Below are 71,646 nucleotides of genomic sequence, written 5' to 3' on the forward strand. Positions count from 1 at the left end.
TAAAGGTTGCTGACCTGATCCAGACCTGCGCTTTTTCCCTTTTCGCTCATCCACCTGTTGATTGAGATTGTTATAATCTGCTCTCCATTTTCTGACCATTCGAAGATCCAAAAGTTTTTTTTTACAGAAAACTGCAAGATTCTTGCCATGTGACTCTTCTACAATTGCTTTCTTGTACTCAACAGTATAGCTCTTCCTTTTTGTACTCATGTCTGGGGGTCAAAACAAACAGAATAATAATCATGACCATCAGTCCTTCTTTTCACTCCATCATGCCCCTCAATAATGTTTTAACCCCATCATGCTCCCTGAGTTCTCCTTCTATCCTCCATGATGCCCCCTGAGTTCTTCTTTTATCTTCCATCATGCCCCTGAGTTCTTCTTTTATCCTCCATCATGCCCCTTTTATCCTCCATCATGCCCCCTCACTCCCGCTTAGAGGGTACCGTAATGTAGCGTAGCGCAGGGGATCACCTTCACTACAGTAGCAATCTCAATAGGGCTTATTTTCGGGGGAGGGCTTATTTTAGAGGAATCTCTAAGTGGGTGAGTGCAGAATGGGAGTAATACTACTTGTTCCATCAACTTCCCAGCATTGTCAGGAAATACCTTGTAAGCTTTAAATTTTAAGGGAAGTGCATCTTTAATTTTTATTATAACCTAGGTGTTAAGGTTATTCATTTGACATAGTTGTCTTCCCTCCCACCACCTCCATTACATTGTGAGCTCTTTGAAGGCAGGGCTGTCTTTTGCATTCCTTTTTGTGGCAGCACAGTGCCTGACACATAGCAGGTTTTTGGAAAATGTTGGCTGACTAGCTGCCCACTCTAAAATAGGGCTCCGAGTGATGGAGTGGACTCCCTTCTGCCTCCTGCTCTGACCCACACCCCACTCTGTCACAGTCCATTTGTCTGGATAGAAAAAAAGCCCTGGCTTTCTGAATTCAGAGAGAACATCACTTGGGTCTAGCAGTGTGAAGATGAATTGGCAGTCTATTTGCCAGACAGAGATCATCCTAAACCTCCCCTCTTCTTTTTCCCTCAATCACACGACAGTCCCCTAAAGGTCATAAAAAGCCAAAACAGCCCAGGTGAGCCTCAGCTGCTGGGAAATTACAAACGTGTTCCTAGGCAATGATAGAGTCATGAGATTGCCATGGTGGGCTTGGGGGCAGGGGTCCCTTTGGAGAATCTGAAGCTCAGTTCTCTTTCTCCTCCGGTGTCCTCCAAGGAATCCTGGAATGAGCAAATAATCTGAGGAGAGGCTTGTACCTGGGACCCCTCTGACAAATGAATCCCTCTGGTTTTCCCTACCTTACCTTGCCCAGGACAACTGATAGTGGCATCCCCACTGCCATCTCCACCCCCACATAATCATGCTATACTTCAGAGACTTGACCTTAATTCTCACACTTATTCTACCACCCGTGATGTGCCTAAACAAGACCTTTTAATCTAAAATAAGATTTAAAAAAAAAAAAAAACAGACCCAGCAATTCCCTTCCAGCTCCACCCTGCTACCTCTACCAGTAGAACCATATCAGGACTGAATTTTCACTTGATGTGGGTTTCTAGTCCAAGCAGCTGGGCGACAGACAATGCTTGGAGTGGTACAACTGCTGCCCAGATCAGCTTGGCCCTGGGCTCGTGGTGGTGTTGCTAAGCAGCCGGAGTAATTATACAGACTATAAATTGGGCTTTGAGGGCCAAAGAGATTAACAGTTATTTGCCATCCTAGAAACTGTTATTACATCCCAGTTTCAGGGTTTTGCAGCAATCACTCTGTGGTTGTGGGATGAGAGAATGCTTTTTTAGCTAGAGAAATGAAGAAATGGACTTTTTAATGTGATGTTTTCCCCAATATAAACTGTATCCCTAAGAATAAATTTTGGTCTTTTGGAATGCATGTGCAAAAGATTTTAAAACCATAGATGCATTCACAAACCTCAGTTTGCATAATTTCTTGGACCTTCTCAAAGCAAAATAAAACTTCATTCTACAAAGGCAGCAGAGGTGAAGGAACATCTGGATAAGGTCTTTGGGTGGGCCCATAAGAGGCTTTTGAGTTTGTTTTTTTTAACTCCCTCTTCCCTTTCTGCAGAGTCAAGCAGTTTTAGCTTTCTCTGCTTCCAGGTGGTCCTCTCTTCCATTCTTTACTTTTCACCAATGTCCATTTGATAATCCTGAAACACAGAACTTGATCTTCATTTGATACTATTATGATCAACAATAATTATGGACCTACCATGCTATTCACTAGGCAATACTAATAAAGCCAAAAACATAATCCCTGCTCTCAAGGAGCTCATATTCTAATGGAGGCAACAACATGCAAGCAATTCTCTACATACAAGGCATCTCTAGAGTAAATGGCAGGTAATTTCCAAGCCACGGAAGCTTAAACCCTCCACTTTTTCCACCTCCCAGTAACTTCTCAATCCCTTGCCATATGGCTTCTGACCTTATCACTCAAATGCAACTAGCTCTCTCCATGGTTACTAACAATCTCTTCATTGCCCAATCTGTCCACCTTTTCTCAGCCATCATCCTTCTTGACTTCTCTGCTACATTTGAAAACACCCTCTCCTGAATATTTCCTCCTACCTGGATTTCCTGACATCGTTCTCCATCATATCTCCCACCTATGGGAGAAATCGTCTCTCCTTTGAGTGGCTTTGAGTACTATTGCTAACATTTTATCCTCAGCCAGCTATGAATGTATCTAGGCTTTTGTCCTCAGCACTCTCTCAGTGATTTTATTAATTCCCATGAGTTCAGTTGTCATTCCTATTATATGACTTCCATATCTAAATATCCAATTCTATCCTGAATCCCAATTCAACATCATCAATTGTCTATTGTACAGATCCAACTAGATGACTTATGGGCATCCCAAATTCATTATAGAGTAGGTTACTAGATTTAAATCATACCCCAAACACTATATTAATGCCCCATAACAACTTGTTATGTTGCCCAGTCTTCAGTCTTCCTAATCAATAAAGAGAGGACTGTCATTATCTTCCCCTTTAAAGCCATCCCTCCTCTTCAATTCCCTAATTCCCAGCTCTAGTCCACCCTCCCACAGCTGCCAAAATACTTCCAAAGCACCAGGCTGATTAAATCACTCCCTTCAAGAAACTCCAGTGACTCAGTCAGTCGGCCAACAGATATTTGTTAAAAGTCTTTTGTGTGAAAGAGAAAATCTAATTCAGTTCCAATTGATCAATGATGGACAGAAGCAGCTACACACAGAGAAAGAACACTGGGAAATAAGGGTGAACTGTTTGCAGTTTTGTTTTTCTTCCTAGGTTATTTTTACCTTCCAAATCCAATGCTTCCTGTGCAACAAGAAAGTTTTGTCCCAAAGCATCAAGTTCAGGACTTTTTGCCCAGAGCAGACACCTTCTAAATGCTTATTGAATGAATGAAGAATGAAGAAGTCTTCCCTTCCATGCCTTCCTTTATCAAAAAGGTGCTGGGGAGCCAGGCACTTCCTCCTCAAGTTTTAGGTCAGATGACTCAGGTCAGACTCCATGAAATCTTCCCTGATTCTCCCACAATTATTACTGCTCTCTGCCTCCTCAAATTGCCTTTCATTATTGTTCTACATTTGTTGAATATTGTTAAGTGCCTACCTTGTGCCAAGCACTAGGGATACAAAAAGAGGCAAAGGCAGTCCCTGCCCTCAAGGAACTTACAATTGAATAAAGGAGTCAACAAGCAAACAATATATACAAAACATACTATATGGTAGATAAAGAGGAAATAATGAACAGAGGGAAAGCCCTGGGATTAAGAGAGATTGGGGTAGACTTCCTATAGAAATGGGACTTTAGCTGAAACTTTAAGGAAGCCAGGGAGGTCAGTAGTCACAACCAAAGAAACCGCCGTGAGCTGAGAGGTGGAGTGCCTTATTGGTGGAAAAACCAGGAAGCCAGTGATGGATGTTGGGTTTAAGACTATTGTAGGGGAGGAGGGGACTAGGTCATGAAGAGCTATGAATGCCAAGCAGACAATTTTGTTTTTGCACCTGGAAGCAATGGGAAACTAGTGGAATTTATTAAGTTTGGGAGGAGGGGGAAGGAGGCAGGATAACATGATCGTTTTAGTTAAATCCCTTTGATAGTTGAAAGGAGAATGGATTGGAGTGGGGCGAGGCTTGAGTAGGCAGACCCACCAGCAAATACTGCAGGGGCATGAGGTGATGAGGGCCTACACTGGAGTGATGATGATGTCTGAGGAAGGGAGGGGGAGTATTTGAAGTTGCAAAGATGAAATCATCAGGTCTTGGCAACAGCTTAACTATGGGGGTGAGAGAAAGTGAAGAATCTAGTTTGACTCAACTTAGGAGCCTGAAGAACCGGGAGAGTGGGGTTGCCTTCTGTAGTAATGAAGATGGTAGGAGGCAGGAAGGTATAGGGAAAAGATAATGAGTTCTGTTTTGGACATTCTGAGTTTCAGATTTCTACTGGACATCCAATTCAAAATGTTCAAAAGTCAGTTAGAAATGCAAGATTGGAGGTCAGCAGAGAAACTGGGGCAGGAAAGGTAAATTTGGGAATTATCAGCATAAAAATGGTAATTAAATCCATGAGATTCACCAAGTAGTACAGAGAGAGAAGAGGTCCTGGAACAGAATCCTGAGGAACACCAAGAGGGTTTGATGAAGGTGAGAATCCAGAAAAGTAGACCAAAAAAGATGTCACATAGGTAAGAGGAAAACCCAGAGAGAACAGAGTATCCAAAAGAAAGGAAAGACCAGTGTCAAAGACTGCAGAAGCTTCAAGGAGAATAAAGACTGAGAAAAAGCCATTGGATTTGGCAACCATGAGATTATTTGTAACTTTGGAGAGAATAAAGTCTGTGGAATGAAAAGATTGGAAGCCAGATTATAAGGGGTTAAGAAGAGAATGCAAGGAAAGTGGAGCTACAAAGGTCAAAAGAGAAATAGGATAATAATAGTGGGAATGGAAGCTTCAAATGAAAATTATTTTCAAAATAGAAGAGATATGAACATGCTAGTAGGGAGTAAGAAATGAGCCAGTAAAGAAATAGAATAGTCCCATCAGTGGAATAGGTTAAATTCACAAGACAGGATAGTCAATGAGTATAGTAATAGTGTTTGATAACACTAGATCCCCAAAATCCTAGTTTCTGGGATTAGAATTCCCTATTTGACAAAAAACTTCTGGGAAAATTGAAAATTAGTATGGCAGAAACTAAGCATTGACCCCCACCTAATACACTATACCAAGATAAGGTCGAAATGGGTTCATGTTTTAGACAAAAAGAGTGATACTATAATGAATACTATGGAATATTATTGTTCTGTAAGAAACGACTAGCAGGATGATTTTAGAGAAGCCTGGAGAGACTTACATGAACTGATGCTTAGTGAAATAAGCAGGACCAGAAGATCATTATATGCTTCAACAACAATACTATATGATGATCGATTCAATTAGATGTGGCTCTCTTCAACAATGAGATGAACCAAATCAGTTCCAATTGTTCAATAAAGAAGAGAACCAGCTACATCCAGCAAAAGAACTCTGGGAAATGAGTGTGGACCACAACATAGCATTTCCACTTCTTCTGTTTTTGTCCACTTGCATTTTTGTTTTCCTTCTCAGGTTATTTTTACCTTATTTCTAAATCCGATTTTTCTTGTACAGCAAGATAACTATATGAATATGTATATTATATATATACATGTGTGTATTGCATTTAACATATACTTTAACATATTTAACCTGTATTAACATGCCATCTAGGGGAAAGGGTGGGGGAAGGAGGGGAAAAGTTGGAACAGAAGGTTTTACAAGGCTCAGTACTGAAAAATAACCCATGCATATGAATGCATAACTCATTCATATAGTATGAAAAGAGTGATACTATAAACAAATTAGAAGAACATAGGATAGTATATCAAATCTGTGGATAAGGAAGGAATTTTTAAATAAAAAAACTAGAGTGCATTATGTAATGTAAAATGGATAATTTTGGTTATATTAAGTTAAAAAGGCTTTGTACAATCAAAACCAGTACAGACAAGATTAGAAGGGAAACAATAAACCACAAGAAATAATTTTACATCCAAGGGTTCTGATAAAGACCTCATTTCTAAAATATATAGAGAATTGATTCAAATTTATAAGAATACAAGCCATTCTCCAATTGATAAATGGTCAAAGGATATGAATAGACAATTTTTAGATCAAGAAATTAAAACCATTTAGTAATATGAAAAGGTGCTCTAAATCACTATTGATCAGGGAAATGCAAATTAAAATAACGAAGGTATTGCTTCACATCTCTCAGATTGGCTAAGATGACAGGAAAAGATAATGATGAATGTTGGAGGGGATATGGGAAAACTGAGACACTAATACATTGTTGATAGAGTTGAAAACTGATACAACCATTCTGGAAATTTGGAACTACGTCCAAAGGACTGTCCAACTGTGCATACCCTTTGATCCAGCAATGTTTCTACTGGGCTTATCTCCCAAAGAGATCTTAAAGGAGGAAAAGGCACCAACATATGCAAAAATGTTTGTGGCAGCTCTTCTTATAGTGGCAAGGAATTGGAAACTGAGTGGACTATCAATTGGGGAATGGCTGAATAAATTATGGTATATAAATTTTATTGAATATTATTGTTCTACAAAAAATGATCAGCAGGATGATTTCAGAAAGGCTTGGAGAGACTTACATAAACTGCTGTTAAGTGAAGTGAGTAGAACCAGGAAAATATTGTACACAGCAATAACAAGATTAGATGATGATCAATTTTGATGGATGTAGCTTTTTACAAAAGTAAAGTGATTTAGCATTTCCAGTGGTCTTGTGGGGGATAAATGTGTATTTTCAACTTTTTTGTTGGTTTGGTTTTTTTTTCTCATTTTTTCCCCTTTTTGATCTGATTTTTCTTGTGCAGTATGATTAGGCAATCTGGAAATGGAATGTGTGACTTCAGGAGCTCAGTGTATTTACCATTACTGGAGACTTTCTGGGAGAGTTTGGATTTAATCTGGTTTTGAATGGATTTCTGTTCAGTGAGTGAGGTAGCTAGATGGTGCTGTGGATAGAATACTAGGCCTGGAATCAGGAAGCCTCATCTTCCTGAGTTCAAATCCAGCCCCATACTTGTGTGACCCTGGGTAAGTCACTTCATCCTGTTTGCCTCAATTTCCTCATCTGTAAAGTGAGCTAGAGAAGGAAATGGGCAAACCACTACAATATCTTTGCAAGAAAAAAAAATTCAAATGAGTTCATAAAGAGTTGAACGGCGGGCAACTAAACATATGGAAACAACTGTTCAGGGATTAATTGGATTAGATAGATGGTCTCTGAGGTCTATTCATTCCAACTCTGATTTTTAATGAAGGCAAAGGTTTCGAAGTAAAGGGACTTACGTAGTTAGCATCAGAGCTGGTATCTGAACTCTAGTCTCTTCATTGCCTACTCAGTACATTTTTCATTATACCATATTGCCTTCTTAAAGAACCCAACATTCTCAAAGGAGAAAGCAGAGAAGCCAAAGAACACAAAAATATGAGAAGATGGGGTTGGGCTGGTGAATCCTTGAATTTTCTCCATTTCTAAAAATCCCATTGCCCTCTCAGCTGTTGTCTAGAAATAGGTTCTTACCCTGATTAAAAGGGAAAGGTCACTTATTTTTACTATCTTTAGTTTCTGAAGGATTTGAAGAGTAGATAAGGGAGGAGGCACTAGCATGAAGATTCAGAACTATAAGGAAGGTGGGGGAGACACACAGAGTAAAATAGAAACCCACCCAGGGAGGAGAACACACCTAAAGCTTGAAAGGAAGCATTTCCTCCCTCTGGGTTGGACAAGTTTAGCAACCCTTCTTGGTTTTACAGTCTGTGTTTAGGCAGAGACTTCCCAAGTTACTCCAAAGGATGTCAGTTTAAGGAAGAAAAGGATTGCCTTGCCTTTTTCCTCTCCCTAAATATTTCTGGCCCTCTCTTTGGGTCTTAGACACTAAGGATGCTAAGACAGTGACCATTCTTTCCTCTTGTTGCCAGGATAAGAAGGATGTGTCTAAATGGAGGTTGGGGTGGGCACTTCTCTCTATTGGTGGGCTATAGCTGATTCCAAAAAGTTGAGGGAAGGAGTCACTCTGACAATCTCCAATGAGTGGCAATGAAATGAATGTGAGGGTGCTCTGAAGTTGACAGATGGGCAGGTTTGGGAGGATCATTGATAACTCTGCAGTGTTTGATAGAAGGAAGACTCACTCGTGGGCTAGAGAGGATACTGATTGATGGTGGGACCCAATAACTCAAAGTTACACTTTACTTTTAGCTCTGTGATTGTACAGTGGCAGCTGACCATGATCATAATCTCATTGATTATGAGGAAATTGTTGGGGAAATTCAGCCAATTCAATTCAACTAATATTTATTAAGTTAATTGCAGGATCCTAATGCTAGGTACTAGGGAAAGAAAGTCAAAAAGAGAGACTCCTTGTCCTCAAGGAGCTTCTATTCTAGTCAGAGAAGATATATGCATTCCTCAATGAGTTTGATACTTGGTTTACAATTTTTCTCTCCTCCCCAATGCCTACCTTCATTTTAGTGAGGAGGTCTTCAATATTAGGTATGGTTAGCAGAGGAATTGATAAAAATTAATCTCTGAGGGAGGCAGGAAGGAGGACTTTCTGTTAACCCCATTACACATGATATCTGAATGGAATAGAATATTACTGTTATTAAAAATAATCACAATGAAGAATTCAGGGAAGCATGTGAAGGCTTCAATGAAATGATGCAGAATGGAGTAAACAGAACCAGGAACACAATATATACAACTACAGTGTTTTAAATGAAAGGAACAAATCTCAGCACCACCCTTATTCAACATTGAGTAATTATAATAACTAATACTGGCGAGATGGCTGTGGAATGTTACATATACTGTTAGATATGGCTGATACTTTGGTTTTGCTGAGCTATTTTTTCTCTTTTTAAATGTTTGTATAAAAAATAGCTCACTTAGGGTAAGGGATGGTGAAATGACATATTCAGAAACAAATCTGACATAAAAACAAAATATATCAATATCAATAAGACAATTTTTAAAAATCAAATAAGTGGATTGGACAGATGACTTCTTTCAATTCTGTTAGAGTTCTTTCAGTTCTATCATTCTACAATTATGATTTTCTTTATGAAAAAAGCCTTATCAAATCAAACATGATATAAATGAGAAGAGTTAAAACTACCATCCCCAGACGGAAGTGTAATTTCAGTCCTGATTCATTCTACTTTTCCTGATCTAGGGGACGAGGGGAGAAAAATATGAATAAGGGAACCCAGTCTGGATAAATGAAAAGCAACACATTACAAACCACTAATAGGGAAGAGGGGAAGGGAAGGGAGTAAACATTTATACAGTACCTAGTATGTGACAGACACTGGGTTAAGCACTTTACAAATATCTCATTTGATCTTCAACACAACCTGAGAAGTGCTGTTAAGATCACCATTTTACTATTGAGGGACCTGAAGCAGGCAGAGGTTAAATGTCTTGCTTGGGGTCACACAGCTGGAAAGTTTCTGGGGCTACTTTTGAACTTGGGCTTTCCTGACTCCAGAGCTAGTTCTCTGTGCACTGTGGCACCACCTAGCTGCCTCTGTTGTTACTATTTACAATAATATTTATTATCTAGAATGCCAGGGAACTGAATGGCTTCCATCTGAATTATTTTGGAAAGATTCTGAAGATCACCTGGCAGGATAAGACATCAGACACCTTTCTTGAACTAAACTCCCAGGCATTCCAACTCTACTGCAAAGAACACAACTCTCTTGGGCTGCCCATTGAATGTCAAATGTACACTTGCCAAAAAGATTTTATGGAAAACTCACACGGGGAAGTGCTCACAAAGAGGTCAGAAAAAGCGATACAAGAACACTCTCAAGGTCTCTCTGAAGAACTTTGGAATCGATTGTATGACACTGGCACAGGACTGCCCAGCATGGCGGGCCCCCATCAGAAAAGGGGCTGTGCTTTATGAGCAAAGCAGAACTGAATTAGCTCAGAAGAAACGTGAGATGTGCAAAGTTAGAGAAACAACCAAATATTCATGAGCAATGTTTGTGTCTGACCTGTGGCAGAGCATTCCAAACTTATATTGGTCTGTCACACTAACTCAATTCTAACCTGGTGATATCATTTTGTTCCTCTTTCAAAACAAAGGATAACAACCAACCAAGCACTTAGCTGACTCTCTTATTTAGAATAATAATATCCAAGGCAATCCCAATAAACTTTGGATAGAAAATGTCATCTGTATCCAGAAAGAGAACCATGGAGATTGGATGTAAATCAATATATGCTATGTTCACTTTTTTTTTCTGTTCATATTTTTCTCTTTCAACATGATTCACAAAGAAATGTGTATTTAAAAAATTAATATATCTGTAAAAAGAAAAAAACAATAATAATAGTAATGCAAAGGAAAATGCATCATATCCAACCATTCAGAAGAGCAATTTGGAACCATGCCCAAGGGGCTATCAAACTGTGCATACCCTTTGATCCAGCAGTATCTCTTCTGGGCTTCTCCTGGTTCATCTAAGTCTCTCCAGGCCTTTCTGAAATTATCCTGCTGATCTTTTCTTATAGAACAATAGTATTCCATAACATTCATATACCATCACTTTTTCCGGCATTCTCCAACTGATGGGCATTCACTCAGCTTCCAGTTCTTTGCCACTTACATGAACCAAGAGAACATTATACATAACAATAACAAAATTATACGATAATCACTTCTGATGGACAAGGCTCTTTTCAGCAGCAAGGTGATTCAGGCCAGTTCCAAAGGTCTTGGGATGAAGAGAGCCATCTGTACCAGAGAGAAGACTGTGGAGACTGAGTGTGGATCACAACATAGCATTTTCTTTTTATTGTTTGTTTGCTTTTTGTTTTCTTTCTCACTTTTTCCCTTTTTGATCTCATTTTTCTTATGTAGTATGATAATTGTGGAAATATCTATAGAAGAACTGCACATGTGTAACATATATTGGATTACTTGCCATCTAGGGGAGAGGGTGTAGGAAGAAAGGGAAAAATTTTTGGAACACAAGGTTTTGCGAGGATGAATGCTGAAAGTTATCTATGCATATGCTTTGAAAATAAAAAGCCTTAATTAAAAAGAGATGCATCATAGAATAAGAAAAAAGTGCTGAATTTAGAGTCAGAAGACATGGGTTTGAATCTTGCTTGTTATCTGAGAAAATTAAATGCATTCTCTATTATTTTCTTATTGATCCTATTTATAGTTAATTGATTTTCCCTCCTGTAACTGCTTTAGTCATGGGTTTCTGAATCTGAACTTAGCTCAGAATTCATCCAGCTTGTAATAGTCCAAGTTTAGAAATCCATTTCTCTTGTTAATCACTGTTCTCTTCTTGCCTCAAGGAATTTAGCTAACCTCAGGGCATTCAGTTAGTCTAATATCTTTCCAATACCAAGCTATCCTTCAAGGATGTCTGGTTTGCTGTCCAAAAAGTCTGGGCCACTATCTTGCTAGTGGACTCTAACAATGAACATTTTTTAGTCATGGAGGAAAGAAGGGGTCTTGGCTAGCCTCTCATTGCCAAACTTCTAACCAATCACACTATACCCAGTGCCTCATTTATGTAGCCAATCATATTGTCCTCAGCTCCATGATGTCACCTACCCTGTTCTGTTCTTTGTCCTGCCCTCCCCAAAACCTATAAAAGAAGCTGTCCTGTTGCTCAGGGTCTTTGGCTAGATCCTAAAGCAGCCACTGACTCATCTTATTCTCAGGTTCATGCCATGATAACAAATTCTCTTGCTTAGAGAAATGCGCTTTCATTTACTCTTTTATTAAATTTCACTTGCTCCATGTGAGAAATCTATAGAGTTGTATTTCCATATAAGGATGAGGACTTAGAAAGGTCACATCAGCTGATGGAATCAGTTGTACAAAACAAGATATTGACCGCTGAACTGATAAACTGATAAAAATCACCCAAAAAACAAGAAATGGGTGAAAGATAACTGCAAGCACTGAGTGGACTGTTTAATGAATTAATTAATATTAACTTCTCCTCCCCAAAGAAGAGTTTTCTGCCATTTTTGAACATGGATTGTATGATGAGGGAGGGGGAACATGCAATGGGAGGATCAAGAAATCTGTTAATTTCATCATCCCCAGCCATTTGGGGGAGGGACCTTTCATTTCAGAATATAAAAGACTCATTCTCCTACCTATAAGCACAGAATCAGCCCCTAGGTTGCCCTTAGGTGGATGTTAGGTTTCTTGTAAGAACTGTAAATACACCAACTTACTTCATATCCTGAGTCCTTTTTATCTTTGCAATATATTTCTAATACTCCATACTTGTAGTGTGGTTCAGTCATATCTGATTCTTTGTGATCCTATTTGGGATTTTCTTGGCAGAGATACTGGAATGGTTTGCCAGTTCCTTCTCCAGCTCATTTGACAGATGAGGAAACTGAGGCAAACAGGTTTAAGTGACTTGCTCAGGGTTATGCACTTTAGTATGTGTCTGAGGCTGGATTTGAATTCAGGAAGGTGAGTCTTTTTGACTTCAAGGCCTGCACTCTAGCCACTGTGCACCCATTTATCTGTATGGCTTTGACTGAGTTCCTTTCCCTCAGATAAATGAATAGAGGGCTGAATTTGGTGTCACAAAGACCCGAGTTCAAATCTAACTCAAACATTTAACTTTGTGACCTTGGGCAAAACAACCTCTGCCTCAGTTTGCTCATCTGTAAAGTAGGGATAATAATAAGCACCCATCTCAAAGGGTTATTGTGAAGACCAAATTAGGTAGTATTTGAAAAGTACTTAGCACAGTACCTAGTATATAGCAAGTGTGTAATAGGTGTTTACTTTCTTTCTTCCTTCCAGCACCCCCTTCTGTGTAGAGGGCAGGAACTCTGGAGAAGTATTCTTGAAACAAGGTGTTAACTCAGTGGAACTGATAAGATGTTGATTCTCTAGTTCACATATTCTTAGTACTTAGCATGGTGATGTAATGGTTCTCTAATTCACACATATTCAGTATGCTGTAATGATGTAATTGTAATAGAGTATTTAAGGACTGAGAAGGACTGGAAACGAGACATTCCATCCTTGACCATCCTCCTCCTGGTGGCTTTCCTGTCTCCTGCATTCCTCCATTAAGATCAAGACTGAAATCAGACTGGCAGGTTGGAAGAGACTGGGTCAGACTGGGTCAGAAGAAGGAGACAATAAAGACTTTGGAGTTGGTCTGCTGAGACCAAGACCCGTCTGGAAGTCCTCCAGAAAGCTAGCCCAAACATTACACTTCTGTAAAGAGATTGGAATGTGATTTGAAGTCCCTTTTAGTTCTAAATCCTGCCATCCTGAGTTGTAGACGGTGGTTACAATAAATACCATGCTAGAAATTGCTCTCCCTTTGTTTGCTTTCTCCCACTCTCACTACCAATAATCTTTATAATCATTTGTTCAACAAATATTCCAAACATATCTGTTTTGTCCAAAGAACTGTACTAAAAGGTGTGATTAAGTGTAAAAAATGTTTAAAATGGGTTTTCGCCTCCAACAAACTTATGATAAACACATGTATATTTAACCATAAGATGAAGTATGTGCTAAATGCCATGAGTGGTATTCCCAGATATGAGACATCAAATGTGGAAAAAACCAAAATAATAGAAAATCATGTAGATAAAAGGTACTTGTCCAAGACTTGTCCTTTTGGGTATGGAACTGTTCCTTCTCCTTCTCCAAGAGATACAAAGAGTTTAAAGGAGGAAGAGGGCACTTTGAAGCAGAAGAATCCAGGAATGCTGCAGGAAAGGAGGAGCAATTGGTCCTGACCCTTAGGATTTTATGTCTGTTATAAGATTTAGAGCTAAAAAGTAGCTAAAGATCTTCTAGTACAACACCTTTCTTTTACAGATGAGGAAATTGAAGTATGGAAAGATGATAGCATTTGATTGAGGTCACACAAGTAGTAAGTATTGAGATTCTAATCTAGGCTCACTTGTCTCCATATCCAGTGCTTGCTCTATGATACCATGTCAACAGAAAGTTGGAGTAACATGAGCAAGGCATACAGGTGGGAATCTGTGGAACATTTTCACAGAAAAGTGAGCAGAGAAGTTTGATCAGAACACAAGAGTAATTTAGACAATAGGAAAAAAGAATACAATGTTGGGACCAGATCAAAGAGGTCTTTGAATGCCAGGCCAAAAATTTTGGACTTTAGACAAGAGGAAACCATTGGAGGTCTTTAAGTAGTGAAATGACATGAAAGTCATTCTTTGATAAAACTAATTTGAAAATATATGCAGAATAAATTACAGGGAAGAAAATTAGAAGCAGTATTTTAGGCCAAAGCTTCTTAACTGTGGGTTGGTAACTGAATGTGAGGATTGCAAAATGATGACTTATTATCAGTAAATGTTTGATTTGTACACTTATTTTTCTATATATGAGTAAAAATTTCTTGGTTGAAAAGGGTCATAAGTGGAAAAAGTTTTAAGAAACCTTGGTTTAGGCAAGAGGTAGAAAGACCTGGAATAGGTTGGTCTCAGTAGGTCAAGAAAAGAGAAGTCTAGATGCAAAAGATTATGATTTGGTAATTTACATGTAGTCAAGAAAAAAAGGAGTCAAAAATAACAAAAAGATTTCTTTGAGCCAGGTTTTAGAAAATTATGGTAATATGTATACAGTAAATATATCATTTGGCTGATTGGCTGTTGGCTGAGATAGTTGAGATTCTAAGGTACTGTAATTAAGAGGGAGGGAGGGAGGGAGAGAGAGAGAGAGAGAGAAAGAGAGATCATAGTATAGTGGGTAAAGAATTGGTCCTAAAGTCAGGAAGAGGCTAAAGAATTGCTCCTAAAATTAGGAAGATCTAAATCCAAATCCTGCCTCAGACACAGCTGTAGTATCATTAACAGAGTTAATGTTTTTCTTCACAAAAAAAAAAAATCTATTTATTTTATTAAATATTTCCCAATTACATGTAAACAAATTTAACTTTCATATTTTAAATTTTTGAGTTCCAAATTATCTTTCTCTTCCCTCCAATCCCCCTTTGAGAAGGCAAGCAATACGATGGCTCTTATACATGTCAAATCCCACAAAACATGTTTCCATATTAGCCACTGTACTTGGATCTCTTTCTCCCTCTCTCTCATTTCCTTTTAATGACAGTATCTTAGAATCTCAAATATTGTCATCTCAGCCAACAAATAAAGAAAATTTAGAACATAGGTTTCAACCTGCAATCAGAGTTTATCAGTGCTTTCTCTGGAGGTCAATACATTTTTCATTATTGGTCTTTTGGAATTGCATAGGATCATTGTCTTGATCAGATTGTCATGTAATCTCCAACTCTCTAAGCAACTCTCTAAGATTTTAAATTGCAGAAATGGTATATATCTGTCTGGAAAAAGTTCCTCAGCTCCTATAAGGAAATAAGTTAGAAGTATATATAGGGAATATATATAGGGAAAGGGAAGAAGAGATGATAGCCCATTCCATTTTAAAAAGGAATTGAATTCTTCCCTTTAATAGAAATATTGATGGCCTACCATCTTTACAATGAGTTCCTGTAGAATAAAGTTTTTTCCAAGGAATACATGAAAAATTTTCTGCCTGCCTTTTCCCCAAGATGGCAGCCAAAACACCATTTGAAAAGAACAAGAGCAAGTCCTATTTCAATAGGGCTTCTACCACAAAACCCCTTAAAAGGGCATCATATGCCCAGTTTACAAAAGAGAGAAAAATCTCAAAGAGGTCATGCCCAGATCCACAATGCTGGTATTTTCAAAGATTCAGGCCAAGCTTCCTTATATTACATGGCACCATGCTACCTTACCAAGGTCACACAAAGCTAGTAGGTGGAGCTGGGACAGAAACTCATCTGTTTTCTAATTCTTCATAAAGGAACTTCTATCAATACAGATATGTATCATCATTGCTCTTTTTTCTATCCTATGTTCCCCTTTAGTTAACATTGTTCTAAGCATCTGCACCAACTTACAATCCTTTTAGAATTATACCCACTATTTACTAAAAATGAACCCCAGGTGATAAGGCTGTAGCCAGTGAGAATTTCTGAATTTTAAGTCATGTGGAGAAACTGTAAAATAACCAAAACAAGAGCAAGAAGTAGAAAAGAGACCTAACAGTGATACTTGTAAGGAGAGCTCAACAAACCAGTGCTTAGTGATGAGAGACTCAATAACCATTTTCCCATACAAAAACGTTGCTATTGGAACAATTAGCCGCATGAGGACCAGTTCATCTCCACGTCCACAGAAGACAACATGGACTTGTATTGTAACAAGGGTGAATTTTGGTTGACTTCCCAAGTCAAGAGTCATGAAACACTAAAACAAGCAACGGATCGTGGCACGTAGTTCCTTAGGGTCCTTAAAGATAGGACTTATAGCCATCTATCAGGCCTATTATGTCATTTAGGAGGCAGTGTGGAAATACTACTGGATTTAGCGTAAAATAAAACAAAAACACCTGGCTGGCCCTGCTTATCACTTGGATTTCAAAAGGGGCCAGTGCAATGCAATGCAAAGCAACTTGCCTCTAGGTCGGGTTCTGCCCTCGAGGAGCTTACTTTCTGGGAGAGGGAAACGCTAAGCCATTTGCTGGGATAGGGTATTGAGGGGAAAGCAAAGCCTCTCCATTTTGGGTCATTACTACTTTACGATTTTTGAAGCAAGTCCTTCCTACTTTTCGGCCCCCAATTTCCTTTTCTCTAAAAAGTCCTAAAATGTCCAAGGGTCTTTTGGGGGTTAAATCCCAGCAGGCTCGCTGAACTAGGCATCGCAGCGGAGACGCGAGGTTGGAAGGGGTCGTGGAAGTGGGGGAGGGGTGTAGCGGCTCTCGGGACTAGAGTCGGGGTCACCCATCCCCCCGGGGCAGCCACGCGGCGCCCCCTGCCGGAAGGCGCCCGTGGGAACGCTCGCCCTAGTCCCTCTAGCTGTGACTTCTCCCCTCTGCCCAGAGTGCAGATGCCGACGCGAGATGTACGGGATTGGAGTCCCGGAACCCGGGAGCGTGAGTGGATAGAGGGCGAGACCTTGGGGGAGGGACAGGGACAAGAGAAGGAGAGGGGGAGGGGAATCCACCACCCGGCTGTTGCTTGGTGACCCTGCCCTCTCTCTACCCACCTCCTCCCCCCGCCCTTCTCGGGCATCAGACGGTTCCATTTCCCCAGGAGGGGACGGCTCCCGACTGAGGCTGTTTCATATAAGTACGCCCGGATGGTTTCTCCCGCCGTTTCCCCTGCGGGAGATGGAATGCTCCTAGTGACGTCACAGGGGCGGGGCTCAGCGGTGCTGCCGGGTGCGGGAGGCGCCATTGGAGCCGGCTCTGCCCGAGAGCCCCGAGCGGAGGCGCCGGAGCAGGTCGGGCCATCTCACTGCTGCCGCCGCCGCCCTCCTTCTCCTTCTCCTCGTTCCCCTTGTCTTCGTCCTTCGGTCCCCGGGCATGGCGTGCGGGGCGACACTGAAACGGCCCATGGAGTTCGAGGCGGCGCTGCTGAGCCCCGGTTCTCCGAAGCGGCGGCGCTGCGCCCCCCTGCCGGGCCCCGCGCCGGGCCTGCGGCCCCCGGACACTGAGCCGCCGCCACCGCCTCAGCCCCAGCTCCAGCCGCCGCCGCTGTCCCCGCCCGGCAGCGACCGCCGCCTGCGGACCCCGGGTAACAGGGCGGGCCCTGGGATCTGGGGCGGGGGTGGCGGAGGGGAAGGGCCAGGGCTCAAGGCCGAGGGCCGGGTTGGGCCGGAGCCGGGGCCCGAGGAGGGGGGTTTCGGAGCGCGGGTGGGGGAAACAGCCGGTGAGCCTCCGATCCAGCCCGGCCTGGTGTGACCCGCTGTGGGCCAGACCTGGAGGCCAGTCGCGGCCAGGCCTCAAGAAAGAAAAGAAGCACCGAACAGCTGTGCGTCCCTGGGCTCCCAGGTCCACCCTCTCATCCTTGGTGTGCTGCACACCCGTGCTTAGCTACACCAGCTAGGCGATGCTCCGGGGGTGGGGGGGAAAGGAGGCGGCTTCGCATTTCAGGAGGCGGGGGCAGAGTGAATTGGAAAAGGGACCACTTAAATATCCTGTCTGTCTTGATTGCAGATTATATTAGGGGAACTAAGGCCTTGAAGAAGTTAGGGAAGCGGGAGGGGGGGAATAAGGGAAGATGTTACAGAAGAGAAGTACACATTAGAACCCAGTTGGACAAATTCAGAGGGACTGGCCCAAATTTTTTTTTAAGTCAAATCTAGTTTGAAATCGGTAGACTATGTGGGCTTAGAAATAATTAAATGCCCTAGAATTGTTGTAATTGGATTTGACGTGTAGGTAGTTGAAGATATAGCCAGAAAGAGAAAAGGCAAAGGCCACTATGGGGATCTTAGCAAAGGCCTGCCTTGATTGGTATACGTACCAAGGAATGTATAAAAATTCTTTATATAAAAATGAAACTTAGTTATATCCAAATCATTTTCTGAAATAGGACTGTCAAAAAGAAATCCTTGTACTGTAATCTTTAAGTACTTAGTCTCCTAATTCCCCAAATCATAGAGCTTCCTTAACCTCATTTGTAATTATTTTTTGTCTTTTAATCATCAAATTCTGCCGTTCCTTCTTTGAAAATAGAAGATTCAATCCCTCTTTCATTTCACCAACCTATTCCAATTCCTCACCTTTCCCATCTAGATTAGTGCAGTAATTTTAGTCCACCCTGCTTTGTGCTGTCAATCTTCTTAAGACATGATTTCATCCTATCCTTCTCTGCTACTTTTCAGGTCATCTCCAAATTCCCCATCCTGACATTACATCAATTAGTTAGGTCCACCTAATATATCCAAGCTTCTCTTTTCCAAAATTATATATGTTCAAATCAAACTGGTTTCTTTCACATCACTCAAATGTTGATTCTTTTACTATTTTTTTCACTCTTTGTTGATCTTGTCACAACAAGGAGGGTGCCTTTCCTCTTCCTCATTACTAAACCAACACTTCACTGGAGGCTGAGCTCAAAGCTCACTTCCATTAAACTAACACTACCCACCCTCACAATAATCTTGCTTTGAATCCCTCATAGATTTTATAATTGTCTCCTTCTACTTGCTTGAATATTGCCTTAGTGTTTTTCTTTAATCGTTTCAGAGAATGCTGGATTTGATGAGATTCTTTCCAGTTCTGCTGTAAATTAGCTATATGGTTTTAGAGAAGTCTCTCTGTGCATCTTTGTACCTCAGGTTCCTTATCTAAAAAAAGGGGAAGATGAATTCCTGCCCATTCGATTTAACATTTAAGTGCCTTCTATATACAAGACACTTAAAATGAAACAATGACAGTCCCTGCTATCAAAGACCCTACAGAGAAAGCATCAGGCACAACCGACTCATAAATGGAATCAGGGAATTGCTCCAATAGTCCAGTTTGAAACATTGATTATATGAAGACAAAAAATGTGAAGACTGGAATGATAGGTTGGAGTTCGGTTGTGCAGTCTTAAATATCAGATTAAGGCATTTGTATTTTATTCAAAATAACACAACCATTGAAGGTTTTTGAGCAAGGAAGTAGTATGGTCTGAGCTATGCCTTGGGTAAGCTCTTTTAGTTTGCCAGGAAAAATGATCTGGAAAAGGGAAGAAAGACTGAAATCATGGAGAGCAGTTAGTAGGCACACAAAGGGTGGTGAAAGACCAGAACAAGTGTTATGGCAGTGAGGATAGAGAAAAGGACAAAAGATGTTGTGGAAGTAGGATTTTTAGAACTTTGTATCTAATTAGATGTGAGAGGTAAAGAATGAGGTTTTAAGAGTGGGAGGCTGTGTACCTTTGAGAGAAATAGGGAAGTTAAGAGGAGTAGGTTTAAAGTGGGAAGACAAACTCAGTTTTGGATAATGCTGAATTTTTATAGGACATCTGTGGAGGAGATGGACAATTGGAGATAAGGGATTAAATTCAGTGCAGAAATGGAACTTAGGAGAATCAAGTGAGGTAACATATATAAGTGATTGAAAGAATAAAGTGCTATACTCATGTAAAGGAATTACAATGTATGTGGCATTTAAGGACAGTGTCTTTGTGTTCTAGTTTTGTATTCCTCAGAATATTATGCCAGAATTGGACGTGTTGCATAGTTAGTAAATGTTCTGGTGTGGGCCCAGTAACACATACATGGTCTGCGTATTTGGTATGAGGACCAACTGAATTGAGTTGGAAGAGGCTTATCACTGGTCATATGATTCTTTATGGGATTATAGATTTAGAGCTAGATTTCGAGGTTGTCTAGTCCATCACGACCCCTGCTCTCTTTTTTTGGGGGGAGGGGGAAGTGGAGGAGACAAAGAGGGTTCTTCCAGATAAACAAACCGAGCGTGCTTGGATACTTGTGTAATAAGCAACAGAGACAGCATTTGAATCCATGTCTCCTGATTCTAAATCTTCTGTATCTTGCTGGGTGATTGAGTTTTTGAGCCATAGGAACTTTTTACAAACAGATACCATTAGAGGGGGCATAGCCACACCAGAAAAATGAATCCTCAAAGTATATATGACCATGTAGATACAAATGGGAACATATTTGGAGGATCATAGAATCTCAGAACCAGAGGAGACCAGACTGCATTTGAACAGGACTGCCTTCCACAACATCCCAGTGGTAATTGTCTGTTCTTGGTATGAAGATCCTCCAGTGTAGAGCCTTCAGTTATGAAGTAGTAGGAATGTTTTTTTCATTATAGGGAACTGAGCTCTACCATTTCTACCCATTGTTCCTAGTTCATGTTTCTGAGGTGTCAACTACAACCCTGCAGATATTTCATAGTGACCATCTTCAGCTGCCCCCCAAAGCTCTTTTTCTCAAGGCTAAGTATCTGCAGTATTTTGAGTTAATCCTTCATGGTATGGTACCTAGTCTCAAAATCATTATGGTTGCCCTGATATTCCCCTACATCTCAGTATCCTTCCTAAAATCCAGCACTCAGAACTAAACGAAACATCTGTACCTGGCTAGTAGAGAAAACAGCAGGATTATTAGCACCTCCATTCTGGATATTTGACTTTATTTATGTAGTTTAAAATGGAATTTGTTCTTTTGTCTGCCGTATCACATCATTGGTTAGTGTTGACCTCACCATCCACTGAAATACCTTGCTTATTTTTCTCATGAACTAATGTCTTAGCACTTCTTTCTATCCTATTTTAAGTCAATTGATGTTAATGTTAAGTCTTAAAGTGAGCCTGCTGCCAGAAGATCAATTCTAGCTAGCTGTTTAGTCATTTATACTGAAAATATTTAAGTTTAGTAATGAAATAGCACAGAATTACTGATAACTCACTTTTCAGAGCATATTTTGTATGAATGGAGGCTTTGGAATTTTAAAAAGACTCCAGATTGGAAGACTGAAAGCATGTAAGGTGAAAGTGGTAGAAGTAGGTATTTTGCTGCACGTGTAAGTGAACCTCTTGAAGAATGAATTTTTAAATCAGTATTTCTTTGCAAATGCTTGAGGATGGAAAAAAAAGTTAAAGCTTAAAAGTTTCAGCTTAAGGGTTGACAAACCACACACACACACACACACACACACACACACACACACACACACACAGGAAATTTGCCTCAGATCTCTTTGTGAGAGAAATAAATGATAACAAACAGTAGGGTATGTTTAGTTAAAAAGTGAATCTGTCATCATTCCTCAAGCATGTGAATATTGATCCACTGAATATCAAAAATGACAGTCTCATGCCCATTGCTTCCATCTTTGTCCTACTACACAGATCACTGGGCTTGTTCCAGGAGCTTTTGGATTTCATCCAGCTTGCTTGTGTGATCCAATTGCCAAATGGTCCAGGAATTATTGATTTCAGTAATTGCATTATTGCCACTTACAAGAAGAAGAAATTGTGTTGTTCTTTTAAAAATATCCTTTAGTGCTTTATATAGTTTTAACTTTGGAATATTAGAGTGTTGGGTGGTATGTTGAAAGATATTACTAGTATTCTGTAGGGTGCTGTCTCTTTCTCTTAAAATCACCCCTAGATCCAAATTGTTTTTTCTTCTGTTCTACATGCCATTTCAGAGTTGGTATTGGTCAATATTTTAGAGTGCAAGGGATTTGCTTCCTACTTTGTTCACCTTGTAGCTTCAATGGCAGCGGGTAGTTAATGAAAGAGCTTCTGTTCTCTGGAGCATTTGTTTTTCACACACTTGTCCTTTCTTGTCTTTTCATTTCTTTACATATTTGTGCTGAATCTGATGACTCTTTGGTCTTGGGACAAAAGAAAGAACAACCTTATAGTTTCAGCCAAAATTAGAATCGTTTAAAACTATTGAGTGAAAATTCTGCTAATCTTAATATTCTGCTAATCTTAATATTCTTTTTGACTATTCAAGCCAAGATTGGTGAGTGTACAATAAGGTGTCCTAACCCTTCTTTAGGGTTTCATCTGTTTATAAATCTGAATCTTTTGTGTATGTTTTCCAAATTGGAAACTGAATATCTTGGAAGTGATTAGAGGATTAGAGAACCAAGTATATGTAAAGAATTAAAGCGTGAGAGAAAAGGGAGAGACAAAGAAAGAGAATTTAAATATTTCAAAGCTTGGCATACATATATAGTTGATTTATATTCTTTTATCCATGTAGTTCTGTTGCACAAATATCAAATTATCCTGGGCTTGGTAATGGGTACACAGAGATAGGCAGTGATCATACCAGCCCTCCCTCCCCCTTTTTAAAAAATCATTCTTGCTCTTAAGGAGATTATTAGCTATTTGATACACCATATTTACAAAATCTACATGACTCAAGGTAGAATGTAGTAGAGGTAAAGGAGGGGTTCAGACTGGAGAAGAGAGATTTTATTTGTAATAGACATCTTATTTGAGTAGTAAATAGCAACTTAGATGTATATTCATACATACACACACACCCTTTTTTTTTCTTTTTTTTTTTTACAGACAATATTTTATAAAAATTTGTGAAGCATTTTTCCTGAAACAACTCTAGGTGAATTTGGTATTGCAGTTAATCCTTTCTCCATTTTATGGATGAGAAAATTGAGGCTCAAAGCAATAGGGCCTATCTAGGAGGTCATGTAGTTCAGGCTTTGGCTGGGTTCTCCAAACTCAAGTGAGCTTAAGAACTATGCTGGCCAGATATGCTCATCTCCTTTGACTTTTCCAGACCAATTTTCAAAACCTTTTGGTAAAAGTAGTCATAATATCTCACATTTCTATAGCACTTTAAAATCTATGGCATACTTTTGCTTATGGCAAACTTTTATGGTGACCAGAGCAGATAACATCTCCGTTTTATATGGGAAACAGAAACTGGAAACCTGGAAGTGCCTTCCCTGAGACTACAAAACTAGGGAATGTCAGAGCTGGATGTTCTCTTAGGATCCCTCTCTTACAGCATTCTGTAATTAGTTTTCCTAATGAAATGCAAGATAGTAGAATCATTTACATTTTAGATATCTCTACACACTTTGAAAGACAGTTCAGTAAGGACTAGAAAGCTGTTTGTTCATTTATTCATTCTACAAATCAAGCTGGGTTCAGTTATTTCCTTAGGTCTTTTCTGGTTGGGTGGCCCTGGGAGTCCTCTTCAAGCCTTGGTTTTCTTAACTGTAAAGTATCAGCTATTTTAATTGTCTCTACCTCAAAAGGTTGTTGTGGAGATCATAGATGAGATAATAATTTATATACTAAAGGGTTTTGCAAACTTTAAAATGCTTTACAAATGCTAGTTATTTACTGTTTGTATAAGGACAATTGTGGAGGAGACAGAAAGTAAGACAGTCCCTGTCTACATAGACTTCATGATACAATAGGGGAGAAAAACGCCCACAATAATCAAAGATAGGATGTACAGAATAGTAGAGAAATTAGCGACAGCTAATGGGGAAATTTTTAAAAACTCATTCATTATAGTGTTTTATCAATAACAGAGAACAAATATGCTGAGGAAATCAACAGTGCTTGTAAGGGAGTAAAAAACTGAATAAATCAGAAGACACTGGAGAACATGAAAAGGAACCTGAGAGAGATTTATTACCTATAGAAAGAATGTTCTTTACCTTTGTGGTCAGACAAAGTTGAAGGTTTGAACTTGACTTGAAATTTTAAATTGACTATAATACAGTATATGCCAAGGAACTAGAACATTATTTATTGGCCTACATGAAAGCATATACTTTTTATTTTTTCATGAAATGATTATTCTCAAGATCATCACTAATATCTTTAATCTTTGATTTTTACCTATTTGTATACTTCTACAATTAGAGATTACAACCCTTCTCTGACCTTTTCATCCTGTACAAGTATGTACCTAAATGCTCCATCTACCCAGTGCACCAGCCAAAGGCTTTAATCATGATTTCTTCCTTGCTCTTCTTTCCCCCAGTATCTTAGAGATGCCATTGTAACACTTGAGCTTTCTGTCTGCTTTTTTGTGTAGCTGTGTCACTGCACATCCATTTCTGTTCATAAATCTCTTTATTGATTTCCCTAATGTAACTTCTTGCATGTGCAGGTCATTATTGATAATGTAGCTATAGTTTGGTTTATGGTACTTGTGATATGGCTATCATCATCAGGAGATTTATTAGAAAGAGGGGCTTTTGCTGCTATTAGCAGTTTGGCAGGATTGAAAACTGTCCAGTTTCCTGGATGTCTCTTAACTTTCACATCCTCTCCAGTTCTGGAACTGCAGTACCTGTCCAGGATCTTGGTAGACTTAATTCAATGGACTATTATCCAGTATTATAAAGCGAATATAATCCATAAATCACTAATAATCAATATAGTCAGTAAACTTTTATTACACTTCTACTATGTTAAAGGCACCATACGAATCTCTGAGGATACAAATATGAAAAGGACAATTTGTGCCTTTAAGGAACTCATAGTCAAATGGGGGGAGACCCACAAATGAGAGAGATCAAAAGCAAAGGGGCTGAGAGGAATGGAGGAGAATTAAGTCTGAAATGACTGTAACTTGGGAAATGAAGAGATGTCTGAAGAAATAAGATTCATTCAAAAGAAGTGCAGTGAAATGAACCTTTGATAAAACAGGATTAAAATTCTGCCTCTGCCATTTATTGTCTTTGTGATTCTCTGCAAATCCTTTCTGAGCCTCAGTTTCTACATCTTTAACATGAGAGGACTGGCCTAGACGATCTTCCAAGTCAAAATACTATCAACTAAATACTGACTGCTCAGCATTCTGTATTGCATATAGAGATTAGTCATTGTAGTACAATCTTTCATTGACTTTAAGATACTTTTAAATATTTTTTAATAAAGTTACTTGTTAACTTATCTTTAATAATGTTTACATAAAACTTTTAAGGTGTTCATATTACTCTACAGTTAAGCCTCTTAGCAACTCTGTGAGGTGGGTTCTACAGTGTGCTAGGAAGCAAAGTAGTTCAAGATGGCTCCTCTTCTAAGTGCACAGCCTTAAGGACTGTTTTGTAAACCTTAAAGAATTATATGAGAGTCTAATTGCATTGCTCATTTGTCAGATGAGCGTATTAGAAGAGATGTTAAAGAATCCTTTTTTCTGTTTTAACATCAGTGGTTTTTTAAATGTTTAAAATGAAGAAGATTGCCTTTTGGATGCTCAACTGATCATATTTGGAGCATGAGAAGAGAGAAAAGATATGCAATGCACTATAAATACAATAATAAGCATTTTAAGCAAGAGGATCATGGCATATATGCTTTTAGCAAATGCTCCAAATTTAGTTGATCAAAGGACATCTTTGTCTCTTTTTCTATGCTGAACTAGGGGTTCTCACCCATTTTGTGTGTCAGACCTCTTTGGCCTGTGATTTTGTTTGTTTTTTTAAGATGCATAAAATACATAGGAATTAAAAGGAAACAAGTTTTATATAAATCCATTTATCAGAATTTATACAAGACTCTAGATTAAGAACCTATTATCTTAAAAGTCTAAGAGAAGATACATTGAATTTTCTTTTTTTTTAAATTAGAGCAAATATTTCAGAACATCAAACAAGAATACAGCCGATATCAGAGGTGGAGACAATTAGAAGTTGTCCTTAATCAGAGTGAAGCCTGCACTTCAGAGGGTCAGTCACACTCCTCAGGACTCACTGCACCGAGCTCACCAGGTAAAAAGGCACAGGTTTAAAATTCCCTTTGTTTACAGTATTTGTTTAAAAATACCAATGGTGAGATTTTCATTGAACTTCAGGTTTAATATCAACTTATGTTAAAATTAGGTATGTATTATCATTTGGGAGAAATAATTTTGAATTGCTCTGTAGGGTTTTTTTATATTAAATTAGTTCTTTTAGTAGGTGTTAAAGGTTAACAGATTTGTGGTTGAAAATATATCCAGGAAAATTAAGTATAATATTGAATGGGAAAAAAAATAATATTCAATGAATTGTCAGATTTTCAGGATTTTGTCTCAAACTTGAAGTCAGTAGAAAATTTGACGTGTAAGAGCCAATATCAAAGATTAATTTCAAGGGACTCGGGAAGGACAAAATGTTTGTTTTATAGATAGAAATGTAAATCACATGAATGAGATTGTCATTAGTAAGTGGTTAGTCTAAAAGAGAGATTGGAGTAGACCTGAATATGTGATGTGCTTCTAAAAAGTAAAACCATGTAGGAAAGAGTAAAAATAGTTTTTATTTTTAATTTAAATTGAAGACTCTAAAACAGTTTAAAAGTTAACTTAATTTTTAATCTGAATTTAGTTTTCTAATTAAAATTTATTTAACCTTTAAAAATGTAGATTTAATTAATCTAATTTCATCAGTATTATTTAGCTTTGTTATGCTATATAATATTTTATATGTATTATATTATGATTTATAATATAACAAGTATATTTAATATATTTAATAAATTAAATTTGTGCTGTGCTAATGAGGTACAAGAACAAAAATAAGCACATTAGGGGGGGTAGTTCTGAAATCTTATTCACATTAGGAATGGGTTAAAGAAGGGATAATTCATATATATTGTACCCTCCAAAATCTATAAAGAAATATGAAGGGGATATAATAGGATAAGGTGAGGTATAGATTAATGGGAGTGGGATAGGACATATAGATTAATGGGAAATGGATAAAGGGAGGGAATATATGGGATAATAAAAGGTGAGGGGGTACAGAAGGTTGTCTTGGAATAACAGGAGTGGGATAAAGTATGTGGATTAATGGGAATGGGATAAAGAGGAAAGGGAAGTGGCGAATAGTATGAGGAATGGGATCTTAGAAAGGGAGCAGGAGACGATGATAAATTCTGATGGACATGGCTCTCTTCAACAATGAGGTGATTCAAACCAGTCCCACTTGTGCAGTGATGAAGAGAACCATCTACACCCAGAGAGAGCACCATGGGAACAGTGTGGATCACAGCATAGCATTCTCACTCTCTCTGTTGTTTGCATGTTGTTTTCTTTCTCAGTTTTTCTTCTTTCTTGATCTGATTTTTCTTGTGCAGAAAAATAACTAAATATGTATGCATATATTGGATCTAACATGTATTTCAACATATTTAACATGTATTGATCTACCTGCCATCTAGAAGAGAGGGTGGAGGGAAGGAGGGGAAAATTTGGAACAAAAGATTTTGCAAGGGTCAACATTGGAAAAATTACCCATGCATATGTTTTGTAAATAAAAAGCTTTAATAAATAAAGAAAAAAAGTAATGGAAAGGCAAGTTGACAGTAGAAGTAAAGTAGAGTTAGCAGGGATGAGAAAAATGAGAGTTATATACAAACAGAATACCAGTGATCAGGGAATAGAATTTATTAGGAAAAACAAAGTAGAGGTAATAATTATTGATTTCGGAAAGTGAAAATTAAAATTAGTCAGAGAAATCTATAGTATATCAGCCATATTAATATTGTTTTAGATGTATGTGTATGGGGGGAGGGGGGTGTTTGTGTACACATAAATATAGCCATGCTTAACTGTGGCCTCTTTGGAAGAAGGGGGAGAAGTGTTAGGGAGGAGGAAAGTGGGGAAAAGGATAAAGTAAAAAGTGCACAACAGAAAATAAAAATAATCTACAAGAAAGCAAAGAAAAAGATGGATAGTTCTGAATACAGTGCCTTTTATTATTATTTATACTTTCTTGAAATGGAAGTATATTGTTGCATATTTTGAATCCTCCTATGTTCTACTAGACACATGATGGTTTTTTTCTATTTTGCATTTTGTTTTAAATAAATTTTTTAAATGCAACAACAATGAAAGTTAGAGCCACCAGAAACATTGTATCAGTTAATTTACATTCTTGATCATCTTAGCCAGCTCCCTCCTCTCCCTGGATTTCAGTTTTTTCACATTAAAAAGAAATTGGACTAGTTGATCAAAGGATCATGAGTGTCTTGGCTAACCCCTCATTTTACATTTGCATCTCGTATGTTGTAAGAGATTCAAACTCAGTCGCCTTTTCACTAACCACCTTTCCTCCCTGAGATCTCTTTGTTTTTGTCACAGTCTCATTTTTGCATTAAAAAATTGATCTATTTGTGTAAATCTTTTGAAGCTTTTCTGTAATTTCAGCATATTAAATGTGTTTCATGTTTTAGGATGTTAGTGCTACTCTCTAAAGGTATATTTGTAACAATTTGTAGTTCTCAGGCTTGACTAAATATCCTCTCGGTCAATTCCAGGAACCTTGTGACCAGGATTTTTCCACCCCACTCTGTGCACAGGGAAAATGAGGCTCTTCAGTTGGCCCAAATGACTCAAGGGGCAGCACAGAACACTGCTCTTCTTCATCTAAGCTTTGAACGAGAATGAGAATTTGGCAGCTGCTTCACATAACGTGTGCTGTTTTTTTGTTTAGGTTCGTCCTGGATGAAAAAGGACCAGCCAACATTTACATTACGACAAGTTGGTATATTGTGTGAACGTCTCTTAAAAGACTATGAAGATAGAATTCGAGAGGAATATGAGCAAATTCTCAATACAAAATTAGCAGGTGAGTTAAGGCAGTGCTATACTGATGCAATTACAGCTTTCCATGCAGTAGTAACTATGACAGTGTTTTCACTGCTACAATTATGAGTTTGGTTTTTTAAGGTGTCACATTTGCCTACTGAGGCACATAATTTTGCTGTTCTTTTTTAGTTCTTGATTTCTTGTTATACACATAAATATCCTGTGAGAACAAAGTCACTCAGATACTGATTTGACCTGGTTGGTGTGAGTGACAAGGAGTGTTTCATAGCACTTGGTCCACAACCACACTTTATTAAAACATGGCAGAGGACATGGGAGGGCTGCCCCCAGGCATGCCTCAGACTTGGAGGCCAGCCCATTGAGGTCAGGTTAGAATGGGCTTCTTAGAGTTGGGAGAGCAACGGCAGGAACAGCTTAGGGCCTGCAGTTGAGACCATGCTGAGGTCATCCTTCAGGGCCCCCACAGCTTCAGACTCCTCAGCACTTTCACCTTGCATTTGGATAATACTTTACAGCATAAATGTGAAGTCCTGAAGCAAAAAATTTTAATTTGATGTAGAACATAATAGGAAGGGATTTGGAGAAAGGAAACAGAGGATTTAAGTAGACATTTTGTCTCCACTGTTTTAAAGCACCCTTCCAGCCACTGTTAGGTTTTCTACCTGAATAGAATTTATAGCTGGGAGAGACTTCCAGGATCATCTGGTTCAGCTCCCTCGCAGGGAGTGGGCTTCAGGAACTTTTCCAAGGCCGCACAGCCAGTATGGCTTTCCCCTCAGTCTGCTGGGCCACTTTAATGATCTTCTCTGCCTAGATTCCTACAGTGTCTCATCACTGGCCTTCCTAATATCACAAATCTTTATTTGGTCAGTGCCATAATTGTCATTTGTACCAGTGGGTCAGAGGGTACAGTAGGGATTATCCCATTGGATATGGGGAAAGTGGGTGGGGTGGGAAGGAATAACAGAAGAGAAAGAGAGAAAGGGGCTGGCTGAGGATGCTGGGCTCAGGCCTGCTCTCGAGGCTCTCATTTTCTGTGTTCTTCTCTCACACACTAGGCCAGGGACAGAGCAGGTGACCCTCGGAGCTTTTCTTCCCATTGGCTGCGAGTTCAGTCATTCATTCCCCATCCCCCACCCCCACCCCTTGTACTCCCATTGAAGTCAGCCATTTCTCTGCCCCTTACATTCTCTTGTCCAGCTTATGGCACTAAGCCTGAGCCTCCTGCTTTTCCCCCTGTGGCTCCCTCCCCCCCCCCCCCCCAGTCCCTTGGGTTGCCAGTTTGCTCCTGCCTCCCAGTCAGCTGGGCATTGGTTGGCAGAGCTTTTACCTGCTGATTATTTACCCTGATAACCATCCTCCATTTCCCCTGAGAGCCCCTGATCTCAGGGTCTGGGTGGAAAAAGAAATGATGTAGAGGGGGAGGCGGGGGTAAACCTTACAGAATGTATTTGGTTCAGTGTTCTCTAGAATGTACACTGTCAGTGCATGACTGTGTTTTTTGAAAACATTCACAGAGGTTTGCACTGAAAGACAAAGAGCACTTAGGAAAAGTGAGCACCAGGCAATTGGCCTTGAAGTTCTAGAGGAAGGGGCATATTCTAGGCTGTAGGAGGACTGGCGGGCTTGGAGACCAACTTGAATGTGGGGAAAAGGACTCTGGAGTTGATTAGAACCCTGAGATTCAATGCATGGAACGGTATCTTTTCCCCTCATAGAACAATATGAATCTTTTGTGAAATTCACACATGATCAGATCATGCGACGATATGGGACAAGGCCAACAAGCTGTAAGTGATTCCTCTGACTCATTTGTCAGGGTCATCTTTATCTTTTCTTTTTCCAAAAATTCTAAAGAGTTAAACGATTTTTACATTGTATGCCCGAGACCCATAGGGTCTTCTGCTGAGGGCAGTGGTGAAACTGGACCAGGCCCCTCTGCAACATAAGGTGCCAGGTGATTTAATACCCCAGCCCATTAGGGCAGGTGCCTTTTCCCTCCCATTGATGTGAATGCTCTGAGAAAAGGCAATTAAACTCGCCCAAGAGATCCAAATTATGCTTTTTCCAGAATTAAACCCATCAGTTTGGTCCTTTGACTTAATTTTTTCATGCAGTGCTCAGGATTTCTTGATTATGAAGATTGTGGAATTTGCAAATATCTAAAGTTTACTTGAGTCCATCAGAGGTCTGTGATTTCCTCATTATGGGTGCTCCCTCCATCAGGTTAGACTTGCAGGCCTCCTTTACTTTAGGAGGTGGTTATCTTGAGCTGCTGGGGCTAAGAAAATTCCTTTCTTAGTTATCTGATCCTCTAGCAGAGAAGTTTCTCCAAACTTACCTTTAGATGGCTCTTGGAAAAAAGACCCAAGGTTAGTACTCACACCACTGACACAGCATTTAAGAGCCTAGTAGTACAAGACATCGGTGGATGGAGGACATTGGTGGAGGCCTAAAGTCCTTAAGTAGTCAAAGAAAGTGCAGAAGAGATGGGCCCCAAGTTCATTTGATTAAATCTTGAGAGTTTTCCTTCCAGTGAGTAGTAAAACCTGTATGCCATAAAGTGCTCTGCCCATATTCCCATTTGTATATCAAAGAAATACAACATTGTATTCTTACTGATAAATACTACTCTCTTTTTGCAGATGTGTCTTGAATTTTCTTTGCATATCTGGGTACCTGGTCTGACCTCAAGAGATGGCTGCTGTACACTTTTGCAACTGGTTTGATATCACATTTCAGCTCCAACTTTGCATCCTGAGAACACTTAAAATATCTCTGCAGGTCCATTTTTATATAACTTGAAAGACCTTGAAACTTTCTGGTTGCCACAAAGCATAACTTTCTTTTCTGCTCAGCCAATAAACAGCTGTGCCCTACCATGAGATATTTCCCAAACACAAAATACATGGAGCAGCAGTTTAGCAACGTAAGCCTTTATTGGCGCTAAGCAGATGGAACGTCTCCCCAAGCCCAGTTCTGTAAGGTGTGTGTGTGGGGGTATGTGTGTATGGGGTGTGTGTAGATTTGGGTGTACTTTTTAAGTTATTATTTGTACTGTGCAAATTTTCTGATCTTGGGGATCCTGGCTGTGAATTTGATGCACGACAATTATGGTTAGAAACATTTTTTGGTCTACAAGGATCAATAATGTTTTGGTGACCATAGAAGTTATAACCGTGGATTGTTTTGTGTGTAGCTATTATTGTTAAATACAGGGACTATTTTCAGGCACAGAATATTAATCATAATTTAGGTTGGACAATAGATGTGATTATGACGACAGAGAGGGGTTTTTTGTGCTTGTAAGTTTTATACACAGCATGGAATTAGTACAAGCTGGAGAAAGGATCATTTGACCTATGGACTCGGCCTAGCCGTGCTAAGAAAACACCTTGACTCCAAGCCTTAAAATACACATGTGGAGTCTGCAGCTCCCAGTGGTTTGTGTGCTCATTTACACAGCCAGGAGCTCCACCAACACTTTTGACCTCTCCGAAGAAAAGGCTTCCCCAAGAGCAGTAGGTTTTGCTTATCTCAGTATCACACAAGTGAATGAGGGTGGCCCTGCTCGGTCCAGCATTGTATTGTTACAGTTTGTAACGGTACATTCATCTTGGGTCATTAGACTAGAAACAAAACTTCTGATCCCACATTCAGGTTTTTCCAAATTCTTCCAAGATGTTTCAGTGCTTGGCTGCTTGGATTTTTTTTTTTTTTTTTAAGGGTGTGCAAACCCTTCCCTGAGTTGATAACATGCTGTTCTTCTCCTTTGAATTTCCAAGGTTGAAGGACAGAAAGTAACCTCTGTTTTGAGGAGGTAGAAGTTCAGTGTACCTTTTTTTTTTTTTTTTTTTTTTACTGTGACTTGTCAAGGACCATATTCCACAGCAATGCCTTGTTTCATTTATTATTGTTTCTTGAAAGTTAAATGTTTTTAGTTTATAAATATAGGCTAGAATTTTAAATTAGGGCTTATTTTGAAAAATGCTGAGTTTAGTTCAAATGTATGCCAATGCCTTCTGGGTGGATAATATTCAGAGACAATTGTTCTTGATCAGACGGCATAGAGAAACCTTTTGGAATAGTCACATTTACAGATTGCCTATTGATGAATGTCTTTGACTTAAATCTAACCAAAAAACTACAATGTTATCCTTTGTACATTTTCATTATATAGTGTTACAAGCTTAGTTGCAAACCAATAAAATACTTAAGCTATTTGTTTACCTTGCCTTCTTAATATTGTTATCAAACATTTATTTAATTCATATGATTTTATAGGAGGCTACAATAATCATTTCCAGATTTTGACATGACATGGAAGATTTTGTTTTTTCTTCCCCAGCCCAGGGATGATCTTTAATGATTAAGAAGTGATTTTATCTCAGTTTCAAGGGTTATTGCTTCATGTCTATTTTTTCTTCAAGGGGCAATGGCTATCAGTAATAGTTAGGAAGTTAGATCTTCTAGAATGTAAGTTTCCTGAGGATAAAGACTTCATTTATCTTTACCTCCACTAGAGCCAAGCATAATACTGTATAGTACTGCAATAGCCATGTAGTACCATCCACATTTTGGTCATCCAAATGTTTTATCATATGTCAGAACTAGAAAGGAGCTTTGAGATCATTGAGTTCAGCCTCATCATCTTAATAAAACTCACTCACCATAGTTAAACAGCTGAGAAATTTGGACCAAGGTCTACTGACCCAAATTCCATGTTCTTTTTGAATAAAATTGGTCTTCACATCCCAGGTTGGGTGGGCATGACTTGTTACCCTCAGATGAGATGAGCTATCCTCAGCTTTTAGCTGAGAGGATCTATCTTGAGGAGTTCTTCTCCAAGGTTTCTCTCAGTTCAGCTCTGCAAATGAGTGAGATCTAGGGCTAATACCTTAAAAGGGTATAAGTAGGAAGCAGGGAAGAGGATATCTGAGATAAAAGGATAACAAAGGGAAAAAAGCTCCTTTTTTTTCTCTATCTCTTATCTCTGTTACAGTTACCATCCTTAACAGAGTGATAAAAGCTGAGATGACTAGGGAGTAGTTTGCAGAGCTCAGAGCACAGACATGCTGTAGACAGTGTTTGAACTTGGGAGTCAGTCAGCTTGAGTCCTGACCCTGTTATCAGCTAATGCTGTAGGAGTTGGATAGCCCTTTCCTGCTCTGTATTCTGTGACAAGGAAGAATGAAATGGAGTCGTGATTTTTTTTTTTTTTTTTTGAAATCGTGGCAAGGAAAATTATCTAGGAATTTATGAGTTTAGGAGGGGCTTTCCCAGCTTGTACTATAGGTAAAAGTGAGCTAGCCTCAGAATGAATGAGTTGGATGGTAGAAGGGGGAAAGAACCTTCTTAGGCCTAGACATTTCTGTACCCACAGCACAGAACTGACCTAACCCCACAGAAGGAGGGATCCAGGCTCTTGAGTGGTGATAATGAGTTCTTAGGACAATTAAAGGATTTTTCCAGCTAGTGAACTAATTGAAAAAAACTATCACTGTTGGAAAAATTCTTATACTTAAGGTCCGCTATTGTCGATTTCCTCAGAAGCACTGTGGTTTTTAAAAACAAAAAGAACCCTCACCTTTTAGAATACCTAAGATGGCATTAGTGTGTTCTTATTAGAAATTAGAATCTTCTGGCAGTAGTTAACCCAAGGAAGCCTGGGGACTTAATGGAGACAAATCTAGGTGCTATCACTGGGCAGGTCCAGTAGGGAATAAGCATTAAGTGTCAAGCACTGTGCTAAACACTTTACAAATATCACATTTGCTCTTTACAACCTAGGGAGGGAGTTGTTATTGTGATCTCTGATTTGTGGTTGAGGAAATGGAGACAGAGAAGTTAAATGCCCAAAGTTGGGCAGTGCTAGAAAGTGTCTGAAGCCAGGTCTTCCCGGTTCCAGCCTGGTGCCATTTGACTGCCAAGTAGAAGCCATACTGGCCCAAATGGGAATGGCATGAAGTGGAGGACCCTGTTTGCTAGGCCCAATAGACAGCTCCTGGAGGAGCTTTGGGACAGTTGTGTTTCTGCCTTTGCATCACCAGCATCTAGCACTGTGCCTGGTACATAATAGGTATTTAATAAATGCCTTATGAATTTAATTGTGATGGTGTTCCTGGTCATGTGGTGTTGACTGGCTCATTGTGGTAAAAACAAATGGAGAGTAAGCCTTTCAGCACTGCTGTGGTATGTTTGAGGTAGCCATCTCACCACAACTTAAATTTACATAGCATTGGTATAGCCACATAAATTTGGTGTTTATGACATTCCTTACAATCTTGTAGGATGAGTAGTCCAAAGATAATTAAATCCCATTTTAAAGATGAGAAAACTGACTGATGTATTAAAAAAGGCAAATTGACTTGTTGAGAATCCCATCATTGGTGTGTTTTAGCCAGGATGGTAGACTCAAAGATAACATGTCACCCATAATTGCTTCTCTTCTCTTCTTTCCTCTTCCTTCTCTATAAGGAGAAAAGCTGATTCTGAATTTGAACTATGTGGCCCTTGTCTTGCTTATCATGTGCCTTACACATTATGAGTACTTCATAAATGTTCCCCATTATCCATTTCTCTAATAGACTTCCATCAGTTCCTCCAGGCCCTCATATTCATTATCTTTGAACCATTTAGTTCAAGAAACATCAATGAAGCCACATTTTCCATTTTCATATTATTGTTGGGAAAGTGTGCTAAGGAGTAGGCAGGGCAGATTGGGGAGGGGGGAGGTTCAAAGAGAGTCTTTAACTGTTTGGATCAGCACTTGGCAGAAAGGGACCTTGTAATGGAAAGGAGGGGAATACATAAATATCTGATACCACAGGGAATCTACCATATAATAGGAGAGATTAGAGGTGGAAGATGACTTGGCTAGAGAGTCTTGGAGTAGGTTCCACTTGTAGAATGGCATTTAAACTGGTTCTTAACAGGCAGAAAGAAGGAAGGACATTGTAGGTGATGGGCATGGGTGAGCAACATAGTCTTTGTGGGGAATAGGAAGTTGGAACAGAGCAGTTCTGTGGAAGAATCCTGGAAAGGTAGTTTGGGACTAGACTCCAGTAGCCTTGGCTTTTGGCTGTTGTTTGGCAGGCAATTAAAGATTAGTTTTGAACCAGATATGATTGTTAAGGATCAAGCTGATTGACAAAAATACTAGATTGATTTGGAGAAACCAGGTAGTTAATAGTGAGGGTCTGAGCGAGAGTAAGAAGCAATGGGAATAGAGAGGAAGAAGAAAAAAAGGAAGCCTTGAGGGCACTTTGCTCATTGGATGTGACTGATTCATCCCAAGGTTTATTAAGCACCTACTATATGGCTGTTCCAGGAGCAAGAGCAAATATAAATTAAGATTAGATGCTATCTCCAACCTAATGGAGTTTACATTCCAGGAGGAAAATAAGATACCCTGCTAATTATAAAATATGTGAGATAGCTCCCTGAGGGATGTGTGTATGTGTCTGGTGGAAGATAGAGAAGGCTTCATGGAGAAATTGGCCATTGAGATTGGGGAGAAGTCTGAAAGAATATCCTAGTTTGAGCCTAGGTGACAGGTGCTTTAGGAATCACAAGGAGCTTGGTGTAGTGAAAAGAGCTCTAAATTCTAAATAGGATTGTGTTTAAATCCCAGCTCCACTTGCCACTTATGTGAGCTTAGGTGGTCCCTTCAACTCTTTGGATCTCAGTTTTTTCACATATAAACTTTACAGATTGAATTAGGGTTCTTAAACTGTGGTCTGTGAATCTGAAAAAAGTTTGGGGAGGGGTAATTTTCAACACAATTTCCTTTGTAATCCTCCATATTTTATGCATTTAAAAACATTCTAAGAAGGTTGCGGAGGCTTCAGACTTTCAAAAGGGGGACTTGAAGGATCCATGACAAAAATAAAGATCTAGAACCCCTAAGTAAGATGATCTTCAAGGTTCTTTGCGACTCTCAGGCTTTAACCTGTGACTTTATTCCACATCTCTATCCTCGTTTCCCAGTGCGTTTCACATTGACTCAGTAAGCCTCACATGAAGTCCAGCAGTTCCTAGAGTCCTCTGATCAGTAGATCTTGTCCATTTGTTGGCTACTACCCTAAGCCCATTTCTTGTAGTCCTCCATGCTCCCTGTAAAAGGGAACCTTGAGAGTTCTCTGCCCCAACCACCCCCAGCTTCTCAGATGCCCTCCTGGGCAGCGCCACCATGTGGCCACCACCTGACTGCCTGTTCCTCCAGCTTTTCATCAGAACCGCCCAAACTGCTGACCCCCAGCAGCAGCCCCCAGAAGTCAGGGCTCTCCATGTTGAAGGTGAGGGAGCTGAGACTTAGATGAAGTGGTTTTTTGTCTGCATATAGGGCTGGGGGTTTGAATTCAGGTCTTGATGTTGTGCCAGCTAGTGCTTCTCAGTTTATCAACTTCACATTCACAAAATGTAGACTGAAAGAATCAGTGGGTTACTTAACCTAACTTCCAACCAGAAAGTTGCCCTTCTGAAGAAGGATTCTAACCCAGATCAGAATCCATTGAAGTCCCTAACTTTGCCCTCAGCCTTCCTCCTGTGAAGCTTTCCTTGGACCCACCAAGAACTTCAGAAGATCCACTTACAAGCTCTGTGACCAAGGGCTAGCTATTTCTCTTTTCTGTGCCTCTTTTTCTACTGAAATGAGGGTAATAATACTTGTCTTACCTGCTCCTTGTGAGGAAAGTATTTTGTAAATTTAAGGATTAACTTGGGAACTATAATCATGCCAACCCTTTCAAAGCCATCACCAGATTACTTAAACATATCTCTTTTCTGATCCCATTTGTATAACTTCTAAGTTTTTTTTTAAGGTTCCTGACTTCCCCCTTTTAAGCCCACAGGGGCCTTTTGACGTAATATTGCTCATGAAAGCCTACCTCAACCTAGAAGCCTGGGCACTTACAGAAAGCAATTTGGAACTTTGTCCTCCGAATCTCTAAACTGCACAAACATTTTTTATTGTAATTGTTTTCATGTTGGTAAAGAAATTGATTGGGGGAGAGGACTATATCACTTGGGGGTTGATTGAACAAATTATGGCATCTAAGTGATGAAATATTGTGCTATAAGAAATGAAAAGGCTTTTGGCAAATTCTAGGAAGAGTTGTATGAATGGACAAACTGAAGAGAAAATGTATACACAATATTGCAAAAGGAAAGAAAAAAAAACTTTGAAAGAGTGAAGAATTCTGATCAATACAGTGATTAACTCCAGTTCCAGAGGACTGATGATGAAGCATGCTACTCTTGATTGAAGATGCATGTTTTTGGACATGAGCACCGAGGAAATGTATTTTGTTGTACTGTACATATTTGTTATAAGCAGGGGTGTGCTGATGAATGTTTAACAACCTGTAACCAAGAAAACAAAATGGAAGCAGGACATGGTTTTCAGTTTTATCCTAATTATTGAGATTTTCTCTGTTAATTCTCGATACTATGCTAAATAAATGAAACAATAAATCATACCCAGATCTGTAATATTTGCCAGTTTCCAAGGTACAAATGTTCATAGTAATAATATAACAGTTGAGCAAATAGGTCTGAAATCGTTTCAGCACAAGATTTTTTTTTCCCCAAAGGGGAGGAAGAAGTGGGAGGGAGAGAAAATAAATGTTTGTTAATTGAAAAAATTCTAAAACAAGATGTTTGTTTTGTTAAGAGTTTTTAGGTTGTGATATATATTAGTTTTGTAGCCTTGGTTAAATGAAACCTTCTGATGCCCCAAACCACTTTGAGTCTATAGATGACAGAGCAAGTCCTTTTGTGTCCACATTGGTTGTGAAGTTTTATCACCAAGCATTCCTAATCAATTAAATCAAAAGTCTGGTTTTTTAAAAAATCAAAACTAAAACCTTGACTCTTAATCCTTCTCCTCACTACAGCAGCAGACAGAATAAATTGAAAATAGTAAGGATTCCAGGATAACGCCTAGGTTGAGTACTTGGGTGATTGCCTTCAGCAGCATAGGGCAGTGTGGAGAGGTTGGTGGAAAGACACTGGCAAGCCTCCTGACTTTTAAGTAGGACTGCTTCCCTACTACAGGCTATCTCAGCGGGCCAATGGCGGGTCCTTTCCTGTGGCCCAGGGATTCAAAGATGAAATACACATTTGATAATTCTGTATAGATTAACATTGCCTTAGTGATTTAACATGTATCATCAGCTGAACCAGAATCAGCCTCTAACTGGCAAGGAACCAGAGCTAAAGCATATTAGATACAGGAGAGTGGGGATAGCAAACAAATTCATTTCAGAGTGAGAAAAATGAGGGCTGCATGTGAAAGCCCATCCCCCAAGAAAGCAGGCTTCCCTATTACATACCTAGGAGGGGTTTGCCCACAACACTTAGTTCTTAGATCTTGAGAGTAGTTAGCATTTCTTAGGATGTTACAAATGTTCTTTGGTCCCATGAGCACAAACATTGTCTTACACTTTGGGGGGAGTCACACCTACCCTGTGGGGCCCAGAACCAGAGTTCTCTGATGGGAATGGAGTGGGATACCTGTCAGTGATAAGAAATGGATTGTGAATGCGGGATGGACAACCCTGGAAAATAAGGGGGCTAAATTTTTCAGGAAGCACCTGATGCTGATCAAAGCTATACACTTTGCCAGAAGGTGATTTCCAAAGTACAAAGGATTGTTGTTAGGTCAAGCCCAGGGCACAATCTTAATTGCTGGGTCTTATTCTGGAAAACTATCTCCAAAATACTTTAACAAAAAACATAATCGACATTAAAATATTATAAGTTTAATATTTTCTTGCCTATCCTAATAGAAAAATACGTATTTTGTAATATGTGAGACAAGAGGCTATTCCTGGGTCCCAGATTTGTGGTCATGAAGATCTGTACCAGAATGGAGGAGAGTTGGGCTATGAAAAGGGGGGAGGGGGAGAAAAGAGTGGGTATTAGCATAAAATGGGCATAGTCATCTATTCCATAGGCTTAATTTTCATACTTTTTGTAGCTCTATCCCCTTTAAAGAAAAATCAAACTGCCCTCCTCCTCTTAGAATAAGCATTTATTAAATACCTGTTGTGCCAAGCTCTACAAATATCTCATTTGAGCTTCACAACAACCCTGTAAGAAATACTATTATCCCCAGTTTGCAGTTGAAGAAACTGGCAAATAGAGGTAAGTGACTTACCCAGTGTTACATAGTACTATATCTGAGACTGGATTTGAAATCAGTTCTTTTTAACTCCAGGCCCACATTCCTTATCTGCTGACTACCTCAGTATAATATTCTAAAACAAACAACCTACTCAAATAATTTTCTTAATTTGTATTTTATTCAAATAAAAATATTGCAAATTGATCAACCATAATTGCAGAGAATCAATGATGAAGCATGTTACCCCTCTCTCCTGCCGGGCATGTGATGAACTCAAAGGTGCAAAAAATGAAACTTTTTTTGGTCAGTGCTCATTTGGGATTTTTTTTTTGCTTGATTATGCATATTAAAATTAAGTTTTTCTTCTTCCATTAGGGTGTTCTGAAAGGCAAGAAAGTTTTATTTTACTTTATTTTTTTAAAAAATTAATGTTTTTTAACAAGTATTTTAAAAATCAACATAAATAGCATTTTGTCACTTTTTTATTAAAGCTTTTTATTTACAAAACATATGCATAGGTAATTTTTCATCACTGACCCTTGCAAAGCTTTTTGTTCCAAATTATCCCCTCTTTTCCCCCTACCCCCTTCCCTGAATGGCAGGTAGTCCAATACATGTTAAATGTGTTAAAATGTAACAAGTTTTGAATACAATAAAAATACAAAGATTTGCATATATTATCATGGAATCATAGATTTGAGTTAGATGGGACCTTTTTAAATCATCTCTTTTAATACCCTCTTTTTACAATGGAGAAAAACAGGATTTTTCTGTGGTCACATAGTTAAGTGGCAGGTACGGGATTTAAATCTATGTTTTTTGACCCTAGAAGGGCCCAATTCCAAATGCAGCCCTCTTCCCACTGTACTGGTGCCTCCCACAGCTAAGGGAAATCAAAATGGCAACTTTCTTCCAAAGTCATCAAAATCCATGGCTGGAAAGAAGTCAAAACGATAGACAATGGCCTGGGATGCAGTGGGTAGCTTGACATCTTCAAATCCTGACCAGCTCCTAAATGCTCCATAAAACCTGCTTCAGCCCCCTCCTTGGCTGCTGCAACAAATTGTTCTCGTCTCTCCATGACACCAGGGTAACTCTTCACCTGCTTGAGCTAGATACACCTGACATCTTTGAGAGCCGTCTGTTAGCCTGACCCTGGCTTAGCCTGTCTGCTGAGACAGTTGGCTGGGATGTTGGCGCTACACACTGGAGTTTGTTGGAGCCACAGGTGAGAGTTGGGTGAATCACTAAAGATGGATAAGCAGCATTGTAAAGAGCCCAGCGAGCTCTCACCAGAGATGCTGGTCTTCTTGAACATCCCCCACACTCCTTAGGAAAATATAGACCTGGTAATTCAGAGTGAAGGAGCGTTCTCGTTGGAACTGAGGGAATTCAATTCAACCAAAAGGAGTCCTAGAACTCACCCAAAGGGAAGTTTTCCAAAGACTGCTGGAGAGTGCTGAATAGGGACATGATAGAGAATGCCAGCTCCCAAAGCCTGTTCCTTCAGCAACCTAAAATGGGGTTGGTTCTTCCATCTTACACGCTCAAAACTAGAGTCCAGAGACTCTAAAAGGGGTTAATTTTATCTTAGCTTTTACATAGGTATACTGATCTCCATCAAGGGAGAGTCCCATACCAATGGGCTTTGGAACTGGGGTTATACTAGAAAAAAATGAACTGGAAACAAGTTATGTCAACAATTGGAGAATAGCTGATTGAATTTAATATATATATTATATATAGACATATATGTGTATGTATATATATACATATATGAATATAATGGGATAGTGTACAGTGCTATAAAACAAGCATACAAAAATATGGAAAGGCCTACATGAAGAGATACACAAAGCAAGATTTGCAGAATGGGAACTGTAAACAGTTGCAACCGTTTTTGTTTTTTTTTTTTAAAGTAGAAAACAATGTTAGAGATGATAGAATTTTAGACAAGGACTCAGAATAAAAACTACTTAATTGTTAATTCTGAGGATCTACTCTTAAATAAGGAGGACTTCCTTTTATGTAAGATTTATTTAGATTAGAAGAGATAATATATGAAGTACTTGGCAAAACTTTAAAATGCTATATGTAGTTAAATGTTATGATAAATACTCTTTGTGTGTGATTGTTTCTATTGATTGTCAATCTATAATAAAATGATTAACAATAAGTAAATCCCCAAAGTTTCCTTTTGGGTTTCAGACCAGCCATTCCTTTTCCATCACTGCAATCCTTGCTCCAAAAGAATGGAAATAGGATTTGGAGGCAAGAAATTTGGATTCATTACTGCCTCTTAAGTGTCCAATCAATTCCCCATACTGGGTCTGTTTTCTTATTGTAAAATGAAAGGACTGGACATCTCTCAAATTCAATCCTATGAATCGATAGATTTCCGATCCCACACCCACCTGACTGCATAATGGTACCCGCCAACCCTCCCTTCCCCCAAGGAGTCGCCCACATGGTTTCGTCCAAGCCCGGCCGGCCCTCCCCACCTCCCCTTCCTCTTTCCGCCCAATCTCTCCCTCCACCCAGGCCAACTTCCCTGGCACTTGCGCAGAATGAAGGCTGTGGTTTTTCCTCGCGAGGACTAGACCAGCGCGAAGGGGCGGGGCCTCTGGGTGTTGTGAAGCGACGACGACGCTTTACGGCCTGTAGGGCCGCGAAGAACCTGTAGGACGACAGAAACTTGTGAAAGGAAAGGACGCAGCGTTTGGACTAGGCCGCAGGTGACCCTCGGTGCCTGCCCTGGGTAGCGGGAGGGTGGAAAGGCGGGCCGATCTATCGACCAGTCCTCCATATGCCCTTGCCAGGGGCCCTTTTTGCCTGCCTGACCTGGTCTGGCCCGACGGGAGGAAAGAGGAGGGGATCTCCACCTTCGGGGTGACCCCTGTCCGGTCACCCGACTTCTGGGAGCCTCTCTTTACTCTTGAGGACATTTCTTGTATCTCCTGACTCCCCGGAAAGCCTTCCTCCCAGGCCTAAGACCCAGGAAGCTCAGCTTCCCAAGGATGGTCTCGTTGAACCCTCCCACCCCTTCCCGGGGAGCCTGGCATTCCCGTTTTCCACGGTGGGAGACTGAGGTAGTCAGCGGCTAAGTGTCGTCACCCATAAGTAGGATTTGACCTCCAGGCCCATCATCTACCACAGCACCCTTTGCTGATGGGCAGACGTGGAACCTGGAGTACGGGGAGGCAGTCCCTCTGACCTCATGTGAGCTCTCGATCTTTTAGAGAGGGTCCTTTTACAGAGGAGGAAACCGGCCCAGAGAAGGCAGGAAGGCAGCTCGGGTGGGCCGGCCCCTTTGAGGTAGCCCTGCGGGAGCCTTTCTCTGACCTTTCCCTCTTTGTCTCTAACTCTTATCTCTGTCACTTGTGTCTCTCTCTTACTTTCTCTGTCTTTCCGTTTCTTTCTCCCTCTGTCTTTCTCCTCCCCTTCTCTCTCTTCCTCCCTCTGTATGTCTCTGTCTCTCTGTCTCTGTCTCTCTCTCTCTCTTCCTGATGTGACAGGTCATTATACTTCCTTATATAATGCAAGATCTCCATCATTGTTTTTCAGGCTAGAAGGTACTTTAGAAGCCATTGAATCCAACCTTATTTTACAGACGAGAAAACTGAGGCACAAAGAGATTAAGAAACTTGCCTGGGTTACGCACTAAGTGTCTGAAACAGAATTGGAGCTTCCTTTTAACCATTTCTGAAGTGATTTATTTTATTCTCTTGACTCTTGTTTACTTTCACTCAGACCTTCCCCTATTTTTCCACATGGATTTGTGCAATCCATCTCAATTGCCTGAGATACATCAGAAAACATTTCCTTTTTTTTTTTTTTTTTTCAGTTATTCCAACTTTGTTTTCTAGGTCAAGATACTGGTTATTTCTCCATCTCATTTTACAGATGTGAAAACAGATAAAGAGGGTTAAGTGACTTATCCAGGGTCACACAGCTAGTAAGTGTCTAAGGCCAGATTTGAATTTGATCCTCCTGAGCCCAGGCCCAGCTTTCTAGCCCTTGTTACTACCTAGCTGCTCCTGAAAATACTTCCTAGTATTTGCTTATTGATACTCTTTTCCACAAGGCTCAGCTAAGATACTACCTCTCCCACTAAACCTTTTCTGATTTCCCCAACTAAAAATGATCTCTTCCTAAATTTTTCTCAGGAATTTCGGCAGGATCTTTCTTTGCTGTTGACTTTGTTCTACTTTGTAATTTTCATTTGTGTACATGTTTTAACCCTCTTTTTAGATTGTAAACTAATTTAGTGTAGAAATGGTGTAATTTTTAATTTTTGTTTTCCCTGTGCTAAACATTTAATGTTTGTTGAATGAATGAAAATATCTAACTTGTGATCATGTCTTCAGTAGTATTTTTTTGAACCTCAGATTACTCATCTGAAAATGGGAATTGTGATCCCTATATTTACCTCAGAGGATTGTTGCATGGAAAGCATTTTATATATATATATACACCAATCAGTAAGCTTTTATTTAGCCCTGTGCTAGGCATTTGCTAAATGTTGGAGATACAAAGGAAGACAAAAATAGCCTTCATATTTGGGATAATGAATTTAATGCAGAAAAGTATCTTAGACATCATTTAGTTAAACTTTTTCATTTTGTTGAGAGGCAGCAGAATATAGTGGAGCAAGTGTTTGTGCGTGCATGTGTGCGTGTGTGTGTGTGTATTTTTTGCCCTTAGACTCAAGAAAACCTGGCTTTGAATCCTACCACAGATACTTAGAAGCTCTGTAACTCTGGACCAGTCACTTAATTTCTCTCAGCTTGATAATCTCATCTGTAAAATGTACCTCTCAACTGGGGTGGGGAAGGATCTTGAACAGTAGGAGAGCCAATGTGTGTAAATCATTTTTGGAAACCTAGTAGCCTATATCAGTGCAAGCTATAATAAAGAAATGAGTCCAAAGGTGAAATGCTTTGCTTGAGGTTACATAGGTAAGTTAACATTGTGGGATTTGAATCCATTTCCTCTGATTCTAAACTTAGTCCTTTTTCCCAGGACAATCGACCTTTTTTTTCCTTTTGACCACCTATTACAAAGAGAGATGGTGCAATAGACCATAGTCAGCTATCATGCCTTTTGCATGAAGTATGTACGAAAATATTTTTGAATTGAGTTGACACCTCATATTGATTGCACACAGATTCTAATAATTGCTAACCATCATTTATCTAGTACTTGAAAGGTTTGCAAAATGCTTTACATATATTAGCTGATTTGCTCTTCATAGTAGGTCTATGAAGTGAGTACTCCACATTTTAGATATGAGGAAAGTAAGACTTAAATTAAACAAGTGATTTACCTAATCCCATACTTAGTATTGTGTTAGAGATGGGTTGTGGCTTTCTCCTTATAAGTCCAACACTTTCCTCTTTTCCTAACAGGAGGCTTTTATTTAAGGAAGCAGTTTGTGGAGCCAGTAGAAAGATGTTATTTTTAGATTTTTTTTTCCTAAGAAAATCACTTATCTGGCATAGTACTTTTCTGATGAAATATGTTCTCTCTGATTTGGTTCTTATGTCTGTGTGCTAGTTTTGGATTTAAAATTCCACAAAAGCTTAGCACCTATTATGTACAGATCAAACTGTGCTAGATATTGGGTGAGACACAAAAATGGAAGAGAACATGGTATTTGCCATCAAGAAGATTGTGCAGAATTAGGAGAAAACCAATACGAGTAATTGTAATGCTAAAAGAAAATATATTCAAAGGACTCTAAGAATGTTGAGGAAGAAATTAGTTCCCATTGAAGGAGCAGGAAGAATTCATGGAAGAAGTAGCCTTGAGTTTGGGCTTGAATCAAAGGTAGGATTTTAACATTGAAATTAAGTTGAGTAGTAAAAAATCTTTGTCTCAAAGGACATCTGCCATTGTTAATTAGCATATTTTCTAAAGTTTATTATTTTATACTTAATTTTTATGGCTTAGTATTGTTTCTCTTGTTAACTTTTACTGCAGCCATGCCATTTTTTGACGTTCAAACACGTTTGGGCCTCAATGTTGACAAATGGATGACAATTATGAGTTCTGAACAACCTTACAAAATGCCAGCCCGATGCCATGCTTTTGAGAAGGAATTCATTGAGTGTGCCCATGGAATTGGTATGACCCGAGCCAAGAAAGAATGCAAACTGGAATATGAGGATTTCATTGAATGTTTGCATAGGCGGAAAACGGTGAGGATATAACTGTTCTTTGGGAAATGCTCAGTTTATGTCCATTTGTGTTCAGTAGTTCAGTTTGTTGTGTATGAAAACATATTAGATTGTACTATAGCTCAATGGTGCAGTGAATAGAAGGTAGGCGTGGAGTCAGAAAGACTCATCTTCCTGAGTTTAAATCCAATCACCCACACTTAACTAGCTGTGTGATTCTGGACAAATCAATTAACCATGTTTGCCTCAGTTTCCTCATTTGTAAAACAGCTGGAGAAGGAAATGGCAAACCACTCCAATATCTTTGCCAAGAAAACCTCAAATGAAGTCACAAAAAATTGGACATGACTAAAAGACAATTGAACAGCAACAGCATAGTGCTCTTCCTCCTAGTGCTGAATTCAGTATAAAATTGGCTTATTTAGTTAGTAGATTACCATAATGACCTTCTAATTAGCAGGTGCCTTTGGCATGTCCCACCAGGTGTAAGATACTAGCAAGATTGTAATATTGGTCCCCACTGCTGCTTCATCTACATGTGTTACCTACTAATGCATACTTGGTTGACATAGTAGTGACCTTTTTCTTGCTATTCAAGTGATTGATTGATTTTTTTTTTTTTGCTGAGGCAATTGGGGTTAAGTGACTTGCCCAGGGTCACACAGCCAGGAAGTGTTAAGTGTCTGAGATCAAATTTGAACTCAGGTTCTCCTGGCTTCAGGGCTGGTGCTCTATCCACTGTGCCACCTAGCTGCCCCATGGCTGATGCTTTTTTTAAAACAGTGCATTTAGAAAATTAATCATAATGCCAGAGATGGAATGAAACTTTGGAAACTACCTAATCCTACTCTTTCATTATACAGAAGAAACTGAGGCCTCATGTTGGGGAAGGGAAGGGAAGAGAAGTGTCCAGTATTATGAGTGAGTTATTGGCAAAGCCAGAACAAGAAACCTTCCTAAACTGAAGTCTAACTTAAGCTCCTGTCCATCTTTTATTCCTTTTTTAGCCACTGAACAAGCAAAGTGGACAAGTGTCAAGGTAGCCTTGTATCAGGAGATGCTAGTCATCTAGGACTTCTAAGTCTTGCCTAAGGTATAGGGGCAACATATCATTCTATGGCATTAAGATTGTTGGGCTTCTGTTTTCTAAGTACTTCAGAATGATAATCTGTGCACAATACATGAAGAGTGAAATACCAAAAAGATCTGTGATTTTATCATTTGGGATATTCTTAACATATTCAGATTGTCACACCTTTGTGACATAATCAAGAATTAAAGAATTGTCTGTAGCTCTCTCTGAATCTAGCACTTGGGGTCCAGGGACAATAGATAGATTCTCTCATTAGGCCCATGTTGGTAGATTCTACCAAAGCTTGCTGCTTTATTGGGTTACTTCCATACTATAGTTAGATATCAAACTAAGTATTTAGTAAAGAGGTCTCCTAGAATCTAGACTAAAGTCTTTTTCTGTAGCCCAGGTTCTTTGATAATCTTCCTGAACTCATAGTCTTTTTTTTTTTTTTTTTTTGCCCCCTTGGAGAAAATGTAGATTTCTTCCATTGTTGTGTTGTAAAACAATCTAGAGTGAGTGCATCAGCATTTGACCCCACTCTCTCCTTTGGCCACCCTGCCATAAGATTTTGCACATCTAATTAACATCTGAATGATATTGAGTTGTATATCATAAGACAGAGGCCAGGTCTATAACTGTTTCTTTTTTTTCTATAACTATAATCCATGTGGCATGTTGTAGACTGTCCATAGAATTTTTTAAATTTATAACTTGCATTATTATATGTGTTTTCTAAATGACTATATATTTTTCCACTGGCAGATAGAACGTTTGGGAACAGTCATGAAGCAGAAGGAGAAGCTAATGAAAGAAGGGAAGTATACTCCTCCACCTCACCACGCAGGCAAAGAAGAGCTAAGGCCTTGATTGGTGGCTTCACATTGTTTCACTCTTTATGATGGGATGAAAGTATACCCTTTTCCACTGGAAATGTATATTTATTAAGACAGATACTTTATTCCAAAAGTTAAAAATCAGAGTGTAGAAGCTGTTCTGTTTTCCCCTGCCCCCAGTTCTCTCTGTACTTTGTCATTAAGATAACCACACCAGGCAAGTTGGTAACAGTGGTTCACACTCTAATATGTGATCTGTGATTCTGCCTGCATCTGAAAATAAGCATTTTGGAAAGTAAACATTTACCAGTGTTATTTGATTTCTCCAGCCTGATTTGTTTCTCTTAAATTGCAGGGTAGAACTCATGTACACATGTGTAAATGGTTGTGAGATTGTGAGTGTGTGTGTGTTTTGAACTGCAGACTGCAAGGTTACTAGCTGGTGCTTGCATATCAGTTAAAATATACCAGAAGGGAATGTGGTCACCAAGTTTTAAAGTGATTTTGGTAGTGTGGTATAATTTTACATTTAGAGTCAGTGAATAGAATGCAAATTCTAATTCTGCCCCTTAAATGATTTCACTGGGCTTCAGTTTCCTCATCAGTAAAGTAAAAAAGTTGAACTAAGATCCCTTCATTTCTTCTTCATTAGAAAAATAGAATAGAAGAAAGAAATTTTCTAGATGTAGAAAGGGAGGGCATAAACATTTAGAAATTTTAAGTAATCAAAATATTAGTTTTGAGACTAGAAGAATAATACGGTTTTTGCTTTTTCTGCACATTGTCTTATAATAAGAATTGGAGTTTAGCATTCAGGTCTGAGTCCTAAGCATCTTCATTTTGCGGCCAACCAGCATTTATTTAAACTTACTTACAGCACATCTCTCATCCATTGAACTGGAAAATCAAGCTGGAGCCCTTCCAGAAAGTGCTTGATTTGCATCCCAGAGTTTGCTTCTTTTACTTGCTGCCTACCCTTGGAGTTTCTCAAAGGTTCTCAGTCATGCATAAATCACTGGGCTTGAAACAAGAGGTTAGACATTTAAAAGCTATGTGAACTTAGACACATTACTTATTACTTAACCTCTGAGCCTCATTTTCTTCATCCATAAAATGGAACTATAAATAGTGCCTAACTCTCTTGTTTGTTGTGAAAATGCATGAGGAAATGGATAAGAACTGATTTACACACCTTAAAATGTTAAAGAAATCTTAAAAGTATTCAGGGGAGACCATGTACTCTGTGTTCCATTTCACCAATGAATTTTGGAAGTATAGGGAGGCTGAACCCAGAATATGGTAACAATAGGCCCCTTCACTATTAACAATTTTAAGACACACAATACTTTTGTTATGTGGGGTGAAAACTCTGGGATAGCAATCCAAATAGGTTGCTAATTGGATTCTCTCTTCTGAAACAATTTCCACTTACATTTTAAAATAAAACCTAGAACAAAAGACAAAATTCCAACACAGAGGAAAAAAAGAAAGGAATACTGTTTTAAGCTTAGTTAGGCAACAAAGTGGATAGAAAGCCCTGGATGTAGAGTCAGGAAGAACTGAGTTCAAATTTAGCCTCAGACACTTATCTGTCTAGATTTCTTCAATTGTAAAATTATAAAAACTCCACCTATCTCACTGGGGAGCCAATAAAATAATCTGTAAAAAGTACAAGATCAGTGCTAGCCTGATGTTAATATTAGGGCACCCTTTTTAATTTTTAAATAGTATTTTATTTTTTTAACTACATGCAAAGATAGTTTTCAACATTCACCTTTGCAAAACCTTGTGTTCCAGATTTTTCTCCCTTTTTCCCCCTCTCCCTTCCCCAAGATAACAAACAATCCAATATAGGTTAAACTTGTGCAATTTCTTTAAACATATTTTCATATTTGTTGTGCTACGCAAGAAAAATCAAAAATGAAAAAAGCATGAGAAAGGAAAATGCTCTGATCCACATTCCATCTCCTTAGTTTTTCTCTGGGTGCAAATGGCACTTTGCAGAACAAATATATTAAAATTGCCTTGAATCATCTCATTGTTGAGAAGAGCTATCACAGTTTATCATCACATAATCTTTTTATTGTATATAATGTTTTCTTGCTCACTTCACTTAGCATCAGTTCATGTGAGTTTTTCCAAGCTTTTTAAAAATCAGCTTTTTCTTCATTTCTTTTTTTATTTTTAAAAGGAAAGGTGACAATTTTTTATTGTTATTACAAAGGCAATTTTTTATTTGTCATTTGCTGTAAGAGCAGACTAAATGTAATCCTCACACAGGTATCATGTTAGGCACAGTAGGTAGCTATAAATTATACTCTTCATTTCTTATAGAACAATAATATTCCATTACATTCATATACCATAACTTATTCAGCCATTCCCCAACTGAAATACTCAGTTTCCAATTCCTTTAAGGACACCCTTGAAGAAGTTATATTCCAGAAATCCCCTTTTAGTCTGGCTGATGGTGAACAGAGATACTTCTCTAATGAATCTTAAAGATATTTTCACACTTAACTGTTCACCAGAGATGTAACTAAATCTCTTTCAAGGAATCGCGATTCCTCCCTAGAATTCTGTTTGAATTAGACATTAGGTCTTTGATTCAAGTGAGATCAAAGACTTAAAACTAGTACATTGTCCCAGTATTTCCTAAAATTGATTATTTAACCAAAGCACCACATCACAGCACTGAGGTAGGTAGTACAGGCAGCATTATTGATAATAGGAAGTAGATTCAGAAAGGTCCAGCATCATATATGTCAAGATCCAGGTTATCAACCTACATCTCCTGACTTTCTAAATTCAATACCACTATACCACACTCTGCCAGCAGAACCAAGTTTCATGAGAACAGCAGGTTTATGACCACTAATTTAAAGGTATCTAGGACAAAAATTATGGGGTACAGGGAAAGGATTCTGAACCAGGGAATTCATAGCTCTGGATTCTAACCTAGACTTTCCATTTCTTAGCTATGCTATGCTGGACAAATCATCTGAGCCCTCCTCTACTTCAAATCGGGGTAAAGACCAGAGATTGAGGTCCACGTACTACTGCTGAGGGCCAAATTTGGGCGTATTGCCTGTGCTTGTAGAAGCTAAGAAATTTTTTTTATATTTTTAAATACAACAAAAATTTTAAATGTAAGAGCCATTCTTGGTTCATTGCCTATATAGGAAATGGCAGTCCACTAGAAACTAAAGTTTGCTAGCCCCTATATAGTCTTGAATATCTCCATTCTTGGAGACTGATTTTCTTATATCTACTTTATTTCCTTTGCTCTAAATTTTAGCATAAAAGGAAACCTTAAATCCCAACCCATCAGTGCTTATGTAAGTGTAGAAAAGAAAAGGGTCCTTTTATTAGTGCTTTCAGTTCCTCAACAACTCTGGAAAGAACTGGCACCCAGTGGAGAGTCAGATGCATTCTTTCCACCAAGTATCCACAACCAATTCAAGGACAAGGATTAGTAACTTCGGGCTTTTCACAACTGGCCACCTTTTTGCTTTTTCTCAATCTTCTAAGTACTTGAGAAGAGTAGGTTAGCGACATTTTGAGGCCCAATAGAAATTAAGAAATAGAGCAATCTGATCCTGACTCTAGGAGCCCTCTGTTAGCATACTGTATTTTAAGAAGTCTGAACACGAATAATGTTCTGTTAGGACTGTTTGTGCTTTTTGGTCTCCAAAGCTGATGCAGAATAGAATTGGCGGGGAAAGAGACAGCAGAAAGATCCTTTCAACTTAGGAATTCAACTTTGTTAAAAGGAAATCAGTTTTGTATCCACAAGGAAAATGGTATATATGCAAGCTTCTCGTAGTTCTGAAATTTCTGCCTTTCCTGCATTGTGGCAACTTGAGTCTGGCTCCATGGAAGGAACTGTAAATGAGACCTTTTGTGTGATCATTACATGTCAACATATCAATCAATATGTCATTATATTGCTTCATTTTCCTGAACCTGACACTAAAGAATTTATTTTCTGAGGGGCAGTAGGAGCTTAGTGAATAGCACACTAGCCCTAGAGTCAGTAGGATCTGAGTTCAGATGTGGCCTCAGACACTTGACACTGTGTGACCCAAAATCATTTGAGAGAATTTTCATTATAACCTGGTTTTATATATATATATAACTGGTCCTCAGTGTTTATATCCACTAGCAGAACCTTTAATTGAAAGATCTTATTTTTATTCATAGTTTTTCTTTTGCATTACCTTCATTTCTGAATACATACTTCCCTACTCATGGACTTGTCCCATTTAACAAAAATTTTTAAAGAGGGAAAACCCCCCACAGTTCAACAAAGCCATGTCTGATAATATGTGTTATATTTCATATCCAGTCTCTCAGCTCTGCATTTTCTCTGAGAGGCATTTTCTCAACTCTTTCAGGGCCAAGTTTAGTTATAATTAAAATTTTAGGGCTTTTTTCCCCATTTACTTTGTTTTTTTTTTTTTTTTCTGGTTCTGTTTATTTCACTTTCCATCAGTTCATATGAAAACAGGATCTTTTAAAAAAAAAATTGAGATTTATGACAAGCATTAATAGGATTTCGAAGTTGAAAGTTGCTAAATGAAAAACATTTTTAAAAAACCTACCCCAGTAATAAAGCTACCTGAGCAATTTGCACTAACTTGTCCAATTCCCTCATTTGGTAGAAGAGGACAGAGGTACAAAGAGTCACCTATAGCCACAACAAAATAGAGGCAGAATGGGCACTGAAGTTTAGGTTTTATGGACCTCTCCACAGTATCATGTGCATCCTCTCATAGGAGTTCTTAAATAGGACTCAGTTCCCTGCTTAATAGTTGCCCATGAATTTCCCACCACTAGACCAATTGCTATTGGAAAGCTACTGCCTACCAAAGCCAAGAAACGACCTTGCTTACTTTCATTGTCTTTACACATCTCCAAATTGTGATGACTACACATCTGTTAGCATGGGTTCATAGGCTTTCATTTTAATGAAAGCACGGAAGGAATAGTTTGATGCTTGGGAATTCTCTAAATCAGCAAAGACCTTGACTAGTTTTATTATTATTTTATGTCCAGGCAGATTTAGCTTTATTAGCAAAGCCCAGAATTAAACATAGTTGAAAAATACTTGAGTTACAAGAGTCTTTATCAGAGGATTCTGAATAATTATCATTGTTTTCAAGTTGAATTCAATGACAAGTTAGTGCAAATTGCTCAGGTAGCTTTATTACTGGGGTAGGTTTTTTAAAAATGTTTTTCATTTAGCAAAAATCTATTTTTTCTTCCTCCCACTTTTCCTCTCCCTTCCCTTCATTGCAAACAAAACAAAACAAAACAAAACTCTGGTAATAGATAGGCACAGTCAAGTGAAATGAATTCCTGCACTGGCTTTATCTAAATATGTTTGATTCTGCAACCCAAGTCCATCACCCTTGTCAGGAGAGAGTATTTCATTATTGATTCTGAGATCTTAACTGGTCCTTGTGGGGTAGGGAGTATTTTAAATATTCAAGCTTCTTTGAGTCATTCTCTAAGCAAAATTTTTCAGTTGGGCTTGATGATTACTACAGCTTTCAGCTCCAAATCCTGACTACTAGAGGGAGCTGAAGTGAGTGTAGGGAATTGTATCCTTTTATACACTTCACTAGGAGCTACTCTTGTCATTTTAGACTCTAAGGAAAGGGTAAAATGCAAGAGAAGGGTTTGGCCTATGAAGGAGATGACTGTTAGCCAAAAGCAGGAAAGGGGAGAGTAAGGGTCAGCAAGACTTGCAGGTCACCATTCTGGGGTAGTGGTTTGGGGTCCTAAAGACTCAAGATCCCAGAAGAATGCTGTACAAAGAATCAATGCAAGGCAACAGAGTTTTGTTGGATATATTTTTACATTTAGTTTAATTTTATATTTTTTCTCTACATGTTGACAAAAATTTTAAACATTCTTTTTTAAAAAAATTTTAGTTCCATATCCTACCCCCCCACCTTGAGAAGGCAAACAATTTGATAGATATGCAAAACATTTCCATATTAGCAATGTTGCAAAAGAAAAAACATCAAATATACCAAGTATAATAAAGCAAAAAAAAAAAATGCTTCTGATAAATATGTAAATATGTTTAGAAGAATTGCACATGTTTAATATATTTCACATTGCTGTCTTGGGGAAGGAGATGAGGGAGGGAGGGAAAAAAATTTGGAACACAAAATTTTGCAAAAGTGAATGTTGAAAATTATCTTTGTATATATTTGGAAAAATAAAATATTATCAAAAACAAAAACAAAAAAATAGTATGCTTCAATATGTATTCAAACTCCATCAATTTTTCCTAATTTATAAGTCCTTTGGAATTGTCTTGGATAATTGTATTGCTGAGAATAGCCAAATTGTTCACAGTTGATCAATGTAAATTATTGCTATTACTGTGTGTTTCCAGTTCTGCTCACTTCACTTTGTGTCAGTTTCATGTTAAGTCTTTTCAAGTTTTTCTGAAAGCATCCTGCTTGTCATTTCTTAAAGCACAATATTCCCTCATAATCATATACCACAACTTGTTCAAACATTTCCCAATTGGTAGGATCCCCTGAATTTCCATTTTTTACCAGCATAAAAAGAACTGCTATAAATATTTTTGTATATATAAGTCCCTTTCCTTTTTTTTGATCTCTTTGGAGTATAAAGTTAATAGTGCTATTGCTTGATCAAAAGGATTTGCACCATTTTATAGCCTTTGGGGCATAGTTCCAAATTGTTCTCCAGAATGGTTGAATCAGTTATACCCTCACCACAGTGCATTAGTATCCCTGTTTTTCCACATGCCCTCTATTTGCCATTTTTGTATTCTGCCATTTTAGCCAATATGTTATAGATGTGAGATGGTACCTTAGAGCTATTTTAACTTGCATTTCTTTAATAATGATTTAGAATTTTTTTAATATGACTAGAGATAGCTTTGATTTTTTTTCTTCTAAGAAATATCTATATTCTTTAATCATTTATCAACTGAAAAATAAACTTGTATTCCTAGAAATTTGACTCAGTTTTCATTACACATGAGAAATGAGGACTTTATCAGAGAACTTTGCTATAAATTTCCCATCTCCCTCCAGTTTCCCACTTCCCTACTAAATATGGCTATATTGGTTTTGTTTGTGAAAACCCTTTTTAATTTGATGTAATCAGAAGTATCATTTTATATCCTACTGTCTATCTCTGGTTATAAATTCTTCCCTGATCCATAAATCTGACAGGTAAAATATTTCATTCTCCCCTAATTTCTTTATGGTATTATCTTTTATGTTTAAATCATGCGCCCATTTTGACTATATATATAAAATTTATTTTTATTAAAGCTTTTTATTTACAAAGCATATGCATGGGTCATTTTTCCAACATTGTCCCTTGCAAAACCTTTTGTTCCAAATTTTCCCCTGCTTCCCCTACCCCTCCCCCAGCTGGCAGGTAGTTCAATACGTGTTAAAATGTTGAAATATATGTTAGATGCAATATATATATACATATTTATACAGTTATCTTGTTGTGCAAGAAAAATCAGATCAAGAAGGAAGAAGAAGAAAAAATGAGAAAGAAAACAAAATGCAAGCAAATAACAACAGAGAGAGTGAGAATGCTCACTCAGTTCCCACAGTCCTCTCTCTGGGTTGTAGATGGCTTTCTTCATCACTGAACAATTGGAACTGGTCTGAATCCTCTCATTGTTGAAGAGAGCCCTGTCTATCAGAATTGATCGTCATATAATCTTGTTGTTGTCGTGTACAATGATCTCCTGGTTCTGCTCATTTCAATCAGCATCAGTTCATGTAAGTCTCTTCAGGCCTTTCTGAAATCATCCTGCTGGTCATTTCTTACAGAACAATAATATTCCATAATATTCATATACCACAATTTATACAGCCATTCTCCAATTGATGGACATCTACTCAGTTTCCAGTTTCTGGCCACTACAAACAGGGCTGCCACAAACTTTTTTGCACATGTGGGTTCCTTTCCCTCCTTTAAGATCTCTTTGGAATACAGGCCCACTAGAAACATTGCTGGATCAAAGGGTTTGATAACTTTTTGTGGGTATATATTTTATTTTATTATTTCCTGATCTGCCAATCTGGCCCCATATTTTACAACATTATCCCTTGCACTCACTTCTGTTCCGATTTTTCCCCTCCCTCCCTCCACCCTCTCCCCTAGATGGCAAGCAGTCCTATATATGTTAAATATATTGCAGTATATCCTAGATACAATATATGTTTGCAGAACCAAACAGTTCTCTTGTTGCACAGGGAGAATTGGATTCAGAAGGTAAAAATAACCCGATCCCAGGGATTTTTTTTTAGGGAGTTGATTAATAACTTGTTCTATTTCTTTTTCTGAAATGGGACTATTTAAGCAATTTACTTCCTCCTCTGATAATCTGGGAAACCTATATTTTTGGAGGTAGTCATGCATTTAGCTTAGGTTATCAAATTTATTGGCATAAAGTTGGGCAAAGTAACCCCTTATTATTTCTTTAATTTCCTCTTCATCAGTGGAAAGTTCTCCTTTTTCATTTTTAAGACTGCTAATTTGATTTCCCTCTCTCCTTTTTCTAATCAGATTTACCAAAGGTTTATCAATTTTATTGGTTTTTTCATAAAACCAACTCTTAGTTTTATTTATTAGTTCAATAGTTTTTTTTACTTTCTATATTATTAATTTTTCCTTTTAATTTTAGATTGGGGTTTTAAATTTGGTCTTTTTCTAACTTTTTAAGTTGCAGGCCTAATTCATTGATCTTTTCTTTTTCTATTTTATTCAAGTAAGCCTCTAAGGATATAAAATTTCCCCTTATTACTGCTTTGGCTGCATCCCATAAATTTTGATATGATATCTCATTGTTGTCATTATCTTGAGTGAAATTATTAATTGTGTCTATAATTTGCTGTTTCACCCAATCATTCTTTAAAATGAGATTATTTATAAATTAAAAAAAAAAAAAAGATGAGATTATTTAGTTTCCAATTACTTTTTGGTCTATTTACACCTAACTTTTTGTTGAATGTAGTTTTTATTGCATTGTGATCTGAAAAGAAAGCATTTACTATTTCTGCCTTCCTGCATTTAATTTTGAGGTCTTTATGTCCTAATATATGGTCAATTTTTGTGTAGGTTCCATGAACTGCTGAGAAGAAAGTGTACTCCTTTCTGTCACCATTCAGTTTTCTCCAGAGATCTATCATACCTAATTTTTCTAATATTCTATTTACCTCTTTAATTTCTTTCTTATTTGTTTTGTGATTTGATTTATCTAAATCTGAGAGTACAAGATTGAGATCTCCCACTATTATAGGTTTGCTGTCTATTTCTTCTCACAACTCTCTTAACTTCTCTTTAAGGAAGTTAGATGCTATACCACTTGGTGCATGTATGTTTAATACTGATATTGCTTCATTGTCGATAGTACCCTTAAGCAAGATATAGTTTCCTTCCTTACCCTTAAGCAAGATATAGTTTCCTTCCTTATCTCTTTTAATTAGATCAATCTTTGCTTTTGCTTGATCTGAGATTAGGATGGCTACCCCTGCTTTTTTGACTTCACCTGAAGCATAATAGATTCTGCTCCAGCCTTTTACCTTTACTCTGTATGTATCTCCCTGTTTTAAATGTGTTTCTTGTAAACAACAGATTGTAGGGTTCTGACTTTTGATTCAGTCTGCTATCCGCCTCCTCTTTATGGGAGAGTTCATCCCATTCACATTTACGGTTAAAATAACCAATTCTGTATTTCCTGCCATCCTAATATCCCCAGATTATACTTTTCTTTTTCTTGCCCTCCTTCCCTTCTTCCCTAGTATTAAACTTATTGGTCCCACTAACGTCACGCAGCTCTCCCTCTTTAGTATCCTTCCCTCCTCCCTTTGAATCCCTTCCCTTTCTTGTACCCTTCCCTTATTACTCTTTTTCCTTCTCCCTTTTCCTCTCCCACTTTTTAATGAAGTGAGAGAAGAATCTCTGTAAAACAAATATGTCAATTGTTTCCTCTTTGAGCCAACTCTGATGAGAGTAGGATTCACACAATGTTCCTCCCCCTCTCTAAGTTCCCTCATATATGATAGGTTTCCTTTGCCTCATTGTCGCATGTAGTTTCCCTCTTTTTATCTCCCCTCTTCCCTTTTTCTGACACTATCCCCTTTCCATTTCTACTTCCCTTTTTTATGTTATATTGGTAAAATCAAATTATACATATGGTTTTTATACAGAAATACAGTTCTCAAGAGTTCCTTTTACCTTTTTCTACTTCTCTTGATTCCTGTTGTTGGAGATCAAATTTTTTGTTTAAGTCTGGTATTTTCCTTAGAAACAGATGGAATTCCTCTATTTCATTAAAGATCCATCTTCTTCCGTGGAAAAAAAATACTCAGCTTAGCTGGGTAGTTTATTCTTGGCTGCATTCTAAGTTCTTTTGCTTTTCGGAATATCTGATTCCAGGCCCTTCGATCCTTTAATGCTGAGGCAGCCAGATCTTGCGTGACCCTTATTGTGGCATCTCGGTATTTGAACTGTTTTTTCCTGGCTGCTTGTAAAATTTTTTCTTTAGTCTGAAAATTCTGAAGTTTGGCCACGATATTCCTCGGAGTCTTTATTTTAGGGTCTTTTTCAGAAGGTGGGTTCGATGAATTCTTTCAACATCTATTTTCCCTTCTGGTTCTATTACTTCTGGGCAGTTCTCTTTGATGATTTTCTATAAAATAGTATCTAGGCTCTTTGTTTCATCATAATTTTCTGGTAGTCCGATGATCCTCAGGTTATCTCTCTTAGATCTATTTTCCAGGTCTGTTGTTTTTCCAAGTAAACATTTGACATTTTTTCCCAATCTTTCATTTTTTTGTTTTGCTTGACTGATTCTTGATGTCTCAATGAATCAGTCATTTCTATTTATTCAGTTCTGATTTTTAGTGAGTTATTTTCTTCATCAGCTTTTTTTACTTCTTTTTGTATATGTCCAATTGAATTGTTTTGCTCTATGGAATTTTTTTCCATTTCACTAATTTTTTTTTTAGTGAGTTATTTTCTTTTTCCAATTCGCAAATTCTGTTTCCCTGCACTTCTTGGGAGTTTTTTACCTTTTCCAATTCACCTTTCAGGAAGTTGTTTTCTTTTTCCACTTTATCAAATTTTTCTTTTAGTGAGTTATGTGTCTTTCCCCATTTCTCTTCTAGCTCTCTTTTAAGGTTTTTAATAGTCTCTTCTAGGAGAGCTTTTTGTATTGGAGACCAACAATCGTCTGGAGACTGACTGCTATTAGTTTCTTCAGGGTTGAAAAGCTGTTCTTTTTCTGTATAGAAACTATCCATCGTCCTTTTGATTTTTTTACTCATTTTGTTAAAGCCTGTAGGGTCTGCCTTAAGAACCAGGAGATTACCAGCTTCCTCTGCAGAGCAGTGAAAGGTATATGGATGGGGTAGCTGTCCCGCCGACTGGCTACAAAAAGCAGCGAGGTACTGGAGTGCTCTGGGAAAGAGTTCCCCACCCGATAGTAACTTAGGCCTGCAGGGCCGGGCTGGGAAAGTGCCCTTCAAAGAACCCCGGCTGTGTGAGATAACGACTGCCCTGGGGCTAGAAGCTGAGCAGTGAGAGTTTCACTTCCCAAGCCAAAGCCTGCCCTGGGGCTGTGGGTGTTAGCGGCTGAGCAGTGAATGGATTTGCAGGGGCCGGAAGTATCTGCCCAGGAAGAGCCGTCAGCTGCGAAGGTTCTATTGCTCCAGGATGAGCCCCCCACTCTGCCGATTAGAGGCTGCTTAGGCTGTGCCCCCCACTCTGCCGATCAGAGGCTGCCCAGGCCGAGCCCCCCACTCTGCCGATTAGAGGCTGCTTAGGCTGTGCCCCCCACTCTGCCGATCAGAGGCTGCCCAGGCTGTGCCCCCCTGCTGTGCAGATTAGTAACTGCCCCCGCAAAAGCCCCGAACTGCAGGATGTGGCCGCAGGGCTGCGGTAAAGTCTGCCTGAGTCACTTCCGGGTTGAGGGGTTACAGCCAGATCTCGTTAGGTTCTGGCGGTTTTTAAGAGGACCCTCTGTTTTAGGCTTTAATTTCTCTGCCAGTTTACTGCTTTGTAGTCAAGGCAGAGCAGTTAGCCTATAGCAGAGTGGTCCCCATAACTTCTCTAGCCACAGAGATCACCCCCGCCCCTGGTCTGCTCAGGAAGCTAGCCTCTCGCTGCCTGTGCTAGTCTGTTCCTGGCCCCTCAGGACAAACCTTTCCTGACGAGCTTTCAAAATGACTTAGGCTGGTAAATTGTAGTGCTTCTAATCTTCAAGAATTTAAGCAGTGAAGAGTTATTTTTGAGACTGCATTAAATAGTTGGTCATGAGGGGAATGAGAGGAGCTTAGAGAGTCGTGTGCCTGCTCCGCCATCTTGGCTCCGCCCCCGGAAGTGTAAAAATAATCCGGGAAGAAAAATAAAAATGCAAACAGTTTACATTCATTTCCCAGAGTTCTTTCTTTGGATGTAGCTGCTTCTGCCCATTATTTATCAATTGAAAGTGGGTATATATTTTAATGAAGGCTTTTGGGGCCACCAACATGGAAATGTGAAGAGGAAAGGTAGGACAATAAAAAGGACACTGGGGCAAAAGCCACCAAATGAACTAGGGCAAAAATTGTCCCAGAGGGGGACAGGGACTTTTTTTAAGACTTTTTTTAAGGAGGGCTAAAGTCTCTAACAGGACATCTAATTGACCTATCACCTCTGATGCCACAGGCAGGGAACTGCCAAGAAAGCTGGAAGTTTACCACCAGAAAGATTCTCAACTTGAATGGAAGAAGGCAAGAAGCAGAGGGAGAGGAGAGATGGTTTTCCAGGCAGGAGGAGAATGTGGATGTGGAGTAGAAATAGCCTATCCTGAAAAGGCCAGGCCTGGAAAACCACAAGTTTTCTAGACTATCACTGATGTGATGTTGTCCATTAAGACCCTGGCTTCTCCTTTCCTGTCTCTTGCCTCCCCATCCATGGCTGTGAGCAACCTTATTTGCTTCAGTCCAACCTTCTTGCTGAGAAACAATGGCCACACCATTTCTTATGCAGGCTAACGAGTATGGTTATTTTCAATCATGTCTGACTGCGATTCCTTTTGGAGTTTTCTTGGGAAAAAAATAGTGGAGTGGTTTGCCATTTCCCTCTCCGGCTCATTTCACAGATGAGGAAAACTGAGGCAAGCAGGGTTACGTGATTTGACCCAGGGTCACATATCTATTAAATGATTGAAGTCACATTTGAAATCGGGTCTTTGTGACTCCAGGCCCAGCACTCTAAACATTGCACCACCTGGGTGCCCTCAGCAGCACCATTAGTGCTCTCAAACTGTGGCCATAAACACTCCCTTTCTCTCTCTGCTTTACTAGTTGGGATCCTGAGCTGAACCAGAGCAAAGACGGGCCAGCTGCCTATGGTCTACTACACTCATTTTTTGAGAACAACTCATCTAGAGCATCTGCTTGGATTATCTGATGCTGAGTAGGATGAATCCAGTTTAGTTCTCTTGTGTCAGTTACTTTTCCAAATGTTCTGTTGCAAGTTTAGCTTCTATAAAGTTTCTGCTGCTGAAACAATTTCTAAAGGAATTGTGGAGGAGACAGTTTGTACATGAAGTCAATAGATAAGAGGATTGCTGAAGAAACTTAGTAAAAGTTTAGCTGATAAGTAACCTTGAACATAGGTTTCCCAAATCCATCCTCTTTGGGGGAGATAATGAATTTCTCACCTGAATCTCTGTAACTTTCTATTACTGTCAAGCATGCAAGAAGCATTGTATCAGACACAAGGTATCTTCAGCAGAGAAATTTTATTTACACGAACTCTTAAGAGCCTAAGAACTTAGAACCCAGATATTTTTAACTCAGTTGTAATGCGGGGGAAGCTCTTAAAATCAAGAATATTGGTGCTGAGAAAATCTGGATTTGGGGATGGTTGTTTTTTAGGGTTGACTTCCTGGGGCTTTTGTGGTGACTTTAATTCCTTTCACTCTTCTTTTGGAGACAAGAAATATTTCTAAGCCTTTCTTCTTTATATATTTGCTGAGTCAATTGGGGTTAAATGACTTGCCCAGGTCACACAACTAGGAAGTGTTAAGTGTCTGAGGTCAGATTTGAACTCAGGTCCTCCTGACTTCAGGGCTGGTGCTCTATCCACTGCACCATCGAGCTGCCCCCAAACATTTCTTATAAACATTTGTTTGTTTCCTTATCACTTAAACGCTTGCTTAAACCTGATTTAGGCCAAGACCAGAGCTGAGATTGAGTTATCTCTTAAAGCTTTTTCAGACCTGGGGCAGGTAAATGGTACAGAGGATAGAATACTGACCCTGAGTTCAAATGTGCCCTCAGACACTTAACACTTCCTAGCTGTTTGACCCTGGAAAACCGCTTCCCAAAAAAAAGTTTTTCAGATCTGCTGATTCTTGTCTTGTATACAAGCAGCTAGAAGAGAAATAGGGAATAGTGAGAGATATAACTATCACTTCCTAGTCTACCTTTTCCCTAGTGAATTTTAGGAACTTTTTCCTATGGACTATTGAAATGTTTAACCTGGCATTCAGAGTTTTCCACTGCTTGGCCTTCATCTTATTTTCTACCACCTTTCTATGCTACAACCAAACAGGACCATTCTCTGTCTACACTTTGTGTATCCTGCCCTCACGCTTTTGCGTAAGAGGCAATGTGAAGCGATGAAAAGATCATTAGATTTGGAGTCAGAGGACATAGGTGTGCATGGCAGTGCTATCACTACCCATGTAATATTAGGTAAGCCACTGATCTTCTCAGCCTCTATAAGCACCTTTTAAAGTCTCTCTTTTAGCTCTAAAGCGATGATCCTATGATGAAATGCTTTTAATCCTTCCCAATCCCTTCTCTATCTGGCACTTCTGATATAAGGACTTTTCAGGGCTGCTCATCCACTTTGGTGTCTATGTGGCACCTAACTCTCACCTGTGGTTCCAAGAAGCTGTAGCATTCACAGCTCCCATACCCCCAGAAAACCATCTCAACAAATGGGCTAAAGGCGGTGCAGGATAATCGACAGAAATGGGATTCGGGGTGATTGACAGGACTCAAAGCTATCGGTAATTTAGGATGTCTACCCCAAGCCTGTGAAGACTTCCTCTGGTGGAATGGACAGATGGGAACAGTCTGTTCCAGTGGCCTGGGAAGGCAGCTGGGGCAGGTGCTGCACAATGCTTACAGCTCTGTCCAACAGCAAAGATACCAGGGTCATCCATTGCATCCTGGCCATCGACAGTCATCTGGACTCGTGTCCTGTCAACGGATTTCAGTGACTTAGGGAAAGAGGCTGATGGCTTTGTGCAACAGCGCCTCACTTAAGCCCAGTTCACCCACAAGTCAGGAATTCACCCCAGGATGTCATTGCTCCTCCCTGAAACAAAGGACAAACTCCAATCCTTCAAGGTTTAGCTTGAATCTGTCTTTATCTCCAGTCTATAGGTAACCCCCAGGTTTAGCTCATTCCCAAGGCTGCCTTGGTCCCCTGGTCCCAGGCTCATTCCTGCAGTTCCTTTGCCAACACTAGTCTTGGCGCCCGCAGTGGCTTGGTGACTTCAACAGATTCAGTTCAAGTATTTATTAAGTGCCTAATAAGTGGTTGAAAAAGGCAAATTTTGCCCAGTTGATGACATTAAATTAATCCTTCAATACCTATATCTTAGACAGGAATTTTAGATGGAGCATGAACTAGGTTAGACCTGGAGTAAAAGGAGGGTCATAGTATTTAGAGATGGAAGGGGCACCTAATTCAAACCTATTTTACAGATGAAAAAACCAAAGCGCTAAGAAATAAGGCGATTTGTCCAAGATCACACAGACAGTAGTCAATGATGGGGCTAGATTCGAATCTGCATTCTCTAACTCTTAAACCCAACCTTAATTGTTCTTTTAAGAATAAATTTCTTACTACCACGAAAGCCCATCATTTTGACATTACCCTTCTGATGATACAAATAACTGTGAAGTAGAACACTAGAGACTCAGAAAAATCAAAATTACAAGTGACCAAAAAAAAAAAAAAAAAAAGCAATGCAAAGGAAGAAGAAAATGTTTATTAAACACCTACTATGTGCCAAGCACAGTGCTAAACACTTTGCAAATATTATCTAATTTGATTCTTACAACAACCTCAGGAGACAGGTGCTATTATTATTCCCATTTTTCACTTGAGAAAACTAAGGCAGAGAGGGATTGAGTGAGAGCCAGGGTCACATGGCTGGTAAGCATCTGAGGCCACTTTAGAACTCCCATCTTCTTGACTCCAGGCCCAGCACTCCAGCCACTGCAGCCCTGAAGTGGCTAGTAGAGAGTTATACTTTGTCTGTCTGCTAATCTCCAGCCTCACATCTCCAACTGCCTATTAGCATCTCAAATTGGATGTCCTAAAGACATCTTAAATTCAAGGTGGAACAATTTTCTTCCTCCTTGATCCAATCCCTCTCCTCTTCACTTTTCTACAGCTCTCAATGAAACCTGGAGCTTCCAGGCACCCATCCTCCCAACTTAGGTATTATCTTCCACTCCTCACTTATCTGGGGATGGGCCTTCATCACCTCCTGCCTGGACTCTTGCAATAGCTTCTGGGGGACCGGTCTGCCTCTTTTCTTCCCCCTCAGTCTCTCTTCCATTCTGCTGTTGAATTACTCTTCCAGAGGCACAGGTCTGATCATGTCACACACACACAAACACACACGCACACATTCAGTGAACTCGTGTGGCTCCCTCAGCATCAAATATAAAATCCTCTGATTGACATTCAGAAGCCTTCACAGCCTGGCCCACTTCCAACCTTTCCACACCCACATCTTCTCTGACCCAGAGATGTTGCTTCCTTGCTCTTCCTTGACTAAGCTGCCGTCTCTCCACTCTACTTTTTCATTAGCTGTCCCCTATTCCTGACATTTTCTCCTTCATGTCTATCTCCTCCTCACTGCCTCCCTTCTTTCTTCAAAAAAACCTTTCCTTGTCCCTTAACTCAATGCCTTCCCTCTGTCCACTAGCTCTCATTTACTCAGTCTATATCTTGAGTGCACATAATTATTTTCATATTGTCTTCCCCATTAGACTGCTGCGAGCTCCTCTTAGAGTGGGGGCAGTTTTTTGCCTTTCTTTTGTATCTCCAAAAATTAGCCCAGTGACTGACACATACTTGATGCTTAGCAAATGCTAGCTGACTTAACTTGATAGGTATAAGTCTGTGCTATATTACCAGTGATGGGTTTTCTTCAGAATTTAGTATAAATAATATTAGGTTGTGTATGAGAAAAAAAAAAAAAAAAAGATGTGAGAGAACCAGAGCTGTACAGATTGTCTAAAGCTTATTGGACTAATCATATAAAGATGTTTAGCACATTGGACATATCATCTATGAGGCATTTACAGAAAGATTTGCACAAGATGAGGGGCAGAATCTGGGGGAGGGGGTGGAGGGAGGGAAGGGAAAAATCGGAACAGAAGTGAGTGCAAGGGATAATGCTGTAAAAAAATTACCCTGGCATGGGTTCTATCAATAAAAAGTTATTAAAAAAAAAATATGAGGGGCAGAGGGTGAGAAGATCTTAAAGGGTTTTGGGTCTGCACTAGTAAAGGCAATGCCCATTTAAATCCCTCAAAGCAGAGAATAATAATGGATAATAATTTATATATTATAATATAATATAATATATAAATAATTATATTTATGTGGTTTTTAAATGATTTGCAAAGCATTTCTTATATTTCATTTAATCCCATTTATGAGGGGATATGCCTTTCCCTCTACCAAAGTCCTCCTTTTCTAGCTCTCTCTTTTTTTCCCCCTGAGGCAATTGGGGTCAAGTGACTTGTCCAGGGTCACACAGCTAGGGAGTGTTAAGTGTCTGAGATCAAATTTGAACTCAGGTCCTTCTGACTTCAGGGCTGGTGCTCTATCCACTACACCACCTAGCTGCCCTATTTCATTGTGAAGAAGTAAAGCTCTTTGATTCAAATGATTCAGTTTCTAGACCCGATAATGGATTTGAGTATAGACTGATTCCCCTAGTGCAGAGAGGCTTATGACCAGAAGTCTAGCCTTCAGATGATCACATTTCCAACCTCAGCAATTCATTAAACCCTTCCCTGAGGCAGGCAAGGCTTTCAATCTGCTTTAATAAAAGGCAATATGCATTTGGATTAAATCATACATCTTGAAGTGGTGAGATAGCTGTGAACACTGTACTGTACGTCAGGTACCCTAAAGAGTGAAAAATTGAATAGGCCTCTCTACCCTCCCAAACAGAAAAACCAGGAATGCCTTTGAAAATGTTTTCAATTAAAATTGCTCTTGTATTTATGTATTCCTTGGCAGGGGCTGGGAATGATGTCATTTAGCAAATCCTGCTGAGAAACCTAGCTCCTTCTAGTTTGCATCCTTGTTGGTTTAAGCCATCAAGAGACAAATGCTGGCTAAAGATTAGAAACTTATTTGTGTTCCAGTGGGTTTGTCCAAACTATGAGGCGGTTCCTCTTCCCATCTGACGAGCCAAAATATTGTTACTCTCCTGACTCTCTTTCCTCCACAGGACCAAATGGGAGGAGGCTGGAAGAGCTTCTGTGAAGAACCCCCAGAGAAGCTGGGAATAGCTTCTCAGCTTCCTTTCCCAGAAGGTCTCCTCTCATTGTTGCCAGTTCACCAGACCTCCAAAGAAATTTGAAGGGTTCCCTTACCTCTCTGGGTCAATGTGCAAGGAACTTACTTTCTCTCTTCATTCAGGTGAGCAGGACTCTAAACAAAATGTTGTTTAGGAATTAAAGGAAAAAATAAAATGAAACAAAATAAGTCAATTCAACAATTTACTGGTACCAGAGCAAGACCTGTGAAAATAAAATCTTTTGAAGGATACAAGAAAGCCTAGGGTATGAAGATAGAAATCTTCATAGCAGATCATCCTTGTTCAGACTATCATTATCTCTCTCCTAGACTATTGGAGTAGCTTTCTAACTGATCTCCCTGCTTCCATCCTTTCTCCTTTCCAAATCATTCTTTACACAATTGCCAAATTAATATTTCTATGTCATCTAACCATGTCACTCCCCTGCTACATAAGCCTCAATGGCTCCCTATTGCCTCTGGAATAAAAGAAAAACCCATTAGTCTGATATTTAAAACCTACTCCTACATATTTTTCCAAACACTTCACTTTTACTATTGTTCAGTCATGTCCAAATCTGCATGACAAAGGTCCATGGGATTTCCTCAGCAAAGCTACTGGAATGATTTGCCATTTCTTTCTTCAGTAAATAGTCCATGTTTTACAGAAGAAGGACTGAAGCAAGTAAGGGTTAGTGATTTGTTCAGAGCCACCAGGCCAATAAGTGTCTGAGACCATATTTGAACTCAGATCTTCCTGATTCCAGATCTGGTGCTTTATCCACTGTATCACCTAGTTAGTGTTCAAAACCTTCCAGCCTCTGGTTTTCACCTGCTTTTCTAAAAATATTTCACTCAATTCCCCCTTATACACTCTCTATCCTAATCAAGGCCAGCCTTCTAACTTTAAATTAAACCTTCTACTTTCTGTCTCCTATTCTTGAAATGAATGAATGAAAAAATGTTAGTAATAAATAATGCTCACATGTGTAGATAGTGCTTTATTTGTATAATCTCATTTAATTCAAATTAACAACCTGGTAAAACAGGTGCTGTTAATCTCTCCATTTTACAGAAGAAGCAGCAGAGTCCAAGAGAGGTTAAATTATTTGGTTAGTCATACACCTAGTCAAAGTCTCAGGTTAGATTTGGATTCAGAAGACCCACATGTGCAAAAATGTTTGTGGCGGTCCTTTTTGTAGTGGCAAGGAACTGGAATCTGAGTGGATGCCCATAAGTTGGAGAATGGCTGAATAAGTTATGGTATACAAATGTTATGGAATATTATTGTTCTGTAAGAAACGACCAGCAAGATGATTTCAGAGAAGCCTGGAGAGACTTAAATGAACTGATGCTAATAAAATGAACAGAACCAGGAGATTATTGTGCACAACAACAACAATAATATATGCTGATCAATTCTGATGGAAGTGGCTCTCTTCAACAATGAGATGATTCAGACCAGTTCCAAAGATCTTGTGAAGATAGCCATGTAGACCCAGAGAGAGGACTGTGGGAACTGAGTGTGGACCACAACAGAATATTCTCACATTTTTTATTGTTTGCTTGCATTTTGTTTTCTTTCTCTTTTTTTTTTCCTTTTTGATCTGATTTTTCTTGTGCAGTATGATAATGGTAGAAACATGTGTAGAAGAATTGTACCTGTTTAACATAATTTGGATTACTTGCCATCTAGAACAGGGGGGACATGGAGAAGGAGAGAGAAAAATTTGGAAGAGTGAATGTTGAAAACTATGCATATGTTTTGAAAATAAAAAGCTTTAAAAGAAAAAAAAAAGGGGGATTTGGAATCATGTCTTCCTGACTCCAAGTACAGCACTATCCAGTGTTCCACCTCACTGCCCCTATTAAAAACAGACCATATATGCTAGGCACTGCAATAAATGCTGGGGGTATAATTATGAAAGCAGCACAGTCCTTGTAATGTCCGGGCCAGCTTTCTGGAGAACCTCAGGATCAGCCCGAGTGCTTGGTCTTTAGGTGGAGAAATGAAGGAGGTAGGAGAGCTGCCACATGGTTGGTCAAAGATAGAGTCTAGACTCTGGAGTCTGACATCTTCTCTTGTGTCTGTGGCTGAGAGTCCCTTAAATACCTCAGTACAATTACATCACTACAGCACACTGAGCACGTGCAACCATCACATCACCATAGAGAACCATTATCTCACATTGAGGAGGTTCTTGACTATAAGCACCATATGCTGACCTCTAAAAGTCCTGTCCTCGAGGAGCTTTCATTCTCACAGGGGAGCTGTCATATGTCAGAGTAGTGGCTCGGGAAGGGACTGTGTAGGGAACAAGAGTCATGGGGATGGTCAACTGATGGTCTGTTAACATGTCCTTTCCAAAAACAATAGTAGTATTGCTTTCATTACTGAACTCCAAGTGAGATGTAGAAATGGAGGTTGGGTGATGTCAGAGCAGATGGCAAGATGACAGGAGGGATGGCTGAATAAGCTGCAAGACAGAATATCCCTTAGAGTCTCCAGCTTCATTCTAGGCCCAACTTAAGCGCCTCCCCCTTTAGAAGCCTCCTCTAGGTATATTGCCTCCCTCTACCCTCCACCTCACTGTTGGGCTTGTGATTAGGTTCGTTATCATTGGCTGAACCACCTACCGTGACTCTACTAAGCATAGGGAGAACTGAGCGGGGTCCTTGAGTATAGACATTATACATACACACACACACACACACACACACACACACACACACACACACACACATATATATGGAAAGAGACAGAGAGAGAGTGAGAAAGAGAAACAGAAACAGAGAGACTAGAGTGTTTTCAGTATAGTGGTTAATAAATAGTTATTCAATTGGATTAAACTGGTACAGCCATTGTCCCTGCCTTCATAGTTACAGTTTAGTAGGGAGGTTGAAACTAGCCTCCACAAATATAATGCATTGCCAGATAAAAAATTACAACAAAATTGAAGCACAAAGTAAGTGCTATGTTAATTTAAAGATGAATCCTTTCTTGCTGGAGTAGTTAGTTACCAGAAGCTTCAGGGGTGATGAACCAGGAAGGCTAAACCTAGTGCTAGAAATTAGGCTGTGAGCTGTTTGAAAGCAGAGACTGGTTTTTGCCTCTTTCTGTATCTCTAGCATTTAGCACCGTGCCTGGCACATAGGAGACAATAAATGTTTATTGATTGATTAATAATCATATTTATAAAGTGCTTAAAAGCTCACAAAATATTCTCATGAAATAAGTAATCGAAGTGTCATTATTTTAGCTTTATGTAGGATCAAGCTGAGGAATTATTTGGAGGTGAAGAGGAACTTCACTCAAGTTCACTAGCCATAAGGAGGAAGAACTTGAAACCAGGATTTCAGATCACAAGATACTGTGCTAGGTTTTAGAAATGCAAAGACAAAAATGTTACAACAGTCCCTACCCACGTTCCAGAATTTAGCCAGAATTCTGATTACTAGATTACAAATTACATTCTCTTTGCTTTTTCAAAAGGCTGGGAGGGAAGAGGTGCAGCTAGATGGTGCAGTGTGGATAGAGCATCAGCTTTGGAGTCAGGAAGTCTCAGACCCTTAATAGCTGTGTGACCCTGGTGATTTAACTCCACTTTGACAAATCACATAACCCCAATTACCTCCCTCCCCCCAAAAAAAGTTGGGACATACGTCCTCTCTAATCTGATATTACCTCTCCTGTCCTCCACAGTCTTTCAAAGATTAACCCAGTTGTGACTATTTAAAGCACTATCTTACTCATTTTGCAATGTTAGAGAGCAGTGATAACAGCATACTGGAGTTCCAGAGAAAGGGAAGGGCCAATTCATCATAGCTTCTGGGCAAAGAGATAATCCTGGTGCTGACAAGGGGAGCCAGGGTGGATTGTCATGTGGTAATCATAGGATTGTAGGATTTACAGCTAGAAAGGACTTTGGAAGTCCTCTAGTCCAACCCAAACTGGATTACGGGGGTTTCCCATCCACAGCTTGCCTCTGGGTCCCATTCCATCTTTACCTCCACTCCTGGGACTCTGAATCTTTTTTTCAAGACTTAGTTCAGGGACAACTAGATGGCATAGTGGCTAGAGCGCCAGCCCTAGTCAGGAGGACCTGAGTGCAAAATTGACAGTTGTATGACTCTGAGCAAGTCACTTAACCCCAGTTACTTAGCAAAAAAATTTAAAAAATAAGACTTGGTTCAGATGCTACTTTTTACATGAAATTTTCTGAGCCCGAATTTTTTTTAGTACTTTCTGCCTCATCGTTATATTTCATTATCTTTATAAATATAATGTATATTCCTCTTCCTCAGGATATATGGTCTTTTTGTTAATATTGTTTGTTTGCTTGATTTTTCTTTCTCAAAATTATTTCCTCCTTTTGATCTGATTTTTCTTGTGCAGAGTAATATGGAATATATTTAGAAGAATTGCACATGTTTAATCTATACTGGATTGCTTGCTGTCTTTGGGGAGGGTAGTCAGACCAATTTGGAACACAAAGTTTTGCAAAGGTGAATATAAAAAACTATCTTTGCATGTATTTGGAAAAATAAAATACTATTAAAATGAAAAAAAAAAATAAGGTCCACGAGAATAGGGACTGTTTCAGTCTTGTCTCTGGCACAGTACCTTGCCCATGTTCCTTAAATCATTTTCTATCCTGTCTGTGGGATTTCATCATGTACTTCATTGCACCCCACCCTCCTTTTCAGTTTCTTTTTGAACATTATCTCCCGCTTTAGAACGTGAGCTCCTTGAGAGCAGGAACTGTTTATGCCT

The 71,646-nt window shown here is 39.1% G+C and overlaps 2 protein-coding genes across 3 annotated transcripts; both read left to right on the forward strand.

Annotated features, from left to right (window-relative positions):
* The first annotated feature begins 17,301 nt into the window (after positions 1-17,301).
* AKIRIN1 (akirin 1) lies at positions 17,302-38,676 on the forward strand. 2 transcript variants are annotated; one of them, XM_051987749.1, is made up of 5 exons: positions 17,307-17,749; positions 26,059-26,199; positions 28,906-29,040; positions 30,740-30,811; positions 31,667-38,676. In XM_051987749.1, the coding sequence occupies exons 1-5, from the start codon at positions 17,539-17,541 to the stop codon at positions 31,675-31,677; spliced, it is 570 nt and encodes a 189-aa protein (XP_051843709.1). In that variant the 5' UTR covers positions 17,307-17,538; the 3' UTR covers positions 31,678-38,676. The 2 variants fall into 2 exon arrangements, with proteins under 2 accessions (XP_051843710.1, XP_051843709.1); XM_051987750.1 differs by lacking the exon at positions 30,740-30,811 and having other exon boundaries at positions 17,302-17,749.
* A 4,091-nt stretch (positions 38,677-42,767) lies between these two features.
* On the forward strand, positions 42,768-48,551 carry NDUFS5 (NADH:ubiquinone oxidoreductase subunit S5). Its single transcript, XM_051987751.1, has 3 exons — positions 42,768-42,884; positions 46,132-46,349; positions 48,166-48,551. The coding sequence occupies exons 2-3, from the start codon at positions 46,134-46,136 to the stop codon at positions 48,268-48,270; spliced, it is 321 nt and encodes a 106-aa protein (XP_051843711.1). The 5' UTR covers positions 42,768-42,884; positions 46,132-46,133; the 3' UTR covers positions 48,271-48,551.
* The last annotated feature ends 23,095 nt before the right edge of the window (positions 48,552-71,646 follow it).

This window comes from Antechinus flavipes, chromosome 3 (assembly GCF_016432865.1).
Source record: "Antechinus flavipes isolate AdamAnt ecotype Samford, QLD, Australia chromosome 3, AdamAnt_v2, whole genome shotgun sequence".
NCBI classification, from domain to species: domain Eukaryota; kingdom Metazoa; phylum Chordata; class Mammalia; order Dasyuromorphia; family Dasyuridae; genus Antechinus; species Antechinus flavipes.

What these genes read in the sequence shown, in the direction of transcription:
- AKIRIN1 (XM_051987749.1), top strand. Translation starts at nt 17,539, where the DNA reads ATGGCGTGCGGGGCGACACTGAAACGGCCCATGGAGTTCGAGGCGGCG. An exon ending in CCGCCGCCTGCGGACCCCGG is followed by an intron (nt 17,750 to 26,058) that starts GTAACAGGGCGG and finishes TTTTTAAATTAG; the next exon opens with AGCAAATATTTCAGAACATC. An exon ending in CACTGCACCGAGCTCACCAG is followed by an intron (nt 26,200 to 28,905) that starts GTAAAAAGGCAC and finishes TTTTTTGTTTAG; the next exon opens with GTTCGTCCTGGATGAAAAAG.
- NDUFS5 (XM_051987751.1), top strand. Translation starts at nt 46,134, where the DNA reads ATGCCATTTTTTGACGTTCAAACACGTTTGGGCCTCAATGTTGACAAA. An exon ending in GTTTGCATAGGCGGAAAACG is followed by an intron (nt 46,350 to 48,165) that starts GTGAGGATATAA and finishes TTCCACTGGCAG; the next exon opens with ATAGAACGTTTGGGAACAGT.